At 36.6% G+C, this 72,089-nt stretch overlaps 4 protein-coding genes across 15 annotated transcripts in view; 3 read left to right on the forward strand and 1 right to left on the reverse strand.

The window, feature by feature from the left end:
• stim1a (stromal interaction molecule 1a) overlaps positions 1 to 2,750 on the forward strand; it is a 49,707-nt gene extending 46,957 nt beyond the window's left edge. For all 4 annotated transcript variants that reach the window (XM_051864148.1, XM_051864149.1, XM_051864150.1 and 1 more), the window contains one exon: positions 360 to 2,750. In XM_051864148.1, the coding sequence (XP_051720108.1) occupies positions 360 to 864 (505 nt within the window). In that variant the 3' untranslated portion in view covers positions 865 to 2,750. The remainder of the gene's footprint in view (positions 1 to 359) is intronic.
• Positions 2,751 to 5,456: 2,706 nt separating this feature from the next.
• On the forward strand, positions 5,457 to 23,180 carry LOC127496293 (protein sel-1 homolog 3). Its single transcript, XM_051864147.1, has 23 exons — positions 5,457 to 5,677; positions 5,771 to 6,266; positions 6,441 to 6,567; positions 7,130 to 7,251; positions 7,336 to 7,451; positions 8,356 to 8,420; positions 8,503 to 8,635; positions 8,784 to 8,913; positions 9,014 to 9,157; positions 10,896 to 11,095; positions 11,252 to 11,431; positions 12,397 to 12,516; positions 13,114 to 13,254; positions 13,475 to 13,537; positions 16,262 to 16,435; positions 17,252 to 17,379; positions 17,757 to 17,840; positions 17,999 to 18,089; positions 18,175 to 18,259; positions 19,619 to 19,728; positions 20,742 to 20,869; positions 20,989 to 21,091; positions 21,403 to 23,180. Exons 1-23 carry the CDS (start codon positions 5,627 to 5,629, stop codon positions 21,544 to 21,546), a joined length of 3,135 nt encoding a protein of 1,044 aa, XP_051720107.1. The 5' UTR covers positions 5,457 to 5,626; the 3' UTR covers positions 21,547 to 23,180.
• A 1,664-nt stretch (positions 23,181 to 24,844) lies between these two features.
• Positions 24,845 to 34,400, reverse strand: trpc2a (transient receptor potential cation channel subfamily C member 2a). The gene is made up of 10 exons (XM_051864176.1): positions 33,278 to 34,400; positions 32,805 to 32,979; positions 32,370 to 32,570; positions 30,820 to 30,982; positions 30,625 to 30,717; positions 30,349 to 30,541; positions 30,058 to 30,185; positions 29,827 to 29,896; positions 29,606 to 29,738; positions 24,845 to 25,724 (listed from the first exon to the last, which is right to left on the reverse strand). The coding sequence occupies exons 1-10, from the start codon at positions 33,320 to 33,322 to the stop codon at positions 25,354 to 25,356; spliced, it is 1,572 nt and encodes a 523-aa protein (XP_051720136.1). The 5' UTR covers positions 33,323 to 34,400; the 3' UTR covers positions 24,845 to 25,353.
• Positions 34,401 to 43,683: 9,283 nt separating this feature from the next.
• Positions 43,684 to 72,089, forward strand: part of robo2 (roundabout, axon guidance receptor, homolog 2 (Drosophila)) — a 502,406-nt gene continuing 474,000 nt past the window's right edge. For 8 of the 9 annotated variants that reach the window (XM_051864123.1, XM_051864120.1, XM_051864116.1 and 5 more), the window contains exons 1-2: positions 43,690 to 43,855; positions 52,495 to 52,623. In XM_051864123.1, the coding sequence (XP_051720083.1) occupies positions 52,509 to 52,623 (115 nt within the window). In that variant the 5' untranslated portion in view covers positions 43,690 to 43,855; positions 52,495 to 52,508. Of the gene's footprint in view, positions 43,856 to 52,494; positions 52,624 to 72,089 lie in introns of all 9 variants that reach the window. The other variant, XM_051864113.1, reaches the window with a different exon arrangement.

A 72,089-nucleotide genomic window follows, 5' to 3' on the forward strand; every position in this document is an offset into this window, starting at 1 on the left:
GTTCCTAGAGGACCACCTTCCTGCAGAGTTTAGCTCCAACCTGCAACAACGCATCTCGTTGGTTCAGGTGTGTCAAATTAGAGTTGGAGCTAAACTCTGAACACCCTTGCTCTATGTATAGCTTTCACTCCTTTAGCTCTGGGCAGTTGAGTGGTGGCATGTTGTGCTTCAGTTTGGGCAACTTTTGAGCTTGAAAATGTTGCCTGCTTAACTCTCTGAAGGTTGTACAACTCACTGATGAGTTCAAGTAGCAGTAAATGCAGTGTTACCTTACGTATAACCAGAAAGTTGTCTTGGTTATTTAGGACTGGTTTGATATCACACATTTCTCAATGCTAATCTCATTGTTTCCCTCACAGGGACTTGAATCGCTCCGACTCTGATTCCTCTTTGTGTATATCCCAGACCGGCGAACAGCTACGCTTGTCCTACAGTTCCAAAAGCTTCCCTGTGAAGCCCACTTCACTCCTGCATGGCCCCTACTCGCGCTCTGAAGAGGGAGCCCACTCTCACACCCATAATGGAGGCAACAGAGTTCATGATGGGGGCCCATCTCCTGACGGAATTCCCGATAGTCCCATATTAATGAAGAAGGTGTATGGCATTGAGAAATCTGCCAGTATGAGTGAGATCCTTGTCTCTCAGGCAGTGATGTCTATGTCAGAATCCTCACGCTCCTTAAGCCCAAACTCCACTGAACCCGACACGCCGTCCCCCACTGGACTGGCTGGAAACCGCATACCCCAGACCTCCTCGAAAAAGAGCCCCCCAGAGGAGGACAGCGGCTCTACAGGTGAAGACACTGACTCTGTTGCCAGTCGCAAGAAACACACCTTCAAGATCTTCAAAAAACAGAAGAAATAAGACAACTGTTTCATTTTTCCCTTACATTTCTTTTTGTCTTATTGTTGATATAAATGTTTTGATTTATTTCCCCCCCTTCTGGTGAGAAGTTATGGCACAACCAAATACCTTTCCAAGGTCTTTATAGTAATGTTTGCTTTTCAGAGGAACACTTAGGAACAAGCATGATTTTGGGGGTGGGTGGGAATGAAACACCAGTGGAAACGGGGTTTTTTGGGAATGTAACTATTTATTCAGCAGGAGACAGTGCCAGACTTTCAAAGGAATCTTCCCTCTGATGGAATTTTCTTTCCTTGTATAATCCTTATCAGTTTGCATGTCTTCGCCTTTGTTTGATTGAACTTTGAATGCTCCTAGATGTTTGCTTGGTTCTTGTTCTCTTTTGCTTACAACGCAAAATAGCCTGGTTCTTTCGTTTTAATCAGCACACTCCTTTGTCTTTCGAGTTAAAATGAATTGTCAGCTGAATGTCTAACGGTACTCTTTGGTCAGTGTTTGTCGATGGTCAGAGAAACTGTACAAGGGCTGAACTAGTGTGAAACTCCCTTCAAATATTTTGCACTATTTCTAAATGTTAATTTGTCGGTTTTGTTAAGATAATTTAGAATATGCTGGAACACGCACTAAAAGTTTACACAAATCAAGACACTGAACGTATCTCCAGGGCTTCAGGGATTTCTGGGATGTAGAATAATTAAGCGATTAGAACTTTTGATCTCTGTCGATCATTCCAAAGCATTTAGCAAATATAAGGTGGCTTATGAATACGCATATGAATGTTTTTGAGTTTTACAATTAACTTTGCCCTTGTCTTCTGGCTGTTTCTGATGACATCTTCCAAGATCCCAAGAAAACACAAGGTGAACGCACACCTCACTTATTCAAAGTATTCAAAGTGCCAAACTAAAGCCACTATCAAGGAAATTTACACACTTCCCAAAGGTCAGATTTCAGTTTTCTTAGGTCAGAGCTTAAATAGGCTTGCAATAAGGTGCATATTATCCACATTGTGGCGGGATGTTTGAGAGAGAGCTTGGATATATTTTGTTCCTGTTGATAAAGAATCTTTGTATTAGGTCTTTTATAACATTTTAAAGCAGGCTGGACCACACGCAGTTGCTGTTATAATGGAGGACTTGCCTTCAAGTAGTGAGATGTTCGGGGAGATGGATTTTACCACTGTGCATTTTCAGAAGAAGTGGAGACCACTCTCTGTTCTTCTTGTGGTTTACATGATGTTCACTAAGATAAACATTGTTTTTATCGCAGAGCACTGAAAATTACAAGCACACTTTCTGAAAAGAGAGGGGTTTAGGAATAAAAATACTTGGTGAGGGATGTCACTATGCATTTTATTAGTTTTCACCCACATGCTTTTAAGGTCCAATGTATCCACTAACCTGGAGGCAAACCAAAGCAGTGCTGCACAAAACATCACCTGTTTCTTCTTCGGCATTTCTTTTGTGAAAGATGGTACAAGACCACATTCAAATGTATATCAATCAATCAGTCTTTAACAGGTATAAAACCATGCAGATGTATCTGTCTCATCTGTGCCTCTTTTGCACGAAGAAGCTCTTTTGTCAGTGAGTATGTCAGTGCGCGCGTCAGTCCGGTCCAGTAAACTGCACTTCACTGTGTTAATGCATGTTCTCAACGCCAGTTCTCAAACACGGAGAGGGAAGAGACGGGAGCTGTTTTAGACTTTGTTCCCATTTAGATATTCCTGTTCACTTCTCTATTTGAGCTATTTATGCCTATACTGTACAGAGAGAGGTGGAGAAACAGTAAAAATGATACTTTTGCATCTTCTGTAATGTTCAAAACTGTAGTCTTCAAATTTTATGGCACTCCTGCATGTAAGCAATAAAAAGGTTTTAAAATGAGTGAGATCTCCATTCATTGTATTCTATCTCTGTCGAAACTTTGAATCATTTTCTTAATCCAGCCTTGTCTGAAAATTTACATGTAAAATTAACTGTTGTCATGTGAAAAATGTACTTTATGTACACTTTTGTATAAACAGATGGACAAGAGCGGAAAACACTTCATTTCCCAGAATGCCATTATCTTATGAATTTCTCCATATTTTTTTTTTTTTAAGCATATACAAAGTAAATACACATGTACAGGTGCTGGTCATATAATTAGAATATCATCAAAAAGTTGATTTATTTCACTAATTCCATTCAAAAAGTGAAACTTGTATATTATATTCATTCATTACACACAGACTGATATATTTCAAATGTTTATTTCTTTTAATTTTGATGATTATAACTGACAACTAAGGAAAATCCCAAATTCAGTATCTCAGAAAATTAGAATATTGTGAAAAGGTTCAATATTGAAGACACCTGGTGCCACACTCTAATCAGCTAATTAACTCAAAACACCTGCAAAGGCCTTTAAATGGTCTCTCAGTCTAGTTCTGTAGGCTACACAATCATGGGGAAGACTGCTGACTTGACAGTTGTCCAAAAGACGACCATTGTCACCTTGCACAAGGAGGGCAAGACACAAAAGGTCATTGCAAAAGAGGCTGGCTGTTCATAGAGCTCTGTGTCCAAGCACATTAATAGAGAGGCAAAGGAAAGGAAAAGATGTGGTAGAAAAAAAGTGTACAAGCAATAGGGATAACCGTACAATGGAGAGGATTGTGAAACAAAACCCATTCAAAAATGTGGGGGAGATTCACAAAGAGTGGACTGCAGCTGGAGTCAGTGCTTCAAGAACCACTACACACAGACGTATGCAAGACATGGGTTTCAGCTGTCGCATTCCTTGTGTCAAGCCACTCTTGAACAACAGACAGCATCAGAAGCGTCTCGCCTGGGCTAAAGACAAAAAGGACTGGACTGCTGCTGAGTGGTCCAAAGTTATGTTCTCTGATGAAAGTAAATTTTGCATTTCCTTTGGAAATCAGGGTCCCAGAGTCTGGAGGAAGAGAGTAGAGGCACACAATCCACGTTGCTTAAGGTCCAGTGTAAAGTTTCCACAGTCAGTGATGGTTTGGGGTGCCATGTCATCTGCTGGTGTTGGTCCACTGTGTTTTCTGAGGTCCAAGGTCAACGCAGCCATATACCAGGAAGTTTTAGAGCACTTCATGCTTCCTGCTGCTGACCAACTTTATGGAGATGCAGATTTCATTTTCCAACAGGACTTGGCACCTGCACACAGTGCCAAAGCTACCAGTACCTGGTTTAAGGACCATGGTATCCCTGTTCTTAATTGGCCAGCAAACTCGCCTGACCTTAACCCCATAGAAAATCTATGGGGTATTGTGAAGAGGAAGATGCGATATGCCAGACCCAACAATGCAGAAGAGCTGAAGGCCAATATCAGAGCAACCTGGGCTCTTATAACACCTGAGCAGTGCCACAGACTGATCGACTCCATGCCACACCGCATTGCTGCAGTAATTCAGGCAAAAAGAGCCCCAACTAAGTATTGAGTGCTGTACATGCTCATACTTTTCATGTTAATACTTTTCAGTTGGCCAAGATTTCTAAAAATCCTTTCTTTGTTTTGGTCTTAAGTAATATTCTAATTTTCTGAGATACTGAATTTGGGATTTTCCTTAGTTGTCAGTTATAATCATCAAAATTAAAAGAAATAAACATTTGAAATATATCAGTCTGTGTGTAATGAATGAATATAATATACAAGTTTCACTTTTTGAATGGAATTAGTGAAATAAATCAACTTTCTGATGATATTCTAATTATATGACCAGCACCTGTATACATCTAACTCAGAACAGAAATAACAAAAATATAACTAAAAGAAAAAAATACAATAAAAAACGTTGCCTCACGAGTCAGTTATATATATATATATATATATATATATATATATATATATATATATATATATATATACACACAGCACAGTCAGTTATACATGTATGCATTTTTATAATCATACAAGACTTTAACCTTGCTGGAAGTAGAAATATCCAAATAATATTTCAAATCTTTACAAAAAAGAATAAATAGTAGCTTTATAGACAATTTATACATGTATTAAAAAAAAAAAAAAAAAAACTTTGCTAGGAAAATAGATTTATTAGAAAATAGGCTACTTTTTTAATTCTTTTCATTATACAAGCCAAATAAAACATCCTTAAACAACAAATAAAAACTGTCTAGGAAAGCGTGTACAAACACAATTTTCGCAAAAAAGTAGCTACGTGGACACAATCTTGGAAGACAGACTCTATCACTCCAATTTTTCTGAATTGTAAACAATATTCTAATTCAACTTCCTGTAGAGTGTGGACAATTTAATAAAAATAACTACGGAACTAAGCGGAGCTAATTCTGAAATTTGCAAAATTCATGAGCATGTCTGCATAGGGCACAGTCATATCATCATATAAACACATATAGAAAAGCACTTGTACATCTTAATGCGAATTACAGGCAGGCCAGAATCAGATACAGCACTTTTCATGTGAATAATTATTCACATGAATCATGAGTAAGCTAGATTTGCATTAGAGGGTGGAAATGACCGTTCTGTTTGCTTAAACTCTTACACCTGCAGCTCAAACAGGATGTTATCCCGGGCCTGTTTGCGTGCTGGTGTACCTGCTTTGGCATTTGATTACATGAAATCGTGCAGTGCAACAGTCGTTGACGCGGATATGACAACCGCAGCCAAATAACGCAACAATATGAGTCTGTGTTTTCATTTTAATTAGATAGAAGTTGTTTCCTTTAATCCAAATCTTCTGGTAGTTGCTGGTTTTTGAAGACAAATGATGGGAGATTTGAGTTTTTGTTGGTTGTGTTTGCATGTCATTGTTTCTGTAAGTACAGTACTATTCAGATGCAAATTAGAGGTAGACCTATAGCTTGCATCCTTAATTAAATGTGTCTTTTGTTTATTTGTTTATAATCAGATGCTTTTAACTGGCTGTCTGAGCCGATCCAGCACAGGTAATGTGGCTTTCCTCGACGCACCTGACGCGCCAGTCTCCAATTGTCCTTTACGCGTTCAGTACACCTGTTATGAGTCGTCCGAAGTACACGTTCAGGTTCTGGTTTCTTTCGATACTGGATCTACCTCAGTTGTTTTTCACAAATACTGGACCTGCGAGCCCGGACGTGTCAGAACCCGAGTGATGATCGTGAGTTTTCCTGACTGGCTTGTGTACCGACCCGATTGGATAGTACGCAGTTCTGACTGGGTTCTCAGCTGTTTATTGCGTGGCTGGATCGGCCCTGGTGAATCCATCGGGCCGGGCAGGTTTTCTCTAGCCAGTGTCACGGTTCCCCTCGATATTCACTCACCACTGAGTCGACCCTTCAAACAACACCTGCTTTGTACCAACTGGGACACAGACCTTCTCTGGAGAGTCAGGAGAGATGGCATGCCACAGTGCGCAGAAGAAAATGGTATTATTATATTATATTATAGTATGATATTATATTATACACTTAAGCAACACGAAATACATCAATGGCACAATAATTTAATTTTTTAGTATTTTTATTTGCAAGTTTAACCGTTAAAAGTGCATGTTAATGTATCTTTTCACACTATCTTTATCTCTTTTCTTTACCCTTAAGAGGTGACATCTTTTCTTTCCACATTGTATGCCTCTACTGGTGAGCTTTATGGCATCATCAAAACCCTCCAGCCATTCAGAAATGAAGTTTTGGAAGGGCTGAGAATCAAATCCATCTATTACCCCTGGTGAGAGCTTGTGTATTTCTACTTATTTGGCAACCAGGCTTAAGTTTACTCATTTAAAGGAACACTCCACTTTTTTTGAAAATAGTCTCATTTTCCAACTCCCCTAGAGTTAAACAGTTGAGTTTTACCGTTTTCAAATTCATTCAGCCGATCTCCGGGTCTGGCGGTACCACTTTTAGCATAGCTTAGCATAGTTCATTGAATATGTTTTGAACATATAGTTCCTAGCCATATCAGCCTAGAAAATTGCAACTTTTCATTTTCCGTCGGTTTTAGTACACGATGTAACTACAGAAGAGTCAAGTTTTAAATAGGAAAAATATCGAAACTCTTTGGTCATTTTTGAGTGAGATGCTAACGGTCTAATCAGATTCAATGAACTATGCTAAGCTATGCTAAAAGTGGTACCGCCAGACCCGGAGATCGGCTGAATGGATTCGAAAACGGTAAAACTCAACTGTTTAACTCTAGGGGAGTTGGAAAATGAGCCTATTTTCAAAAAAAGTGGAGTGTTGCTTTAATTCGCAGAATAACTGAGTTATTGATGATTCTGACTCTTTAGGTGTGCCGTTTCTTTCTGGGTTTTGTTGACAAAACCTTGCAGTAACCATTTATGTGGACTGCTGCACCACATTGATGTGAAAAATAATTATGCCACCCCTACCTTGTTCCTCACTGACACTGGTAAGACTGTAACAATCTCAGACCATTCTCACTCATTTCTGGTTTCGATCAGTTACCTAATTTACTTCTGTCTGATTCGTTCAGGTAAGATTCACATCCAGGTGCATGGAGATGCCGGGCACTCATCAGCGTTTCTTTCATCGTTTAAGGTTCCTCTTCATCAGTGGTGTCGTATCAACCTGGAGATTCTGGGACGAATGGTGAGATCATGACTTGATGCATAAATGTGTGATGATCACATAGTACTGAATGATCTTAGTTGGTGGCACAAAAGGGGCAGGTGTGGTTCCTTAAATTAGGGAGTTTTGAAAATAGTTTATTGTAAATATACCTTGGTCAGCAAATGAATAAAAGTGCATACACAACCATGGTGGGCAGTGAAGTTGGAGCCTAAAAGCATTTGTAAATCTAAATGGATAGTCTACCTGAAAAATAAAAACGAAACATCTTATTCTTATATCTTATCTTATGTATCTGAGGGGAAAAAATCATGTTTTAAGACATATAGTAATAGTCCTTTTTTTTTTTTTTTTTTTTTTCCAAAATACTAATATATATATATTAGGGCTGCGCAACGATTAATCGTTTGCAAAATACAAGTCTGTGTTTACGTAATATGTGTGTGTTCTGTGTATAATAATTATGTATATATAAATACACGCACATACATGTATAAATTTAAGAAATATATGCATGTATAAATAAACATATATATTTATATATAAAATATTTATATCTATATAATATAAATATATATAAATATATATGTTTATTTATACATGCATATATTTCTTAAATTTATACATGTATGTGCGTGTATTTATATATACATAATTATTATACACAGAACACACATATATATTACGTAAACACAGACTTTTATTTTGCAAACGATTAATCACGATTAATCGTTGTGCAGCCCTTATATATATATATACACACACACACTTTTTTTTTTAACTTATTTAACTGTTATATATAATGGTCAATTACATTAACATTTGTACACCTCCCTACTGTAGTTTGGCTCACTATTGTAGTGCAAACTGCTTCTGTTCTTTCATATTTAAAATTTATATTCTCACATTTTCCTCTCCTGTATAGGCAAAACTTTCTATTGCATGTACTGACGGACAGCAGAAATTTGTTATGAAAGCTGATGAGCATATGTAAGACTCTTCATTTAAAGCAGTAATATTTAAGTTTCACAGTAGTTGCTATAGAAAAAAAAAAATCTGGTGTTTTGTGCAGATTTGGCATAAACGTCATGTTGGATGACACGCATGGCTATTTTGTGCTTGGTGGAGGTAAATTCATACGGGGGATTGAAGGATATTATGGACCGACTACATTCTATCGCACACAGGGGCTCCCAGCTGACACGGTAGAATATGACCATTTTTATACTATTTAAAGACTTATGTGGCATTGAAAGTATACAGTTTTAACAGTTGTTGCATTCCCTTGAAATTGCTCTAATATCATGCTGATTCCCTGGATTAAGCACAGTAATGTTTTATATATCTTCACAGGATGAGATTCACCTTCCTCATGTAATATCAAAGGTGAATATAACTGGATGGTTCCAGTCTTGTCAAAATTTCAAATCCGAGCTTTTCCTCTCTGTGTCAAGTCACTCTCTCACTTTAAAGAGACTATCAGGTAAGTACCACAGATGTCCACTAGCTAGCGCTAGAGTTAAAATATGTATTTTTGTCATTTATCTACAGTTATGTATGTTTGTATGTATGTTCACATCCAGACAGCTGTTTGGACACATACACAGAGCTGCTGCTGAATCACAGTACAGTGAACTCAACAGAGCAATCTATGTTCTTCGAATCTCAAACAAATCCTTACAGACGCCAAGTTGCACAGTTGACCAAACTACTGTCACAGAAATATGGTAAGATTATTTATATTATTTATTATGCAAGTCTTATACATCGATCAGGCATAACATTATGAGCACTGACAGGTGAAGCGAATAACACTGATTATCTCTGTTAGTGGGTGGGATATATTAGGCAGCAAGTGAACATTTTGTCCTCAAAGTTGATGTGTTAGAAGCAGAAAAAATGGGAAAGCGTAAGGATTTGAGTTTAACAAGGAACAAATTGTGATGGCTAGACAACTGGGTCAGAGCATCTCCAGAACTGCAGCTCTTGTGGGGTGTTCCCGGTCTGCAGTGGTCAGTATCTATCAAAATTGGTCCAAGGAAGGAACGGTGGTGAACCGACGACAGGGTCATGGGTGATCAAGGCTCAGTGATGCACGTGGGGAGCGAAGGCTGGCCTGTGTGTTCCGATCCAACAGACGAGCTACTGTAGCTCAAATTGCTCAAGAAGTTAATGCTGGTTCTGATAGAAAGGTGTCAGAATACACAGTGCATCGCAGTTTGTTGCGTATGGGGCTGCATAGCCGCAGACCAGTCAGGGTGCCCATGCTGACCCCTGTCCACCGCCAAAAGAGCCAACAGTGGGTATGTGAGCATCAGAACTGGACCAGGGAGCAATGGAAGAAGGTGGCCTGGTCTGATGAATCATGTTTTCTTTTACATCACGTGGATGGCTGGGTGTTTGTGTGTCACTTACCTGGGGAAAACATGGCACCAGGATGCACTATGGGAAGAAGGCAAGCCGGCGGAGGCAGTGTGATGTTTTGGGCAATGTTCTACTGGGAAACCTTGGGTCCTGCCATCCATGTGGATGTTACTTTGACATGTACCACCTACCTAAGCATTGTTACAGACCATGTACACCCTTTCATGGAAACGGTATTCCCTGGTGGCTGTGGCCTCTTTCAGCAGGATAATGTGCCTTGCCACAAAGCAGAAATGGTTCAGGAATGGTTTGAGGAGCAAACCTGATCGGTGTATAAGTAATTTTGAGATACTGGTGTTGGCCCACCTGAAGGACATCACTAGACCCTTGCTAGACCACCTTCAGTTTGCTTATCAGGCAAACAGATCTGTGGATGATGCAGTCACCATGGGACCACAATACATACTGCAACATCTGGACAAACCAGGGACTTATGTGAGGATCCTGTTTGTGGACTTCAGCTTGGCCTTCAACACTATCATCCCAAACCTTTTCCTGCCCAAATTAACTCAGCTCTCTGTGCCCTCCTCCTCCATCTGTCAGTGGATTACCAGCTTCCTGACAGACAGGCAGCATCCCTAGATTGGTGGTTCTCAAACCTGTCCTGGGTACCTCCCACCACTGCTCAACACCTTTTTTTTTTTTTTTTCCCTCATCTAACACACCTGATTCAAATCATCAGCTAATTAGTAGAGACTGCAAGAGTAGAATTGGGTGTGTCTTATGATGGAGACATACAGAATGTGCAGTGGTGGGGGCTCCCCAGGACAGGTTTTAGAACCACTGCCCTAGAGGATGGAGAAGATTCACATCCAACACCTGCAAAATGCCCCCACCACCACCACCACCACCACCACCACCACCACCGCTATCTACTCTTATGTCACGCATCTTGCTGCTTTACACTTCACTCAGAAGAGATTGTCTGATGATTATGTAGGCTAAAGGACATTGAGGAGTGGGTTGATATTTCAGTGATTTTTGCATAGACGGGCATGTTTCTTTGTACTTTTGTGCTTTTATTGTTTTCCTCTATTGTAGGCGGGGTGAATGCTACAGCAGTGGGCAGGATGTTGTATGCTCTAGTCCTCCGTAAGATCAGTACAGCTCACAGTGTGGAGGTTATAACCAGGATGATGCCTTTCCTGCTGCATTCTGGCTGCTTAGGAGACTATAGAGCACTACATCTGTCCTCTGTGCTCTACAGCAGTGGAATCGGAGTCAAGAGACAGCCGTACAAGGTGTGTGTTTTGGGGTTATGAGGTGATCAGGTCACTCGAGTATTAATCTTACATTTGTAATTGTAATATGATCTTTGTGAACAATTAGCATTGCAGTATAATACAACAAAATGTGAATGAGAATTAGCCAATGGAACCTGATCTGTGGCACTGCAGGCTTGGCTGTTGTCCCTGTTGGCAGCTCAGAAGGACTGGAGATTGGCGCTCTTGCGTTTAGGGCACATGCACCATGTTGGTGACCTGGAGGTGACCCCTGACCGTGACCTTTCCTATGCTTATTACATCAATATTGCGAGACAAACCAGCATGGATCAGAAGAAACCCACCCCACAGCAAGTAAGGAACCTTTTTAAGTAAGGGTAACACTTTATTTTAAGGTGACATAGTTACACGTTACTACATGTACATACTATAGTAATAACAGTAAATTATGCATAATTACAAGTAACTAACCCTAAACCAAACCCTAACCCCAACTGTAACTCTATAGTAAGTACATGTAGTTAATTAATATTACTCAGTACTTATTTGAGTAAGTACAATGTAACAACGTCACCTTAAAATAAAGTGTAACCTTTTTTTGTAAAGCCCAGTTAAAAAACTTTTATGTATAACAAGTCTCAAATTTCTACGGAGCCCCTAAAGGGACCTTGTGATGGTAATAAAAAGTAGATGGGATTAAAATATATTATTTTAATGAGTTTGTGTTCTGTGGTGGAAATAATATGAGGTGAGAGGTACAGTGTTTCTGTTTTTTTTGTGAGATAACGCAATAGTTCTTAGTGGAACGCAATACTGCTGAAAGAACGTAATGTTTTTCGGTGGAATGCTACGGATTTGCGAGAGAACACAATACTTTTGTGAGTGAACACAATAGTTGTGTCCCAAATGACGTACTATGCACTTAGACAATCTGTACTCAACCAGTCTCATATATATAATATATAATTTTTTTTTTCTTCACCATTTTCCCTTAAGGGCTCCATAAATTTTATCCAGTTTCATGGGGGATAAATTAAGTTGTATTCAAATTGATTTTAACAGATAAAAATGAGGCTGTGAGACACACCAAATCATTGAAAATGTCTTATCCAGTACAAATTTGTATAAAGACATCTTCTGTAATACTTATGTAAGCTCATTATGAAATTAGATTAATTTAAAAATCTGGTTACACTTTATAAAGTGTTTCCAAAAGTCCTTACATGTTTACAGTAAGTCCAGTAGTAGTCCGTATGCTCCTTTACACTGTGCAAGGCAATTTCAATGGCTTTCTAAATAACATTTCATCTTCTCTGTAGACGTTTGTTGAGTTAATACGTTTAAATGATGAAGAGACCCTGAAGGCCCAAACCAATGAAAATGACGATCTATTTTACTGGCTAAAGCTGCAGGCACGAAGTGGAGTGGCTGAAGCTGAGGTACTACAATTCACATCCAACAAATAATACAATGCACAGAATCTTAGTCTTCCATTTTGATGTTTTTCCGCTGTACTGCGAGCATGTTTGGACATGAAAATGACAACACTCACTCTTATAGTCTTTAAAGTTGGATTCCATTGTTTGTCTTTGTTCAAAAGTTTGAGATTTTTTTATTTTTTGAAAAGCCTTTTATGCTCACCAAGGCTGCATTTATTTGACCAAAATCTACAGTAAGAACAGTAATATTGTGAAATATTATTAGAATTTAGAATAACAAATTTTTTATTTGAATATATTTTAAAATGTAATTTAATCCTGTGATGGCAAAGCGGAATTTTCAGCATCATTACTCCAGTCTTCAGTGTCACATGATTCTTAAGAAATGATGCTGATTTGATGCTCATGAAACACTTATTGTTATCAGTTTAAAACAGTTGTGCTGCTTAATATTTTTGTTGAAAATGATTCTTTGATTTATTTGGTATTTAAAATATAAATCTTAACATTATAATTTCACTTTTAATACATCCTTTATACTTATTTCAAGTTAATACATCCTTGCTGAAAAAAGTTTCTATTTATTTATTTATTCAGCAAGCAATGGGTCGTATGTTGTTCTGGGGTCAGCAAGGTGTGTCTCCAGACATCCAGACAGCAGTGAAACACTATGAAAGAGGAGCCATCAAACTCAATGACCCCGTGTCCATGTACGACTACGCCATTGTGCTCCTTACGGTCAGTGACCTTTATATCTTTTCTATTTCCGATCTTGTATGCAAACCTGAATCATAAAGTATTTGTTCAGAATCTAATGTTTCAGAATGATGTTTCATAAAGAATATCTGATTTGGCCAGCAGAGGGCAGTCTTGCAAAGCATTTGAAGTCAATACTGCTGAAGAGAAAGCTAAATCAAGCGTTAGGCTACTAAATATCATAATGTTCTTGTATTAACAGGGTCAAGGAGTTCCAAAAGATGTTCAGAAAGGCGTTACATTCCTGAAGAAAGCAATAGAACAGGTATTTGTTGCTGGTGTCATATATTTGTTTAGACTGGGGCCAGTTGCATAAACTTAGCCACTATGTTGAAGGATTAGTTCACTTTAAAATGAAAATTAGCACAAGCTTTACTCACCCTCAAGCCATCCTAGGTGTATTTGACTTTCTTATTTCTGATGAACACAATCGGAGTTATATTAACAAATATCCTGACTCATCTGAGCTTTATAATGGCAGTGAATGAATCTCAAGAAATTAACGTTACATCAATCCATTATAAACGTATTCCACATGGCTCTGGGGGGTTAATAAAGGCCTTCTGAAGTGAAGCGATACGTTTGCGTAAGAAAAATATCCATATTTAACCAGTTAAAAACTAAAATATCTAGCTTCTGCCAGACCACCTTCCATATTCCACTTATGAAGAAAGCGTAACGCCTCTCGCAGTTCAAAACGCTTATGCTACGTCCTACGCCTTCCCTATCCAATTTACGAAAACGTTGCGTCAGTTCTGCTTTCTTCCTAACTTGAATATGGAAGGCGGTCTGGCAGAAGCTATTTTACTTTATAACTTGTTAAATATGGATATTTTTCTTACACAAACACTTCGGCCTTTATTAACCCCCCAGAGCTGCGTGGAGTACGTTTTGCTTTAGATGGAAGCACTTTCTTCAGCTTCATACTCGTTGTTTCCCATTCACTGCCGTTATAAAGCTTGGATGTGTCATTTTTTACTCACCCTCATGCTGTTCCACACCCGTAAGACCTTCGTTAATCTTCGGAACGCAAATTAAAATATTTTTGTTGAAATCCGATGGCTCAGTGAGGCCTGCATAGCCAGCAATGACATTTCCTCTCTCAAGATCCATTAATGTACTAAAAACATACTTAAATCAGTTCATGTGAGTACAGTGGTTCAATATTAATATTATAAAGCGACGAGAATATTTTTGGTGCGCCAAAAAAACAAAATAACGACTTATTATAGTGATGGCCGATTTCAAAACACTGCTTCATGAAGCTTCGGAGCGTTATGAATCAGTGTATCGAATCTTGATTCGGATCGCGCATCAAACCACTAAACTGCTGAAATCACGTGACTCTGGTGTTCCGAACCCCTGATTCGACACGCTGATTCATAACGCTCCGAAGCTTCCTGAAGCAGTGTTTTGAAATCGGCCATCACTATAATAAGTCGATATTTTGTTTTTTTGGCGCACCAAAAATATTCTCGTCGCTTTATAATATTAATATTGAACCACTGTACTCACATGAACTGATTTAAATATGTTTTTAGTACATTAATGGATCTTGAGAGAGGAAATGTCATTGCTGGCTATGCAGACCTCACTGAGCCATCGGATTTCAACAAAAATATCTTCATTTGTGTTCCGAAGATGAACGAAGGTCTTACAGGTGTGGAACGGCATGAGGGTGAGTAATTAATGACATTATTTTTATTTTTGGGTGAACTAACCCTTTAAGTGTCTTAAAGGGATAGTTCACCCAAATATGAAAATTCTGTCATTAATTACTCACCCTCATGTTGTTCCTACCCGTAACACTTTCGTTCATCTTTGGAACACAAATGAAGATCTTTTTGATGAAATCTGAGAGCTTTCTGTCCATTCATAGACAGCTACACAACTGACACTATATATATATATATATATATATACACACAGTGGCAAGAAAAAGTATGTGAACCACTTGCAGAATCTGTGAAAATATTAATAATTTTAACAAAATAAGGGAGATAATACAAAATGCATTTTATTTTTTATTTAGTACTGTCCTGAGTAAGATATTTTACATAAAAGATGTTTACATATAATCCATAAGACAAAAAAAATAGCTGAATTTATTAAAATAACCCCATTCATAAGTATGTAAACCACTGATTCTTAATACTGTGTGTGGTTACCTGGATGGTCTACGACTGTTTTTTTGTTTTGTGATGGTTGTTCATGAGTCCCTTGTTTTGTCCTGAGCAGTTAAACGGAGCTCTGTTCTTCAGAAAAAATCTCCAGGTCCTGCAGATTCTTCAGTTTTCAAGCATTTTTTAGCCTTTTTTAATAGTTGTGTTTGAGTCCCTCAATTGTCCTCCATGTGAAAAGATGGATCTCAAAATCATTCAGTCACTGTTGTAAAGGGTTCAAATATGCAAAAGATGGTGGAAAACTGAAGAATTTTTGGGACCTGGAGATTTTTTCTGAAGAACAGAGCTCAGTTTAACTGCTCAGGACAAACAAGGGACTCATGAACAACCATCACACAACAAAAAAACAGCCGTAGATCATCCAGGTAACCACACACAGTATTAAGAATTAATGGTTCACAAACTTTTGAACTGGGTCAATTTAATAAATTCAGCTATTTTTTTTGTCTTATGGATTATATGTAAGCATCTTTTATGTAAAATATCTTACTCAGGACAGTACTAAATAAAAAATAACATGCATTTTGTATGATCTCTCTTATTTTGTTAAAATTATTCACATTTTCAACAGATTCTGCAAGTGGTTCACATACTTTTTCTTGCCACTGTATATATAGTTAATTATATCATAATGAACTACCAGTATTTTGGCTTTAAAAAAAAAAAAACATAGTTTGATTAGTTTATGCACACTGTTTATGTTACTAAATGTAATGGATGCTTATGTATTTCTTTGTTTTTTTTTACTGACATATTGACTGTATGTCACTCAATAGACAACCTGTAAGTGATTTTACATCCTGCAGGGGTCTGTTCCCGCTCTCACAGCTCTAGGCTGGTACTTTGAGCAGTATGAGAAGGATTATGAGAAGGCGGTACATCTGTGGGAAGAAGCTGATGCCAAAGGTCACCCTGATGCTGCCATGAATTTGGGAGTTTTCTATTCCCAGGGTCTTTATCCTGGAGAACCTGCCGACCAGGTAAATAATCACACGCTGATGTGCTTTGAAAGGGTTAGTTCACCCAAAAATGAAAATAATGTCATTTATTACTCGCCCTTATGTTGTTCTATACCCGTAAGACCTTCAGTCATCTTCAGAACACAAATTAAGATATTTTTGATTAAATCCGATGGCTCAGTGAGGCCTGCATTCACAGCAATGACATTTCCTCTCTCAAGATCCATAAAGGTACTAAAAACATATTTAAATCAGTTCATGCGAGTTCAGTAGTTCTACCTTAATATTATAAAGTGACGAGAATACTTTTTGTGCGCCAAAAAAACAAAATAACGACTTTTCAACAATATAGTGATGGGCCGATTTCAAAACACTGCTTCGGAACTTTACGAATCAAATCAGTGACTCGGATCTCCTATCAAACGGCTAAACTGCTGAAATCATGTGACTTTGGCGCTCCGAGTCACTGATTCGATTCGCATAGCTCCGAAGCAGTGTTTTGAAAAGTATTCTCGTCGCTTTATAATATTAAGGTAGAACCACTGAACCCACATGAACTGTTTTAAATATGTTTTTAGTACCTTTATGGATCTTGAGAGAGGAAATGTCATTGCTGTGAATTCCAGGCCTCACTGAGCCATCAGATTTAATCGAAAATATCTTAATTTGTGTTCCGAAGATGATTGAAGTTCTTACGGGTGTAGAACGACATGAGGGTGAGTAATTAATGACAGAATTTTCATTTTTGGGTGAACTAACCCTTCAAACCCATTATACTGATGAAACAAAGACTTGTGATATTGTTTCTCTATAACTATAATTTTGCTTTTTCATCAGTTTAAGGCATATAAGTACTACTTAAAGTCAGCCCAGAGAGGACTCTTAAATGGTGGCATTGAATTGGCTGATATTTGGATTCATGGGATCCCCGGCCAAGTTGCTCGACGCCCAGCGGAGGCTGTTCTGTATGTGACTCAAAATAATATTATATATCATTATTATTGTAGATATAGACCCAAGCTTTATCAACCCTTCCTGCAACTTATTAAAATTGGCTGAGTGCGCATGTGTTCACTCAGTGTGAATGGGCATGATGCCTCTGCTACCCATAATCCCCTAGTGGTTAAAGAGATTCATTCTTTCTTATGTGGCATGTACCACTAAACTATTTCTAGTTGACATTTTGCCTTTGCATTCGAATTGAACTCTGTTTGCATCATTGAATCATTCTTTCCTGTTGATCACTATAAAGCTGCTTTAAAACAATCTGTATTGTATAAAGCGCTATAAAAGTAAAGGTGACTTGATAGGATTTTTTTCCTCCTTTCTCTTTGGACTTTAGTTGGGTTAAATGGGCATCTGAACAGAATGGATATCTGGGAACAGTCTTGAGGAACGGGCTGAATGCCTATTTCAAAGGAGACTGGTAAACCTTTTTGTTTGAGTGCAGATATTAATTTATAATATTAAATTACAATACGAGTATGCTTTTAGATTTCATTTACATTAGAAAAGGATGTTGCAAAGGCTACTTTCTATTGTTTACTACTTTCTATTGTCTCTCTCTCTCTTGTATTGTTGCAGGATCATGTCTTTGATTTATTATCTCAGTGCAGCAGAGAGCGGATTTGAAGCTGCTCAGTTTAATGTGGCGTACCTCTGTGAACTCAACTCAGTGAGTCCGTTCTAAACACTTGCTTTAGATGCAGATGAACATATTCACTCGATTGGCTTTGATAGATGTTTTATATCTTTTATAGGGCTCTTTGGATCCAGCACTGGTGACTCATTGCATGTTAAGATATTATAATATGTCAATACAGGCTCAAGTTCCAGCTCCTTATGGTAATTTTAACAAATTTAAGATTGATTGCTGCATTATTTATTTATTTATATAATATATATATGTGTGTGTGTGTGTGTGTGTGTGAATTATAAACCATACCAAAATTTCATGGAAAGTATTATTGCTTATTTAATTTTTTAAAATACATATTTTTATGTTATGACAAAGTAATTATATAGAGTCTGATCCTTTATATAAAGGCCATAATCATGTCTTGGGACGGGGGTCTTTTTATGTAAAAAAAAAAAAAATGAAATAATTAAAGAATTAAAAGGGATTTAAGGAAAAAAGAACCAGTAATAAGAACGGTAAAATAACTTCTAGGTCTAAGTGTAGCCTTGTTGTGAAGTAATCCGTTTAAATAATATTTTATTTAAACATATGCACACATTCACTCTTATTTGTATGTGTAATATATCAAAAACACAAAATGTTTCTTGTCTCGTCACATTCAGTTATGAATGACATGGATCCTGTAAATGTTAACTTTTTTTAATGTACTTTCACCATTTTGCATTGAAAATATTTGAGAAAATTGATTTGCATCACTGTATATTACTGTGGGTCGTTGAACATATCTATCGTAAACAAACAGTTGCCAAAGTATTAAATGTTTAGCTACTTGCATCTTTCACTGAAAAAAAAAAAAGTGTCGTGTTGGAGTTCGCACTTGTCTTCGGTGAACAGGAAGCCCCCGCCTTCTTTTATCTGATTGGCTGTCTCAATAATTTTGACATTGACAAGCACTGTTAGACCACTGAGGTCGACCAGCCTTAAAGCGATAGTTCACCCAAAAATTCTGTCATCATTTAGTCACCCTCAAGTAGTTCTAAACCTGTATGAATTTCTTTGTTCTGCTGTACACAAAGGAAGATATTTGGAAGAATGTCAGTAACCAAACAGATCTCACCCCCCATTGACTACCATAGGAGGAAAAATAAATACTATGGTAGTCAATGGTTCCAAATATCTTCCTTTGAGTTCAGCAGATGAAAGAAATTCATACAGGTTTGGAACTACTTGAGGGTGAGTAAATGATGACAGAATTTTCAGTTTTGGGTGAATTATACCTTTAAATGTAACTTCTTTAACTGTTTGTCATCCTTGTCCGTGTGGTTATGGCCCTGCTTTATATTAGATCTGACAAGATTGACAACCCCTGCAGTATAAGATAAAAAGAATGTAATTTAGTATGGGATTCATGGCGGCAGTCATGTGTCTTTACAGTGAACTGAGGGCAGCTGAGGTCTGACTTGATGTCTTGCGTCAGTGCGCCAGTACATGTGCTCTTTCTCATGCTCCCTGTAGCTTAAGCTTCAGTGTCTGCATGCGGTGATGGATGTTTGTTTCCCTCTCAGCTTTGATCAGAATGGGAGATCTGTTGTATGGTGAACAGGCTTTGGGCAGAAAAGAGGTTTCTGATGCTGCAGAGATGTACAAGAAAGCAGCTCTCAAAAACGAACCACAGGTACCAGTGTCAGCAAATGTTTTAACCTTGAATGATCAGGAAATGTAGTTATTTGTGAATATATGTGAATAATCTTAAGTCATTATTTGGAAAAAAGATAAGCTTACTCACTTTATTGGTTTGTTTGTTTGTTCGTACTACGAAATGATGTTTGTTTGATCTGATACATTTTTATTGATTTCATACTGCTTTCTGCTACTGCTAAAGATTCATTCAGAAATATTTATTTTTATTCTTTTAGTCTAACAGAAATATTTATTTTTATTCTAACAGAAATATTTATTTTTATTCTTTTAGTCTAACAGAAATATTTATTTTTATTCTTTTAGTCTAACAGAAATATTTATTTTTATTCTTTTAGTCTAACAGAAATATTTATTTTTATTCTAACCGAAATATTCATTTTTAGTCTAACAGAAATATTTATTTTTATTCTAACAAGCAATATTTTATTTGTTTGTTCTAACAAATTTTATTTATTTATTCGAACATAAATATTTATTTTATGTATTCTAACAGCTATATTTGTTTGATTTATCAAGCTATATTTATTCTAACAGAAGTATTTATTTTTTTATTTATTTAATTAACAGAAATATTTATTTTATTCTAACAAGCTTGATTTATTTTTTTAAACATATATTCGTTTTTTTTTTTTTTTTTTTTTTTTTTAGTTTTTTAGGCTATATTTATGTTTGTTATAATAACAAGCTATATTTATTAATTTGCTCATTTGAACAGATACATTATTATTATTTTTCTAACAAGCTGTATTTATTTTTATTTATTTATTCTATCAAGTATTTGTTTTATTATTAGTTTGTTTTAATCAGCTATCATTTAATCAAACTATATTATTTAGTTATATGTTCTAACAGGAATTTTATTTATTTTATTGTTAGTTTTTCTCTTTTTTTAATTAATTATTTTGTTTTGTGATGGTGGTGTTTTTTTGGGGGGGGGTTTGTTTTCTCATTATTCATATTTCCATATTCACATTTCTGTCTCCTCAGGGTTGGTATAATCTTGGCCTGCTTGTCCAAAACGGAGAGTCTCTGCCGTTCAGTGTTCTTTCTGAGCTTAATTTGCTACACCTTCACTTAACAGACAGACAGAAGCTTCTCATCACTCTGTACCAAAGGTAAGACAACATCACAATCATGGTAAAACATTCAGACTGCCATTGTTCACTTCAAACGACTCAACTGTACCGTTCTAACAAACTATTACAGTACGTCTTATTTTCTGTCTTTTCCGTAGATGCAGAGAGACGAATATCACCGATGCATACCTGCCATGCACACTGGCACTGTTCAGCGCACACCTACGATCTTTCCAAGTACATCAGGATACTACTATGAAGGTATGTGTATTTTTTGACGTCAAAGTACAAATGTTGACTTACTGTGTACTGGTCCAAAAGCATACTGTCGCATGACAATTTAGTGTATTTAAAACGCAAATCAGTCACTCAACAACAAAAAAAAAGAAAAGAAAGAAACAGCCTGGATGAGCTCCTCGTTGTTTAATTTGTTTAATAGTGTATAATTGCATGATCACCTCATGGGGATGTTACTGTGTTAACATCATAATGATTCATCTCTTAGATTGTCTAATAATAAGGGACTCATTTTCACAAGTAGATGTTTACACTATCCGTCTCTGTTCCTGTAGCTCATTGCCACAGTTTCAGCAGCAGCAATAGGAACTCTGTCTTTTGCATTCGGACTCTTTAAATGGAGGACAACACCACTCCACCAAACATCCCAAACATCTGCTTCCAGCCAAACCCAGGGGGAGGAAGAGGAAGAATCCTAACGGAAACTACTAGATAACATTTTATTATTCTTCCATTATTCTCAGTGGATTTCCTCCATACAAAGCACTTGTTAACCTTTGCTTTGTAATAGGAATAATTGGTAACACTTTACTTAAAGTCTTTATATATAATGCATTAAAATTATTTTAATGCATTAATTATGCCTTCTAATGCATTGTATGGTCTTACACAGTTATAATATTTGTCTATTCACTTTTACACCTTTAGAAAGTATAATGCATTAAAACATGACAACCAATTTTAGATGTAACAAGAAATCTGTAAATATTATAATGCATTTTAACTTTGGTTACAATTATTTATGAAAAGATACATTATGAGTGCCTTTATAATGCATTATACATAAAGGCTTCAAGTAAAGTGTTAAATCCTCGTTTTGTGTCATTGAGGCAAAAATTTGAGCTGTCATATTGATTAATCGCGATTAATCACATCTAACATAAGTTTGCAAATATGTGTATACATGCACACCCGAAAAAAACTTTTATGCTAGATGCGATTAATCATGATTAATCGCATCTAACAAAAGTTTATGTGCTTGTATACACATATTTACAAACTTTTATACTAGATGCGATTAATCGCGATTAATCGTGATCAATCATATCTAATATAAAAGTTTGTAAATATGTGTATACATGCCGCGCGCGCACAGACTTTTGTTAGATGCGATTAATCGTGATTAATTGATTTGACAGCTCTATTTTTTTTATTGCACAGTAGTGTGCAGTTAATGCCCTTCTTTTTTTAAAGAAATGTCAAGTTATCCTGTTTTTTTTTTGTGTGCTGTCAAATCGATTAATCGTAATTAATCGCGTCTAACATAAAAGTTTGTGTGTGTATATGTGTGCGCATGTATGTATACACATTTACAAACTTGTTAGATGCAATTAATCACGAATAATCAGGATTAATCGCATCTAACAAAAGTTTGTGTGCATGTATACGCATTTACAAACTTATATTAGATGTGATTAATCGCGATTAAACGATTAATCACATCTAACAAAAGTTTGTAAATAGGTATATACATGCACAAACAAACTTTTGTTAGATGTGATTAAACGCATCTAATATAAAAGTTTTTAAATGAGTATACATGCGCACAAACTTTTGTTAAATGTGATTAATCGTGATTAGTCGCAATTAATCGTGATTAATCACATCTAACATAAGTTTGTAAATATGTGTATACATACACGTGCACAAACTTTTGTTAGATGTGATTAATCACGATTAATCGCATCTAACAAAAGTTTGTAAATAGGTGTGTACATGCACACAAACTTTTGTTAGATGTGATTAATTGTGATTAATCACGATTAATCATGATTAATCACATCTAACACAAGTTTGTAAATGTGTGTACATACATGCACGCACACACACACACACACACACACACAAACTTTTATGTTAGATGCGATTAATCGCCATTAATCAATTTGACAGCACAAAAAAAAAAAAAATATTTTTAAAAGAAGCACATTTAACTACGCAAAGCTGTTTAAAATCTCTATTCAGGCTGACTTAATAAAACTTTTTAAGTAAAACAGACTTTTTAAATAAACTAGTGGATATGATGTGATTAAAGTACTTTTTTAAAAAGTTACATTTTCTGCCTCATTTTTGTCACTTAAATCATCAGGGTTTTTTTTTGTCTTTTTTAAAACATGACAAGTAAAATAATTTTTCTCAATAAAGTAATATTTTTAAGTTTAATTCCCGTTGAACTTGTTGGCTTGTTTCTGACACGTAATTTCTTCTGACTGTACCACTTTGGTGTCTCAACTCTCAAGGCAAACTCATTTTTCCCCCTCATGGAGGTATGGTGTCCCAGCGGGGCCACTCTGCCTGTGTGTAATGAAAGAGTGCGAGGACTCCCCAGGCTTCTGATGCAAACAGCAGGTGTGCAGCAAGCTGTGATGTGCCCAGTGCCACACCAGGGCCCCGGGAACACACACCGCAGCTCACGGTTAATTAAAAACAACACCAAAAGCTGACTAATCCCCAGTGAGAGGGAGTGCACCACACTGTGTCAAGTGCTGAATCATCAGGGGACCATAATCTTACTGCGCTTACTTGAAAATAATGCCATGCTTTCAGTGGGAGACCCTCATTCTGGAAGCATGTCTCGTCATAATTTATGCATTTCATGTGCTAATTCACAATATAGGCTACATAATGTAAAGATATTTTATTAAATAGGTTTTTATAAACTTCAGGGAATACGTTGGACTCGGCACACGATTCAATCAATGTAACAGCTAAAGAAACATGTTTTAAAGCCCTCAATCATTGTGAAAAATTGCCTCTGCGCTGTCTTTCTCCCTGACTGGCTTTTATATATAATTGCTGAACTTTAGATGATGTTTTTGACTTTAAAAGGCACCAAAGGAGCATGTGATATTTGGCACTTTCCACAAATGGGGTACAAAATGGTGCTTGCAACTCTTAAATTTAAGTGAAAGGAGGTGCTTTGTCTTTCAAAAACGTTTTTCACCCATTTCAGGAATTCAAACTAAATATTTACTTTTTTATTATATTATTTTGTATTACAAACTGTTGCTTTGCACAGTATTTAATACACCTTATATTTTCCAAAGGTTTATTTAAAAAAAGATACACTTTACAGTAAGGTAAGGTTCTATTTGTTAAAATTAGGTAACCACACTAGTAAACCTGAACTAATAATGACCAATACTTCTACAGCATTTGTTAATCTTAGTACATGTTAAGTAACTAAGATTAATAATGCTGTATAAGTATTGTTCATTCTTAGATCATAACTAAATTAGGTAACTAATTTTAAGTAATGAAATCTTATTGTAAAATGTTACCAGTTTATTTTATGTTTCTAATAGTTAGTAGTTGTTCAGAAGTACACTAATGTTAAAAATTTTGGGGTCAGTAAGATTTTTTTTTTTTAATTGATCAAAATTGATAGTAAATACATTTATAAAAGCTACAAAAGATTTTTATTTTAAATAAATGCTGTTCCTTTTAACCTTTTAAAAACATGTATCACAGTTTCCACAAAAATATTAACTGTTTTCAATATTGAGAATAATCAGAAATGTTTCTTAAGCAGAAAATCAGCATATTATTATGATTTCTGAAGGATCATGTGACATTGAAGACTGGATTAATGATGCTGAAAATTCAGCTTTGAATCACAGGAATAAATTACATTTTACAATATATTACATATTATATTTTACAATATATTTTAAATTGTAATATTTCACAAATTTGCTGTTTTTACTGTGTTTTTTATCAAATAAATGCAGCCTTGGTGACAATAAGAAACTTCTTTCAAAAATCATAATTTGTATCCTATTCGAGGAAAGTGCTTTTTTTTGTCATTCATAATCTTATGAATGACAAAAAAAATTCATAAAAACGTGTGATCATCTATCAAAGTGAAAATAGTATATGTTTTGTTCATTTTGGTGCTTTATTTTGTGAAAATAAGTTGTACTAATTATTTCTGGGGTTGTTTTCATTTAAGGCTATTAAAGTTCTTATGATATTTCACAATGTCCATAAGTAAACAGAGCACTCAGCAAATGTATTCATCTATCATATATTTTTGACATCATCTAAACCTCATTAAATGGATTTATCTGTCTAGGCATTGCAATTTAAATATCAATTATGATACAAATTACATATTAAACTTGACTATAGTATGTCAAATTTTATCAGTAATATGAATGTATCTAGAAACTTCTTACTAGATATTTAGTCAGGGAATGGCTGTGTGACACTGCAGTGTTTGTTTCTCATACATCAGGAGTGCTAACAGTCTCAAAAGTAGTTTCTTCTCCTGGGACAGGTTCCACGGGGTCCTCAGACTCGGGCTCCTCCCTCTCCTCTGGGACCATCTCTCCTGCTTTGATCTCTTCTTCCTTCTTCTCATCGTCCTCTTCTGTGTGCTGCTTACTGATGTGCAGACCTGTGTTTTCACACCCCATGGCCTCATTCTTATCAAAGTCACGGAAATTGTTTCTTGCCCCCATGATGTATTTGCCCAGAATGTTGGCCTGGTCTGGCTCGCTTTTGCGCCGCCACTGCAGCTTCTGGTGGAAGTCCTTCATCTCGGTGTGCAGCCGGCCGACAACTTTATTCAGCTCGGTAATTCTGTTCCCGACATCTGAACATCACAATAACAGCAATTACAGTAATGGCAAAGACAATGGCAATGTTCAGAATAGCATATACTCACAATATTGCTGTATGAATAGTATACATTTTCTAAATGCATGAAATCCCTGGACAACAAACTACAAAGTGTTGCCAAAATGTTTTTCCTCTACTCCTCCTTTCATTAGACTGGGAGTTTTGAGACATTTTTACACAAAATTGGATTCAAAATATGAAATAACTACTTATTTCTGAGATACACTAGCATTTTTTTTTTTAAACAAATCTCCTATGCAAGGCTGCATTTACTTGATCAAAAATACAGTAAAATAGTAATATTGTAAAATATCTTTATACTATAATATTTTAAAGTGTTTCTGCCACAGAATAAAAATTAAAAAAAGAAACCATCGAACATTCTGTTTTTTTTTTTTCCTTCTAATTACAACGTTTTTTATCCTGCAATTCGGACTTTTTAGTCAGAATTGTAGGATACTGTTCCTACAAAATTCGCAATTGCAAGAAAAAAAAGTCAGAATTCTTAGATAAAGTTGCAATTAGCATATATATATATATATATATATATTCCATGCTTACATCATTTTAAAATGTAATTTATTACTACGATGGCAAAGCTGAATCAGTGTTGGGTGTAACGCGTTGGGTGTACTAAGTAACGCGTTACTGTAATTAAATTACTTATCCACTGAAAAGTAAAGTAAGGGATTACTGTTCATTTTTAGGTAATTTAATCACCGTTACTTATAATGTACTTGCGTTACATACTGTAAATTAGTTTAACAGTTCTGTTTAAATCAATATTGAATTTAAAATATAAATTTGTCATCTAAAAGTAAAAGTGAACGCTGCCTCTTTAAAATCGTTAGCTGTAGTGCAGTTGCGCGTGAGTTCGCAACTAAGAACCAGTTGGTTGCGTACTCGCTGTCTGAAGATGTCGGCAGAAGAGAATGACTGTTGTGCAGAATGAAAACATTCCAATTACTTCACTTTTTTTGACACAGGTAGGCAAGAATATTACGGTAAAATGTAAGCTATGTCCTAGGGAGGAAAAAAACTGCGCGCGCTCTTAACCAAAGCACACACACATAGCCGCCTCTCGCGAGTGTCAAATTTTCGTGGTTTATTACACATAAACGTTCAAATACACACACAGTTATGTCAAAATGCGTCTTGGCGTATATTCGCGTTGGTTATGTGAACAGTATGTGTAACAGGATATTGTCTCCGTCCATTAGGTCTTAGTGACAGCAGTCTTTAAAACACGCTACTGTCTACTATTGGCTGTCTGTATTATAAATGATAATCAAACAACAAAAGAAAAGCTTTAATAAGGATTAATCTATATTTAATTTATACAGTTATGACTATGCAGAGTTATTTTATATTTGATTATTCAATTTCTTTGCTTACTACTATTAGACCTACCTGAAAAAAAAAAAATTATATATATATATATATATATATATAGCAATGTTTTATTTGTATTTTTATATATTTTTTACCGTGGTATCGACTTTGGTATCGAGTATTGTGCACTTTTGGTGGTATCAGTACCGACTACTAGATTTTTGGTATAGTGACATCCCTATTTGTTACTAAAAAAAAATTAAGTATTAAAAAGTAAATAAAAGTATTATAGTATATGTTTTAATAAAGTTAAAATGTTTTCAAAAGCTATAAAAGGCTAAACTATTCCATGTTTGACTAAATTATTAAAAGAATTTCCTTTCTATAGTCTATCCAGTCAAGGTTTATAGGGATTTTAAGAAGTAATTAGTAAGTTACTTATTGAGTAATTAAATTACTTTTCAGACAGAGTAATTAGAAAAGTCTTTTAAATACAACATTGATGATATAATTAGTAATTAGTAATTAATTACTTTTTTGAAGTAACTTACCCAACACTGTTCCAGCAGCCATTTTATTTCAGGATTCTTTGATGAATAGAATGTTCAAAAGAACAGCATTTATTTGAAATATAAATCTTTTGTAACATTACGAATGTCTTTACTGTCACTTTTAATCAATTTAATGCATCCTTGCTGAAAAAAAAAATGTCACTCACTGAACTGCACAATAAGATCATTTGACTCATGTAGCATACTATTATTTAAAGTGTTTATTTTTGCATAATCCTTACTGTTTCATGTACTACTTTTCAAAGAAAAAAAAAAGTATGCAGTAGAGCTGCACAATTCTGGATAAATTGAGAAGCATGATTTTCTTTTCTTTTTTTCAAATAGAGATCACGATTAACAAAATAAACAAAATAACATGCGATTTTCTAGAGGTTCTGACAAAATGTTAATTGCTGCAGTCTATTTAAAAACAATTCAAATTAATCAAAAATATATTTTTATCTGTTTAAATGAATGTTTCAATGACTTGTTCATAAAGACTTCACTTGTTTCATTACTGGATGAATCAGCATTTTTGAATGAATCTTTTGAATTAATGATTCAATGATAAATAAATTTAACAGTCACTTGTCGCCACCTACTGGTGTAACAATGTAATTGCAATCTTTATTTGACATCGAGTTACTTTCAAAAGGTGATTTACTCTATTTTGATCATCTACCGTAGACATCAGTGTTTATATTCAAACTATAAACTTTTATCCCACTACTTCTGTGATAATTTGAATTACTGTAATACAGAAATAGCGATACTATGAGGTTGAAAAGACTGTTTGTGAAGCTGTTTCATACTTATACATGACAACTGCTATCTCTGGCTCAGCATCAGCGCCAATACAGATCTGAATGTTCTGCTGAGATCGTACATGTCAAAGGTTTAATAGACATAGCTAAAACGTCGTCATTCAGGAATATGTTCACATGGGTGTTTGTTTGCGTCAAGATCTCAAACCAACCCTTAATCGTGCAGCTCTAGTATGCAGTATATAGTGTATACTGAATTATGATACTGTATGCATTACAAGTGTTGTCACTGAACCAAAGACTATCGAATAACACAAAACACGTCACTCGTTTGTTATACCGGTTGCTATAGAAACAGTTAGACGCGCGTTTTCTATAGAGATGCGCACTTAGGACTGCGCATGCACATTAGCTTGATCGGCCTGAAAAATGCTGTTTTTTTTGTCATGATTCGAACGATTAGAAACAAAATTTATGAGACAGTTGTCAGATTTCATTGGTGATTTCAAATATGAAATTTAATCTAAAGCTTGGAGAATCTGATGTTTCCCCATTCAAAGAGATAGAAGCTGCACTTTCATGCCCAAGAGGCATTTCAAAGATGGCCGCCGAATGAAATGACTTGTCTTAAAGCAGGGGTGTCCAAATTCATTCCTGGAGGGCCACTGTCCTGCAGAGTTTAGCTCCAATTTGCCTCAACACACCTGTCTGGAAGTTTCTAGTATGCCTAAGACCTTGATTAGCTGGTTCAGGTGTGTTTAATTGGGGTTGGAGCTAAACTTTGCATTACAGTGGCCCTCCAGGAGCAGGACTGGACACCCCTGCCTTAAAGGGACTTTGACTGAACCCAAGATGGTCTGAAGTAGCTTAACTATCTTAAAACAAGTAAGCATTCAATAATCAGACTCTTATATTCATGTTGATTTGTAGTAAACATTATATTCTTTAATTACAGAGACTGTTTATCTGGAGAAGCTTGTGGTGAAGTGTCTTGCTAAAGGATCTCTAATTCTGGGGTTTGAACCTACAACCTTGTGGTTACCAGCACATATCTTTGACCACTAGCCTAAGCCACAGCACCCTGAACAGGTAATCAATTTTTAGGTAGTTTAATGCTGTATGTGTCACTCTTAAGGCTTTTTTTTTTCTTTTCTGAAATACTGCATGCTTTTGGATTATTACCCAGAGATGCTGAAAATATGACCTACCTTTACGCTTGCTCTCTTCAAACTCTCTGCGTGCGGCTTCGATGTAACGGTGCACTAGAGCCTTGGTCACCTGCAGGCGGTATGGCACTCTGCCCTCACCTTGACCTCCGCTGCTATTCAGGGTATTGCTAGACTAAAAAAAAGTATGAAAAACACCTCATCAGCCAAATTTAACCAAGAATTATGGAGGATCTAGAGATAGAAACCCCTTAAATACTCACCACAGATGTGATGGGAGGATATTCTGGGGCTTTCTTGTTACAGCAACAGCAAATCTTTTGGAAGATGCTTCTACACAAAACAGCGAGAAACATGAAGGTTATATCTGCTCCTAAATGATCTGAAGTCTGCGGTAAAGAACCTCATACAAGTTCACATACTCTGTATGGGAAATTATGCAGTCACTATACCAGGTTTGACAGTACTTAGCATTGCTTATGAAGGTGTCTTACCTTAAGACATAAAAGAGAGCCTTTGGAGATGGGATGATATTAAAGGGAACTGGCATAGTGAGACCCTCCCTGAAGTAACTGAGGTAGAGTTTAGAGCGAGCAAACTTCCACTCGACATCTGCATCATCCTGTGAGGAAGAGACGTTTTGTACGAAAGATACATAAATATGCTTAAAAAGATCTTCATTCGTATTCCATGGAGGTTTGAAGCAACATGAATCCTCATGTAAATAATGGTTGTTTGCTAAAACTGTTTCCTACCAAATCTTTTTTCATATTACACATGCTCACCTCAATCCTCTGAAATGAATTGGAGATCATGGCAATAAGCATGTTCAGGAGCACTATGACGATGAGCAGTGTGAATATCCCATAGAAGATCCTTCCTACAAACTCAGCCAGAGCATAATCAGGCATGTCTACATATTCTTGGTTTGCCATTCCAAACATGGTCCAGAAGAGGAAGTTAAATGTCTCATTAAATCTAAAATAAAAAAAAGAGACATACATTTATAAATCATCTCCAACCAAACACATGAAATTGCATGCAGACAAGTTATTAATCACCTGCCAAGATGTGGGGAAACAACATATGGGACGTATATGTTGTTTATTCCACACAAAAATGCTGTTCCAATAATCATGAGGATGAACATGAACCTGGAGAGTAAGAAAAACATTTGATGAAAGCAACTTTAATCGTGATCTCCTCTTGTAAACATATTGGATGTCCAATTGCAAAGACCAAACCCAAGATCTGACCTCATCATGTCATCGATCATTCTACCCATGGATATCTGCAGGGTTCCCAGGGATTCATGGGCCGGCAGAATGTAGGCAAGACGTGTGAAACTCAGCATGCTGGTCACGGCAAAGAGAGTCTCTGCAATCAGCTGAGGATCCTCTTGTTTCCAGTCCTCTCGTACTATTCAGAAACATGGTAAAATATATACATTAATAATAATAATAATAGTTTAAAATGTAACTATTTTTACATTATTATTATTTTATTTTAAATGTATTTTAAATACATTATTATTATTATTATTATTATTATTATTATTTTAAATGTATTTTAAATACATAAATAATATATATTTTAAAATAAAAATGAATACTAAATATTAAAACAATTATACTGCTATTACTACTATTACTACTAATAATACTTGTTATTGTAATAATAACAATAATAATAATAATAATAATAAATATTTTTATTAGAATTATTATCTTTTTAATTAAATAACAATAATTATTGTTTAATATGATTTATAATTATTATTTTTTCTTTTAAATAAAATAATAATTGTTTTTAAAATAATTTCAAATGTATAATAATAATAATAATAATAATAATAAATTTGACTTATTATTATTATATATATATAGCTTTCAGTAATATGTATTATTATATATTATATTCAGTAATAGTAAGGATATTATATGGATGGTTTTAGTAAATATATATATATAGCTTTCAGTAATATATTATATTCAGTAATAGTAAGGATATTATATGGATGGTTTTAAAGGTTATTTCACCCAAAAATGAAAATTCTGTCATCATGTACTCACTTCTTATGTCATTTCAAACCTGTAAGACTTTCGTTCATCTTCGAAACACAAATGAAGATCTTTTAATGAAATATGAGAGATTTCTGTCCCTCCATAGACAGTCTACACAACTACCACTTTGAAGCTTCAAAAAGTCATCCAATTTGAAGTGATTGGTTTAATCTAAATTTTCTAAAGAGGCTCAATCACTTTATATGATGAACAGATTGAATTTAGGCTTTTATTTACATATAAACATTCATCAGCGCACGCATCAGATGTGGTAAACGGAAGCTCAAGCACTTTGGGTGTACAGTAGTACATAGTAAAGCGCTATATAAATGCCTTATTCATTCATTCATTTTCGTGTGTTACACAGCACATTTGAGCTTCTGTTTATGTTAGCTGATCAATGTTTTTATGTGAATAAGAGCCTAAATTCAATCTGTTGATCATATAAATTGATTGTCCCTCTTCAAATTTGTGCCAAACTGTTCGATTCATATGGATTACATTTACGATCTCTTTATGAACTTTTTGAAGTGTCAAAGTGGTAGATGCATAGACTGTCAATGGAGGGACAGAAAGCTCTCAGATATGATTATAAAATCTTCATTTGTATTAAGAAGATGAACGAAAGTTTTGGAATTACTGTTTTGGAATGACATGAGGATGAGTAAATAATGACATCATTTTCATTTTTTGGTTACCTAATCCTTTAAGACAAAAAATGTTAAATAAATGTGAGATGTCACCTGTGTTGGTGAAATAGTCACATAGCTCTTGTGTGCTGGTGTCCTGACAGAGAAAATATCCCTTTAGCATGATAAGAATGCGCAGTGTGAAGGACGCCAGATACATGCTCAGCACCATCATATCCAGAATGTTCCATAAATCCAAGAAGTAACTCTTCAAACCCTCAAGCCAAACTTCCTTACACTCAAACCAGAAGAAACCTACCAATATAGAAAAATAGAACTTCCTTTTTAGATAATAATCATCTATCTATCTTAACTAGTTGCTTATTAGCATGAATAATACTAGCATTGGCTGTTTATTAGCACTTGTAAAGCACATATCAATGCCTTATTCTGCATGACCATCTCCAAGGCAATTATTGATTAGACTCTGAGATTTAAATGCCTTTTAAATGATTTTTCTATGGATTTTTATTTGGCAACACAACCTACCTGCAACCCATATCATGTGAAGAGAGTTGTGGAGAATGTTTTGCTTTCGGGAGGCGAAATCGCTACGGTAGATCTCCATGAAAATCGACTCCGCCAAAAGGGTGATGAGGAACCACATGTATGACGCAGAGTGTAACAGGAACTTAATGACGGGAACCTTCAGCAGTTTACCCAGCTGGTAGAACAAATATAAATATTTGAAATGCTTTGTATTAAGTAATACATTTTTAACCAGTAAACCTTCAAATTTACAGTGGAATTTAGCTGTAAAGTGCACTTATTAGATTGTTTTAATGAACAAAATGAACAAATATGCCTCCAAAACTCAAGTTATGTAGGCAGAAAAAAAAAAAGTCCCAATAATGAGTTGTACCTGTTAACCTGTATGAATACTGGGCACATCAGCCGTTAGCATTTGATTTCTTGATTATTATGATGTTATTTAACTATTATCACTACTGACTCAAATTTACCTTGGACTTGGGGGCGATCCAGTAGACAAGGCACAGAGCCGGCATGGTAATGAAAATCCCCAAAGACACCAGCAGTTTCCAAGCAGTTCGACTTCCCCTCCAACCGGACAGGCTCCCGCACCAAATGGAGGAGAGCACTTGCTGGCAGATGGGATGAGTCACAAACTAGACGAGAAAAACAAACAGTCAGGCCTCCCAGCCAACTGCCAATCAATCAGGCATCCCATACGGCATCAACACAGGGGTCAAACGACTGTGCGCTCTTGAAAGATGATGTTCACATGCCCTGTGTTTCTCCTCAGATCCATCAGTCTGTGTGGGCAGTGTAAGTGTACACCGTGTATTACCTGAACCAGGGTTATTATACTAAAACTAAAACCATAAAAAAAAAAATTCATTACTTGAAATAAAATAAACGTTAACTGAAAAATGGGAAAATATTTATTATAGATAATTGACAAAATTGACAATTCTTATTTTTTATGGAATATTTCAATATTTATTATAAATTATTTATCTGTGCGCATCATTATTTTTGTAATTCATGTGCCTTCATAATCTTCAATCAAAATAACTTCCCCTCCCTCTTGCAGCACATCTCTTCTCTTGTCTGATGACTTGTTTACTGGAGCGAGGGCGGGATCAACCTGTCACTCACATGAGATGCACCATTAGCAAACCACAACCATCCAATCAATTTACCATGGACAAAATCAGGTCCCGGCCTACCATTTTTTCCTGTTCAAGAGGTCATTCACTCGGATATATGTCACAATAGGGGAGAAAAGACTAAGACTTCCATTTTTCGCCAACTTTAACTTGATGTACTGAAACTAAAATGAAAATAAAAATAAATAAAAACTAGATTATTTTTTAAACATTAAAAAACTAATAAAAATGACAAAAACAACAAAATTACTAAACATTTAACTAAAACTAACATGAAAATGGAAACTATAAAAATAAAAACTCAAAATATCAATAAAAACTATAATCTCAATAATACTAAAATAACACTGACCTGAACTCCACAAACTATCAGATTTAACTTATTATTGATTTTATTTCATTTCATTTTATTTTTGAGGAAAAGACTTAAAGGGTTAGTTCACCCAAAAATGAAATTTCTGTCATTAATTACTCACCCTCATGTCGTTCCACACCCGTAAGACCTTCGTTCATCTTTGGAACACAAATTAAGGTATTTTTGATGAAATCCGATGGCTCAGTGAGGCCTCCATTGCCATCAAGAAAATTAACACTTTCAATGACCAGAAAGCTACTGAAGACGTATTTAAAATAGTTCATGTGACTACAGTGGTTCAACCTTAATGTTATGAAGTGACGAGAATACTTTTTGAGCACCAAAGAAAAAAATAAAAATAAAAAATATGCAGCTGGCAATGCAGGTCTTACTGAGCCATCGGATTTTTATGAAAAATATCTTCATTTGTGTTTAGAAGATGAATGAAGGTCTTACGGGTGTAGAACGACATGAGGTTGAGTAATTAATGACAGAATTTTCATTTTTGGGTGAGCTAACCCTTTAAAGGTGCAGTGAGCGATTTCTGAGAAACACTGTTGAAAGTGGATCAGACATCAGACCGAGTAGCACAACACATTAGTAGCCAATCAGCAGTAGGGGGTGTGTCCACTCATGATGGGGGAGGAGAGAGAGTGAGCAAGAGGGAGATTTGAAGAAAGACTGTAGAAAGAGAGATGGCTGAGAGACATTACAAAAGAGAAAAAGTCAGAGGAAAATCTCTAAAGAACAGAAGGGTTTTGATAAGGCAAGAGCTTTAGGGCCTGCATTAATATTGGAAAGCGCTGGAGAGACCTAAGCAGGAAGGCCTGAAAATGGACGCCGAGGTTGCATTGCTCCATGCTTGAGTAACATTGATTTTGCTATGTGTAAGAGAACCAAGATATGCTGTTGTTGTAATGTTAGCTAACAGGACAGTTTTGAGTGTCATTGTTTGTCTGGAGCTGCTGTGCTGCTGGCAACCAACTCTTGCTTGTGCAGTATATACTCTTGTGTACTATATGTTAATTTTTTTGTTCTTACTTGTCATTCGTTTGTCATCTTCACTTTATATTTTTGCGAATCATTAGTTTGCTTCGCTTCAGCAATGATAAAGAGACATCCACTCTTGCATTGCATGTTCATGCATTTTGGGATGGAGCAATGACTTGTGTTTGTGTTGATTTCAAATATCAACAGTGTTTCTCAGAAATCACTTACTGCACCTTTAATACAGATTTTTTTTTTTTTGAATTGTTGTTTATATCACATTTATCAGTTACTGCAATTGAACCAAGATGATTTACCTGTTTTTGATTGTAGTTGACTGCCAGGCGAAGACGAGCGAGGTTGGGGATGCCTTCCTCAAATGTCTGTTCATCTAGTTCTTCATCCTCACTGTCCTCCTCAGCACTGTTGAGGATTGTGGAGACCTCGCTCTGATTCCGGCACATTCCCAGAAGCTCCACTGCAAACTCCTGACACAGCAGTTCCAAGGCCAGGTACTGAGGCTAAACATCGATGAAGAGTTTTGAGAAAGAAATGTTAAAAATCAATTAATAAGTGTGTTTACATGTAAAAGCAAATGCTCTTGATAAAATCATTGACAATGCAAAAAAAAAGTGCACTCTGAAAGCGCGCTTCAACTGCTATAGTGAATGATAACCAGCCATTTAAATGTTGTGAGCAGTAAGCTCATTGGCTGCAGATGCGACATGAACCAATCAGCTTGTGCCGGTAGTTAACGCTGTAAGTATCATCAGCTTGCGTTATGGACACATCAACCTGCGCCATATAGAGTTTCATGACAGAACTAGGCATTTACATTACTTTATACTGTATGTTGACAAGAAGCATAATCTATGAAAGGACATGCATGTAAAAACAAGTCAGTTACTGGTAGCAGATTGTTAGAGGATCAGCAATTTGACTTTGACAATTTGTCTTTTGAATTTGTTATTTGTGATGTTTTCAGTAAATTAATGACCATTTTTTCAGAGCTCACCTTGAATTCTGGTTCTTTCTTAGACAGTTTGCGCAGTTCTCGGCTGTGGTGGAAAGCGCTGAGCATGGCGTCTTCTGAGGTGATCGACAAATATGCGCGGCTAGCGATGCCTCTGTACGTATTTATACGGGACAGCGAGAACTTGAGCAGGTCGTATTGTCTGCCATTACGGCACTCCAGGCACGTGCACGAGATTGAGTGAGGCATAGGAATATCATGACCTCTCTGGGTCAGCATCATTACGATCTCATACAGGTCCTTCTGGCAGGCCAAGGTTAGTGGCGTCACTCCGGGTGCGAACTGAGAATCGTCGATGGAGTGATCGAAGATGGCCATGCTAAAGGAGCGAACGTCCATCTTATTGCCTTTTTCCTGATCCAGGCGGTCCAGGAGGTGTTTGACGAATCTGGGCTGGTTGGTGTCGACAGCCACCAGTAGAGCTTCATGGATCTGACGGAAGTCAAACTTGACGCCCAAAAGAAGGGAAGTCATGATGTCTTCACTGCCCAGACGGATGGAGAGGTTCAAGGCTTCCCTCCATAACCGATCCTCAGACTCGTCCAGTTGTCGGATGATCCCATCACCAAGGGAGAGGAGACTGTCCACCCAGGCCATGTTGCCCTCTTGGATAGCAGGGATCAGCTCCGGTGGAAAGTGAAGCTTTTTGTTCACAATCTCCCGCCAATTGTCTGACTGCTCAAAGAGATGGGAACACGGGAGGTGTTAAAAACACCCACCAAACCATCATTAGACAATGAAATGACAGTAAAGACATTTATAATGTTACAAAATAAAAAAGGTCTGAAAAAAAGGTCACAGCTTCCACAAAAATATTAAGCAGCAACATTGATTATAAGAAGAAATGTTCCCTTACAAATACGAAACAGCATATTAGAATATAAAATAAATAAATAAATAAATAAAAATTAAAAAAAAAATTAAAAAAGCTTAAAAATTAAGCTTTGCCATCACAGGAATAAGTTACATTTTAAAATTTATTTGACTAAAACTGTTTTCTATTTGAATATATTTTAAAATGTAATAATATTTCATAATATTACATTTTCTAATCAAATGGATGCAGCTTTGGTGAGCATAAGACACTTTTGAACGGTAGTGTATATATATATACCTAAATTATATAAATTATGAATTGAATTCACCAGTTAGATAACGGACAGTTGCAACTAATATGCTATTAACATATTCATTAATATAGAATGTGAATCTATGTTGTTTATAAACTACTTTTAGAATCATTTTTAAAAATGTAACTGTAATTAAACATTGGTATCTTTTTAGCATATTGCCACAGTTTTATAAAACCAATAAGCCACTCAAATCCATTGGTTACAGTGATTTTATCACAGGTAGGGGCCTTTTAGGCCCTCCACTTTGAGTTGTGCCTAAAAACACCCTTTATTTGTGATAAAAAATTCACCTTTGGAGCTTATTGCATAATGACTTGCATTCAAATATGAACATCTGAAACTCACCGTAAGGTTTTCCATATTCTTTATTGGAGCGCCTTAAATAACTCAGCTCTTGAAAAAAGACGTCAGACCAAAATAGTGAGCAGCTCTCTCATGTCAGCTTGAGAGATGAATCCAGAAAGGAACAATGTAGTTGTCACCTCCTAGACCCGATTAGTGATTTTGTGCCTCTGTACCAGCCTTGTTTTTGTCTACTGATGTATCATCTTGTTCTGGGAATTAGCCTGTACCACCCACTCAGCACCAATAACAGAGATGCTCCCCAAGGAGAACACTCATTACCACACAGTACTGTTGCATTTAATTTGGATAATTACAGTTTAAGTTCTGCTTTTACAATGTGACTTCTGTGGCTTGATATGCTATTGAGCTCTAATAATGTTTAATGTTTCTCGTCATGCTTAAAAAAACAAGATGGACCATGAAATCTTGGGGAAAAATGGGGAAAGTTATTTTTTAAAAGTAGTGTGTTACAATATAGCATTACTCCCTAAAAAAAGTAACTAATTACATTACTTAGTTACTTTTTATGGAAAGTAATGTTACATTACTTTTTCTTACCTGTCTGAGGCTCACTCTATTCCAGGCCTTGCAGGGTTTTTTTTTTTTTTTACTGAGATGTTCTTTTCTGTAAGTGTTTAACGCAGTAATGTGTTCATAAACATAGCCCCTATAGAACATACAGGAGATGGAGAAGATAGAGAATTTTTGATTCAATTAAGCAAATTAATTAAACTGAAAGGTAATGTGCATTAACGTGTCAATTTATAAAGTATGTGTTACTTTACTTGTTAAAAAAGTAATCTGATTACATAAAGCACATTACTTGCAATGCATAACCCCCAACACTGACCATCGACATAATCAGGCATAACATTATGACCACCTTCCTAATATTGTGTTAGTCCCCCTTTTGCTGCCAAAACAGCCCTGACCCATCGAGGCATGGACTCCACTAGACCCCTGAAGGTGTGTTGTGGTATCTGGCACCAAGATGTTAGCAGCAGATCCTTTAAGTCCTATAAGTTGCGAGGTGGGGCCTCCATGGATCGGACTTGTTTGTTCAGAACATCCCACAGATGCTCGATTGGATTGAGATCTGGGGAATTTGGAGGCCAAGTCAACACCTCAAACTCATTGTTGTGCTCCTCAATCCATTCCTGAATTTTTGCTTTGTGGCAGGGCACATTATCCTGCTGAAAGAGGCCACAGTGTACATGGTCTGCAACAATGCTTAGGTAGGTGGTACATGTCAAAGTAACATCCAAATGGATGGCAGGACCCAAGGTTTCCCAGCAGAACATTGCCCAAAGCATCACACTGCCTCCGCCGGCTTGCCTTCTTCTCATAGTGCATCCTGGTGCCATGTGTTCCCTAGGTAAACGACATACCCAGCCATCCACGTGATGTAAAAGAAAATGTGATTCATCAGACCAGGCCACCTTCTTCCATTGCTCCGTGGTCCAGTTCTGATGCTCACGTGCCCACTGTTGGTGCTTTTGGCGGTAGACAGGGGTCAGCATGGGCACCCTGACTAGTCTGCGGCTATGCAGCCCCATACGCAACAAACTGCAATACACTGTGTATTCTGACACCTTTCTGTCAGAACCAGCATTAACTTCTTGAGCAATTTGAGCTACAGTAGCTATATTGCTGCCTAATATATCCCACCCACTAACAGATGCCGTGATGAAGAGATAATCAGTGTCATTCACTTCACTTGTCAGTGGTCATAATGTTATGCCTGATCTGTTTATAGTACAAGACAGCAAATTAGGTTCTCTGCTACCACAATACATGTGTTGGCATTGCTTTGTAGCTTGTCAAACTTGGTTTAAGCTAAACTTATCTTAACTTGATTAGCATGGGAAAGGTTTCTCTGAAAGCACACAAACAAAAGCATTAATCATTACAAAGCCATGTCGCCTCCATCTCAGTCGTCATGATAATCAATTGATTATGACCCTTTGCCACTTCTTTTACCGGCCTAATTTCGAGAAGTACACCCTACGTCCTTTAGAATGTGGCAAATTAATTACCCCGATGGAGTCTGGTGGCCCTGTCAAACCCCGTCTGGAATCACGCTCCGCTGCGGCAGCTGACAGCGCCGGCCCGCTCTGCCTTTGCAATTCTAATGAGTGGTCATTCATCAGCCTCTGACGGCTGGACAATCCACTTGATGTTTAAATCTGCTGATAATATCAAAAACATGCACTTGCCGTAATCCGCAAATTATTACTTAACTGTCGATCATATTAGTTTGAACGTTATGAGTAAACAGGATTTATAGGACTACTCTGCACAGTTTTCATGCATTTATAAAAACCACTGAGATTTAACAGAGATTCTTCAAGTAGTTAACGGTTCATTTTAGAGTAATTCCAGTGGTTTTCTTTTTAGGATACAATGGTTTAATGCAATTGCTGCTGTTATTAATTGGTTTACATTTACTTGCATTGCAGCACTATATCATCAGTCTTGCTTGGAAGGTAATGATGACAAATGCATCGGCTTATACAATATGAGACTTGTAAACCATGACTTTGTTTTTTCATGGTCGTGTTTAAATCTCTCATGTTGGAGAGACTGATTAAGGAGTTTTGTTGCTGCTGTTAAATTGGGAATAATTGCTTTGTTTTGATTAACATTGCAACTCTCAAAGTGGAGAATGGAATATTGTGGTGGACTGTACATTTTACCTTTTTTACAGTGTTTCATTTTAATTAGACCATTCAGAAATATTTGTATGTTCATAATGTATATTAGGTGCAAGATGTATGGTGAAAAGTGCTAAATTGTATATTGGCAACACGACTCTTGAATGAATGACAACTAGTCTCGCGTAGCCAGGCCTTCAGACTGATGGCAGAAGATCTGGACTCTATAGAGTTCCTCAGGGATGACGTGTTTTTGTAGGTAAAACCCGGAAGCGAGTTAGCATTTTAGGACTCCCGGTTCCATTGCCCTGAAGTCAATGGGTTTTTTGAATGGGTTTTTGCTAAATTGCTGAAATAAGGTCTGTGGTTAACAAAGCCTCTAAATATTTTCACGTTTTGATCTATGACATAAAACACACCAGTTATAACCCGCTTGTGATTTTTTTAAACGTTTATTGTGTCTTAAAAACGGCAGTTGCTAACAAATTGCTAAAAGGGACTACTTCCTTTGGTGGGGACTTTAGACGTCATCATGACAAACAGGACATTTGGACAACATTTCTTATGAAAAAGTGGATAAGTATTCATACACAGTGCAGATCATAATCAGCGAGCATGTTTTTAAATAAAGTTGTTTTTTAAATAAGTTTTGAGGAAGCTTGGTGGTGGTGACGTTGATCCACGACCATGGTGTGCTGTAGTCCGTTTATAGCCTACTGTTAGCTTTTTATATCTGACGACTTTATTTAGGCTTCAAAATGTATAAATGTTGTGTTAACTTGTAAAGATTATCTTGATAGACAAAACATGTAAGTGCCATAACCCTTTGTTAAACACAGAGCTTATTTTTTGCTATTTTCCAAAAGTCTATGGGAAAAATGCATAGGCTTTCAATCGAGGGAACCCGTGCGCTGCTAACTTCCGGGTTGGCCTACAAAAACACGTCATCCATGAGGTACTCTATTGCAGCTTTCATTGGGACCGCCCAAGAGGACATGTGACTGACATGTAAAGCAACCAATCACAGTTTGTTCTGTTCAGCGTCATGTTTAGCGATGTGAAAATTTAAAGTCGATGTCCCTGTGCATCTAATAAAATGTTCATTCACAAACATTAGCTGTGTCTCATTTTATTTAATTTCGAAGGCTGCATCCTCCAGAGGACGCATCCTGTGAAGGAAGCAGTATATGGAGTGTCCTTAACCAGAATTAAACGAGATGTCCTTTGTAGGACACACGGGCAGGAAAGGAAACAGGAAGTATTACATTGCTGTGCCAACACGTTCACGACAGTGTCGTTGCGTTCTCACAAAAGTCGAATGAATGAAAATTATTTATAAATTTGGAAAGTAATTTTAAAAGAAAATGTATTTACTTGTTTTATTTTGGTTAATGCTTGAGGAGCTGCGGTGTATGTACAACAGATATCTGTTACAGACAAAGGAGGATATTAAGAAGAACAAAGTTTAAAACAAAAACAAGCTTGCAACTACTTACATTTAAACACCACATTTCGCTTGTACACGTACATCTGCCGACGCTGCCATTTTTTTTTTCCAAATAAATGACAGTTAACAGCGACGCAAAGAATTGTGGGCTATCGGCAGCAGCAAAGGATACACCTCATGCATCCTCCGAATTCTTGTGAAAGAAGGGCGCATTCGAAGGTCGTATTCTGAGAGTCCTACTTACTTTTCTGAAATGATACAGCCTCAATGACGTATGCAACCTTCAAATGCGACCTCCGGAGGACGCAGCCTTTGAAATAAGACACAGCTATTGAGTTTACTGCAACAGTGGAGCCATGAACTTCACATACTTTTGAAAATCCAGTGTTTAGTTGACCCTGATAAGCGCTCATTGTCACAGTTGTAAACACGACGACGCGTTCTTCTTCCACGAGGGGGTTTGGCGTCATGGCATTTGTTTCCAGGCTGACCGTTAAAGAACGCGACACACGCGTCTCCTGGACATCCTGTAGAATTCAACCAACCAGATGACGACTTCGAAAATCCTGAAGTGTTTCCAGTTAAGTGTGCCATGCATCAGATGTTCAGCCAACGGTCCGTGGCTGAACGGACTCGTAAATACGAGTTTCCTAGGTAAAAAATTGCACATGAAAGCCCTCTCATGTCAAAACTTGAATGAGATAAGCTCATAATCATGACTTCAGAAGTGGGAATTATCAAATTTCTTATAGCACGGGAAGGCAGCATTAATGACAACAGACATTACCGCAGAGAGTAGTTATTCTGCTAAAATCTGTTTAAAATCTTTAGGTCTTCAGCTCTTCCAATGGAAGGATACCTCTTGATAAAAGTTTTTAAAGGCCTTATTTTATTTGAGTTTTATTTATTTATTTACTTTAGCTCTTATTATATTTAGTCTCATTTATATAATAAGCTTGTTTTTGTAATGTAAATGGACTTATTCAAAGTCCCAGATATTAGTGATGAATGGATTTGTTATGTTATTATGTAGGTTTATTTATAGAATAATAATAACATTTAATTTAATCCATCTCTTATATTAATGTGGTACTATACACTTTATTTGGCCAAGTTTATTTACCAGGTCTCTGCTCCATCTCTAATAGTTCCTTTGCCTGAGGAAGGTTGAATACCCCTGTTTTAAGATCTTACAAGGTTACTGATGTCATATTTTCTTTGTTAACATTAAGTAAAGCCACATTGTAAACATTTTATCACTTTTGTTTTCCCAGGGAATCAAACCCATGTTGCTAGCACCATTCTGTACCAGTTGAGCTTCACTTCACTCAAAGAATAGCTGTTTCAATTGGATGGCTCTCCTTGACCGAGCCGTTTGAAGCAAGAATCGTGTAAGTATTCAAGTCAAACATTAAATACGTTTAAAGGCAAGTTAATTTGAGAGTGAGACAGGCCGGCACAAATCCCAAACAATGAGTCTGAAGGAAGCCGTGCAGATGCAGGGCCACCTAATCAAATTGTATTCATTAAGTCTGTTGAAATGACAGAAGCTTTTACTTCACTTCTATTGGATTACCAGGAATGCAGCTCTCTTATGACAATATGCATTATCGAAACAATCTCTCTCCTCCTCCTTTACTCTCTTTTGCCTCATCCTCATCCTCTCTCTCTCCATCTCCCTGGATGACTTTCTTGGGTTCTCTCTCTCTCTCTCTCTCTCTCTCTCTCTCTCTCTCTCTCTCTCTCTCTTGCGAGCTCCATCTCTCCCCATCTCTCCCTCGCTTTGCAGATGGGATGAGCCTGGGAGGAAGGCAGAGTGCTTTGCCAGTTGTGTGTGAGAGAGGGCAGGAATTCCAACCGTGCGCAAACTATTCCGAGAGCAGCTTCCCTCGTGCACAGGAAATACATCACAAATGTGTTTTCAAGCTATGCTTTGAAGATACCTGCTGAGAGAGGTAAGCTAGGCGAGAGGAAGTTCATTTATGTCTGTGCATGTGGGTTAATGTGGTTGTCACATGTTTGTGTTGATGGAAGTCAGTCACAGTGCTCTCACATTAGTCTTACATTACTGTTGAGTGCACTTTAGAGTGGATATTATGTGCTATTCTATATCATTCATACAGTATGTGGTCTGTCAGTTTTCTGCTTCGGTACATGTCAAATTTCATTGTTGGACTTTATGCAAATCCACTGTCAGTCTCTGTAAGTACATGAAGACTGAATTTCTGAGTCTCGGCCAGATTCTCCCCACCACTGCTAGTTGCTGTTGTTGTTTTCTAAAACTCTCACGTAGGGCCAAGTATCGCAAAGGTTCCAGAATTATATATATGATTATAGAAGAGTTTGTTGCTTGGAGACACATAAGCCTTGTTGCTTTGGCTTCTTTTGGAACTATTTTCATTGGTGGAGGAAAAAGCAACTTGCCAGATATTTCTTTTGAGTTTTTTTAATATTCATTTTTTGTTTATAGAACAGAATCACAGTCATGTTGATACTCACTCTCATTGATATTGCTTAAAATGAGTAGTCTGGCTTGTGACTGGTTAATATAGCTATGACACAAAACACCTGTTCACCATATGCAGTGATTCATAGTGTGTATATGGTGTATTTTTTTTTTTCTCCATTTTTTTATGTCAGAGCCCTTTCCAGTGGAAGGATACCATTATTTATTTATTTTTATTATATTAATCATATTTATTTTATTATTTTTTTTGTTTTATTATTTAGCTCTTTATTTTATATAGGCTCATTTATATAATATTAGCTTGTTTTTGTAATATATCTATTTTTGATGTGGGCTTATTCAGATATTAGTGATTAATGCATTTTATTTTATATTAACTTTATTTTTTAAATGTATCGTTTTCATCCCAGATATTAGTGATGAATGCGTTTTATTTTATTATGTAGGAATATTTATATAATATTAGCTTATGTTTTAATGTATTTCTTTTTTAAATGTGGGCTTACTCAACAAGATATTAGTGATGAATGCATTTTATTTAATTTTTTGTTTTTTATGTTTATTTATATAATATTACATTGTTTTTTAATGTATCTCTTTAAATGTGGGTGTATTCAACATCCCAGAAATTAGTGATGAATGCATTATATTATATTATATTATATTATATTATATTGTAGGTTTATTTATATAATATTAACTTTTTCCTTATTCAGTGTCCGAAATATTTGTGATAAATGCATAATACATATTATATCGTATTATATTATATTATATTATACTTTTTTTTGTAGGTTTATTTATAATAATATACATTTTTTTTGGATTTTCCTTTTAAATCTGGGCTTATTTAACATCTCAAATATTTGTGATGAATGCATTATATATTATATTAATTATATTATATTATATTCTTTTTTTATGTAGGTTATATATATATATATATTTGTATTTCTCTTTAAATGTGGGCTTATTTAACGTCCCAAATATTAGTGATAAATGCATTATATTATACTATATTATATTATATTATATTATATTAGATTAGATTAGATTAGATTTTTGTGGGTTTATTTATACAATTTTAACTTTTTTATGTATTTCTTTTTAAATGTGGGCTTATTCAGTGTCCCAGATATTAGTGATGAATGTACACTGATGCACCTTTTAGAGTTTACTGCATTTAAGACAACTTTTTTTTAGATGCTTTTAATGTCTGACTCACCAAGGCAAGGCAAAAACAATTTAAGCTAGGGAAAAATGTTTTAAAAATCATAATAAATCGTCACAACATGTCAAGCTTACAGCAGAGGAGAATGTAATTGGTTTGTGTCAACATCACCATTGAAGATCTAAGTGAAGTGAGGCGTCTAACGGTTTTGTGATTTGGCAGAGGCCTGCCACGCTCAGGAGAGTTTGCCGAAATCCACGGTGGCACACTTGCCCTCCAAGACCTCGACTGTGTTAGATTTTTTTCTGTCTTGGCACTCCAAGACTCCCACATAATTACATTCTGACAGCACGATGGACAGCACGTCTGCGGCATCCACACCTCCACAGCGTGAACGGATCCAACAGCATTCAGAACCATGGACAGCTCCGCGCAGACACCTACTTAAACATATCCTGACGTGACAAGATAAAAGCAATGTAATTGTGGATGCCTGTAAGGCTGTCGTTATGCAGAGCAGCCCATTCCGTGGCTAATCTCAAACAGGTTGTTGTGTTTGAGAGCCGAGGCTCATGTTGATCTAGCAGACAGAAGGAGGGGGGAGAGGATGACAGGAATCCAGGCGCCTGGCTGTAGCCGTCCCACTCTTCACCAATCTGTCTCTCCTGGGCCTGTGTCCAGCACTGCCCCGGACCTCTGAGCGAGAGTCATTGACCACTGCCATCCACGCTGAACTGTAGCCCAACGTGGAAGTAGATATTGATCAAGGGAATTAGTCTCCTTTGTGGCGCCTACTTTTGTCAGAGCAGATGCAGGTTTGAAACGGAATGGTTCTTGTGATATTGACTATACTAGTTTAGAGTTTTAAAGGGACAGTTCACCAAAAAATTGAAATTCTTATATTCAAATCTGCATGATTTTTTGGAACACAAAATTATTCAAATCAAGTCAAATATACTTGTATAGCGCCTTTTTTACAATGCATGTTTCAGAGCAGCTTTATGGAAAATCGTAATGTTAATGTTTGTTATAAAACGGTTAGTTCCTGTCCTTGATTCTGATTGGTCAATAGCTGTGTTTTATTCACGATAAAACACAGCTATGACTGCTTCACTCAACGGTTCTGTGTATCACTACACAACACCCTTAGCAACCACTTTTAGCAACGTAAACTGTATGTTCTCAATTGATATTGTTCATTGAAGCTTACTGTATTATGTAGAAGAGTATTGTGAGAAAGAGATAGAGTGAGCGAGTTTATTACCTGCATTCAGATTTAGCATTTTCCTTCAGGTCAGTCCTATGTTCATAATAAAAAATCTGTTTAAATGTCCGATGTATTATCTTGTCCTTTTAACAGTTAAGGGGTTTTCCGTGACTGACAGCGCTAGTCAAAGTCAGTTGCGTCTTGTTCCGTGTTCACAACAATTCAGTCTTTTCAATATACAAGTCTTCACTAGTGACTGACACACTCATAAAGACAGTCTTTGCCGCCATCTAATGGCGTAATAATGTAATTTCTGTTGCTGTTCACGGTCAGGGACTATTTTTTTCCGGCGGAAGGAAGGCTTTTAGTGAAAGTTTACTTCATGAAAGTTCCATTGATACATATTTTTGGCTTTAATATTTGTATTGTGTGGTAACCATTTTATAAAAGCAATAAGGTACTCAAAGCTAGTGCTGTATTGTGAATAAGTCACTGCTGAAGGGGTTGCAAGCATTCCGCTTCGAGTCTAACAACGCCCTTCAGCTGTGACTTATTTACGATACAGCACAGCCTCTCATACCTTATTGCTTACTTATATCTTAATATCTTATAGTTGCATTTAGCAGATCATAGGGCAATAATAGAGTTTAGCTACATTTTGTGACAATGCAAGCAATCATGCAGTTGAGATATGTAGCTTAGTATATATCGCCCTATGCAAGTATACTGTATGTATGCGGATAAAGTTGGACATACTTATCTATCTAGCTGGACGATAATAATTATTTGGTAATGTGTATTAGAAATGTTTAAGGCTGGTCTTTATTTTTCTTTCGTTTTTATACCACAGTCTGTGTGAATACTCGATTCTGATTGGCCGGAAGTTAATAATAAAATAAAACGTTAAATGCGCAGGTAGTTCCAGGTCAGTTTAATCACCGTTCTATATTAATGAGCTGAAACGCACACGAACAAGAGACCGTGCTGCGCGCATACAGAAACAGGAACAGAGAAACTTGTTTGTCAACGCTGCCCCGAGACTTTTATTAATAAATTAATTTCGCAACTGAAACGCTACATTATATTACTCCGCAAGGATGTTGTAACATCGCTGTTTTTAAAGTCAGTAAACTCACAGTTTCATTGCTAGTGGAGAGAGGCTGCACAGACAGGTAATTCACACGCGCATCTCTCTCTCTCTCTCTCTCTCTCTCTCTCTCTCTCTCTCTCGATAAGCTAATTCAGTCAAATTCAGTCAAATAAATCTTATAATTTAATCAAATAAATGTAACATTTACCGCACTACTTTATCTCTGTGTCTGCTGGATCTAAGGAGTGGTAGCTGACGAAAATAACCGTCATTTTAGCATTTCCAGTCAGATTTAGCGCTGCAAACATCATTGATCGATTTAACTTGTAAGTGCTGGCAAATGACCATGGCACGTCGTCAATTATTCTAGCTGATATTCTTCAGGTCAACCTAATTATAATCACAAAATCAGTTTGAATGTCCGCTGAGGAAAGGCATATCTTTCTCTTTGTCCTTTCAACAGGTAAGGGGATTTCCCATGACAGTACACGTCAATGCATTTGTAAGTTGCGTCTTAGATGTTGTTAAAAACAATGTCCTTGTTTACAACCTTGTTTCAGTCCCTTTCAAAATAAGTCTTTGCTACTGACTCACTTTAAAGACAGTCTTTGCTTCCATCTAATGATAAAAAAAGCTAAAGGCTACATCAATAATATAACTTTTCAATGAAGTCGTAATCACAATCACCAACGGACCCTTTCTAAATACCAAATACGGCATGTTTTTTGTATAAAATATTATTTCTTGAAAAAATATTTAAATAAACAATAGTAGCCATTATTAAAGTATAAGAAGTTTGTATAATTGGAAATTAACACAAGCAAACAGTTCAGTCAAAAGTACAAAAGAAGCGCTAGTTATAGTAGCCTACGGGATTTCAGTTAAATAAAAATATAAAGTTATGAAACTTAACTTTTCCCTTAGCCAAATCATTTTGCTCTGGAACAAGTAATAAATTAATAAGACCAAAGATTGTACATTTGATGTACCCAAAATTAATTATACCTCATGTTTAACCACTATCTACATAAGAGCCAGAGGTAAATTCCTGAAGTGAATATAAAAGCGGTGCAGAGCAGGGTTTCATAACCCTGGGTAAAAAGCGGTGCTAACCCTGCATCAAAATTACAAGTGTGAAACGCTCCTTTACCCGGGGTTAAAAGCGGTGTTTAGAAAGAAGTTAACCCGGGGTTAAGCGCAGTGTGAAAAGCCCTAAACAGTGAAACGGTTCCCGTGGTGATACTGGTAGAATATTGCATGGCTGGAAAAGGCTCAGAGCCAATCAGATTTGAGAACCAGAACTGTTGTATAAAATTGTTTACTGTACAGCTAGCCATGGATTATCCCTTACTTATTAAGAATACAATTTTTTTACATTAAATTTTTTTTTTTAAAATATATTGAAATAAACATATTAAAATAATTTTTATTATTATTAAATACAGTTTAAGGGGCCATTCACACAGAACACATTTTTCCATTCCACTGTACTGCTTTTCCATGTTTGCCCATTGAGCTCGCATCTTGTGTCTTTTACAGTGTCTCGCGCTTAACCCCCGGGTTATTGTCGTTCTAAACACCCCGGGTAAAGAAGTGTTTCACACTTGTAATTTAGATGCGGGGTTAGCACCGCTTTTTACCCAGGGTTATGAAACCCTGCTCTGGAGCCGCTTTTGTGGTGTTAACTCCGCATTGCAGTGACAAACTTGTACAGTGTGAAACGATGCGGTGTTAGAATGTTACAACTAAATACTTGAAACCGACAACCAATTGTGTGTCTTATATTCACGCACTTTTGGCAGTTACGGAAACACCACACGATGTATAAACAGTCGTTTCTGCGTATGATAGTGAAAATGTCAAACGCCAATGGAAAACGCGACAATTGGAGTGAAGAAAAGAACGTCATTGTTACTTTTGTAGTTCAAAAAGTTCATTCAGAAAAAAAATTGATATTACAGTCAGCAGCAATGTGTGATATGAGGACACACAATGCCTTTATATAAACAGGTCACGTGCTTCGTTTGTCCAGTCAGTGACACTGACACCGCAAATATGCAGATAAGGACTTTATCCCAGGGTTTAGGAATGTGCAGAAAACGGTAGCTTATGAATACCCAGGATTAACTGTCAACCCCGGGTATAGTATGAGCAGTGTGAAACGTGAATAAAGAAAACCCAGGATTCTGTTCACCAGGGGTTTAGAATGACCCAGGGTTAACTATTTCAAGTGTGGAAAGCCCTATGGCGTTCTAAAAACGTGGCGCTCAAGTTAAAATCACTTCAACTTCTAAAAATGAAACGTTCTGTGTGAACCAGCCCTTGAGAGCAGGAACTTTCAAGCTGCATAAAAAGGACAGAAAAGTGCCATAAAAGTAGCATAATATCACTTTATTTCAGTATCCTAAGCAGCCCAATTTTGAATCAGACATTTTGGTTAATTGAACCCAGGTCTGGGAAACTTTCCCAACAGTGTCTGACAAATGTGCAAGTGCCTTTTTTTTTTTTTTTTTGGTCTAGCAAATTTTGCAGTGGTCTTGGCCACCTAGCAGTGTGAATCTGATATACAAAAGCCAGAATTGTTGTTTATGATGCCACAGACATGCACTATTTGCAGTCAACCATGAATGTTTAATTCAGTGACTGAAACTGTCCAGTTAAATAGAGGTAATAGATATAAAATACGCTGTTATGCTGGTCATGTGATCTCAACACAGCGGCTCCCATTAAATGCAGTAACTTTTATTAAGCTACTAAAAGACATGCAGTCTTTTTAGACCTTTTTTTAAAGAACTATTATTATTTTTTATAATATAAATGGTGTTACGATATGTTTAATGTGAATCCTGTGAATAGCTACTTTCATTTCTTCATTCTCAGTACTGCTCAGTCTTGAGATGTGTGTATGCAAATGACTGTACTTTTAATTCCAGCCAAAGAGCTATTGATGGAGAAATAAATGGCTGTGATGTGAAATGGAGGCTTATTGATTTTATTTACCCTTTGCTACAAGGCAAGCATGTTGAGAAGTGTAAGGGTGAGTGATGGCAAAGATAACCAAGTCAGGCATTATACATCACTGGCCACTGGTCTGACCAACCCAGACTGAGTATCCGTGAAAGAGAGAATATCTGATCACTGTGCAGACTGACTGACATATCAGACAGCTAGTGGAGAGAAATCAATAAAAGGAAAGAATTAATTTGTTTGGATCATAAATGGATTTGCTATTGCTTCTTTCATTTGCATTGAATTAATGGCAATCATTTAAGCATGTTAGGAACTTTAAATATTGTGTGTCACTGCCACAGCTGACAATGAGGAATGTCTCATACATTACGTGTAGTAACCTCCATTTTATATTGTACTGAGTAATAATTGTGAGCTGCAACTTCTGCCAGTTTTTCACTTAAACCGCACTCCATGTCAGCTGGGCATGTTTTAGTTATTGGTATCATAAAGACATAATACTTCATTAAGTGTAATGGTAACTTCATAAATTTAGGCCTGAATGCGCCTCTACAAACTTATCATTAAAATTTGATGAATTGTTGGTTCATAAAAGCTTTGTGTTTAATGAGTGGGACATTCCAGACCGTGAGTTATATTTCATAGCAGTCGTCTTACTCTCAGTGAATTAAAAAAGAAAGCTTGGCTACGTCTTGCATGGCGGGAATGTCGCCACTGATAAATTGTGCGTGGCTTTCAGAATTATTCCTTGGATATTGAAGTAATCACATATTGCATGTGTCTTGTTAAATAAATGTTTTGTAATGTCAGAACATGTCTTGACTTTCAGATATCCTTTGAGATATTAAGAAAAATGGGAATTTATCTTGTGGCGAGTCTCGGTTACATTCATAAACTTGTGGTTTTTAAATTTGTAACCACTGACAAAATGTTCCCACAACACAAAAAGGAACTGTACTCTCTTTTATTTAGCACTTGAAATATGAACTTTAGTAACGCCAACTGCTGACCAGTGTTGGGGAAAGTTACTTTTAAAAGTAAACCATTACAATATTGTGTTACTTCCTAAAAAAACAAAAAAACAATTGCATTACTTCATTACATTTTTTTGGAAAGTAATGCATTACATTTCTTTTGCGTTACTTTTTCTCACCTGGGCTGGGCTCGCTTGTTTATTTTTTTAATGACAAAAAAGGTTTTTGGTAAATGTAAAGGTCGTTTCACATACAAAGTTAAACTGTTTTTATTCATTTTGAGGAATACTGAATCTGTTTTTGTGCAAGTGAGATGAGTAAATGTATGCTCACATTTAGTCTAGAGCTATAACCATCATGTTCACACACAGCGCACACAACGTCTCTTCATTTATTCAAGATTTCTCTCAATATGGGGACAGGAGAGCTGTTAGTCAACATTGGAAGACAATGCAACTTGCGTCACTTTTTTGAAAAAGTAACTCAGATATTTTGTTGTAAATTTAAAAGTAATGCATTAATTTACTAGTTACTTTAAAAAAGTAATCTGATTACATTAGTGTTAATTGTAATGCATTAACCCTAACACTGCTGTTGACATTAGAATACTATTTATTTATTTTGTATTTTTGTTTATTTATTTATAAAATTCAACTTACTGTACAACTTACTGTATGTACTTGACAAAAACCTTTAAATTTTTCCTGTCTGACAGTAACCAATGGTGTCATGGCCGCCAACCCAGACCGAGCGAGATGTACTGCCGTCCTAGCTTGGCCTCCACTCCTCATTATCTGTGTCCTGTGGATCCTGTGCACAGACTCAGTGGATGCTCAAGGGCAAGGTAAGAATGAATATTTCTTTATCATTCACGGATGCTTGTTCTTCGAATTTTACAAGCACATGTCAATGCGAATGTTGCAAGACTGTGGTACTGTTACTGCTTTTGTGAAAGTTTGGCCAGATTGGCTAAGATGACTTGTGCTTTGTGTTGTGGAGTGATGATACTAAAGTTTTTAAGGATGATTTTACATTCATTATTCTTAGGCTGAAGGTTGAAGGTCAAGTAAAAGACTTCAGTTCTTTTTTGAGGAATAGATACATGGAAAACCTAGATTTTTGCTACCTTAAATTTAAAAGAATCTGTTGAGTTAGACGTGCCATCAGGATTTTGTTGTACGTCATACTGTCAATTTGTTTCTTATGATACAGCAGCAGGAAAAAAAAAAGTATATGAACCTTTTGGTTTTTACCATATTTTTGAATGTCTTGACAAGCATTTATGGTGAACTAAACATACTTGAATGTAATTTCTATTGAAACTTGTATATCATGTATTTAAATAAATTTTAATTACACATTTGCTATTGTAAAATTTCAGATTAGTATGTTTAGTAAAATATTAGTATTAGTAAAATATATAATCTTTAAATGCAATATCAGATTATAATCATGTACTTTATATGTGCTTTAAAGTATGAAAAAAGATTATTAAAACATAATGATTTAAATTAATTTGACATTAAAGTGCACTTTTTAAAAGTGTACTTAAGTGTGTTAAGAAACATAACCATTAAAGCATACTCTCTTTAAGTACACTTTAGTGTCGTTTTATTGTATTTTTTTTTTTTTAAATATACTCTTAAGATTTGAAGTACACAAGTGTGCATTTAATACATTTAAACACTTCTTTTTCACAAGGGCAGTTTGCTTAAAAAATTAAGACGCAAACAGTGGTGCATTTTCATCTCTTATTGAAAACACTGTGTAAACATTAACGGGACCAAGAAAATTCACATTTATTTGTCAGCAAAAGTCTGCCTGATGATATGTTTTGTGGTTTCTCTGACTTTTGACAGCTCCAGGGCTTTCGTGAAAACTACAGATTATACTTCCGCATTTTTGTATCACTGCCAACCGACAGTCAGATCGACAGAGGGTTATTAACAGAACAGTTATTGTAAGGGTAGGTTTAGCACTGAAAATGTCTACTCTTTAAACAGCATTATGGTGAAAATGGAACACGCTTCCTTACCTGTATGCCACAGCGTTTTGCTTTGGGAGGTTGGGCAGAACTAATGGAACAGCAAATTCTTTCAGTTTTCTTCCCTGTTTGGCCTGAAACATTTTGTTCATGGTCATCCAGTTTGAAAAGTTGACTATAAACACAGAGTTTTTTCAAATTTTTTTTTTTTTTTTTTGTTACGGTGTTCTCTTCATATTTATGATTCTTTGTAGCTTTTAGCCGCTGCCTACAACGTGCTGAATCCGTCACTGGAAACTAGGGATGTCGATTAGTCGATGATTGATTAATTGTTGATAATATATTTAATTGATAAAACTTATCGTTCGTTGATTAAGCAGGTTCGTGCACGTATGTGCTGCTCAACCGCGAAACATGTAATGCAGACACGAGGAAAGATGAAAAAGTCCCTTTAAGACAAGTCATTTCACTCAGCGGCCATCTTTGAAATGCCTCTCGGGCATTCAAGTGTAGCTCCTATCTCTTTGAATGGGAAAACATCAAATTCTTCAAAGCTGTTTGCCAAGCTTTCGATTAAATTTCATATTTGAAATCACCAGTGAAATCTGACAATAACTGTCTCATAAATTTTGTTTCTAAAGGCTCGAATCATGACAAAAAAACTGTATTTTTCAGGCTGGATCAAGCTAATACGCATGCACAGTCCTAAATGCGCGTCTCTTGTGTCTCATTTCGGAGGCGCGCGCCTGACTGTTTCTATAGGAACCGGAGCTTCTAACGGCCGCTGCAGTGACGCGATGACTTTACCAATCGGCGATTGGTTCTTATTTTTGAAGGCAGGACTTATTTCGCCATATTGCACGTTGCACTTTCTCCCATTCAAACGATACGAGTGACGTGTCTTGTGTTATTCTATAGTCTTTGATATTACATAACATTATAAAGAGAACAATATTGTAATAAAACGTGAATTATTTGAGTTTTGTTGTGTTTCATCATTCACAACATGAGTTGCGCATTCTGAATATGAATAGCACGTAACTTAGTTCAAGTTCACTTATACATTCGTGTCATTTTGTGCAGATATAATCTGTAATATTATGTTTATTTTGTATCTGATTAATCTCATATAGGATGCGTTTCTTTGAGTTAAATAATGCGCTAGCAAAGTGCTCCAGTTTACCAGTGTTTATTCAGTGCTTCAGCGCGCGCAGCTCAAACAGCAATGCATGACTAATAATATGATTAAGACTGTCTGTCATATTACATAACATTAATGAGAACACTATTTTAATAAACCATTGTGAATTCGTTGCCGTTAGTTGCCATTAGTTGCTGTTTTCAGCGCGTTGTTCCAGAAGAGCGCGTCCACAACAGGAGCACACATTCTGACAAACATGCATCTGAGGCAGCTTTGGTGACACATTGTATTAGTCGTAATATTTGATTATTCAATGTGTAATTTAATAAATGATCAATCACATTGACTCATTTTACAATCCTACTAGCCCTTTATTTAAACTAATAACCCTTCTCATTCATTTGGTGAGGGACATAACGTTTTGAGCAGCATTTTCACACCCTGTCATGCTGTTGGCCATAAGCCACTGCAGTAGACGCATATGGCAGTATTAAGGCTAACGATTAATCGATTAATTGATCATTCATTTAAATGATGATCGATCATGGAAATTTTTGTAAATTTAGGTTTCCTACTGGAAACCTAAAGTAAGTCACTCCCGCTAAACATTTACTCTTAATTCTTGCACCTGGGAACAATAGAAGTCGACACCATTATGACTAAAAGTTTGCTAAGAAGTATTTCCTACTAAAGCAAGGTGATATTTAACCCTGGTAAGCATACCCATAGCAGACTGGTGGGAGTGGCCCTGGACGACAACATGCCCAGTGTTGAAGTTTTCCTACCTATTTGGTAAAAGGGAAGACAACAGCCTTTTTTTTTCTAGTCAGGTAGCACCGATTTCAAAAATTGTTTTGCCTTTCTACTGTATCGGCAGCAAAGTTTTATTGAAAGCCCATTTTGCCAGTGGTATAGTACCCCCTTTTAATGTTTCTGTAATTTTAGAAAGTAATTAGTAATAAGTAATGCAATACTTTTAGAGAGTGTAATTAGTACAGTAATCTAATTACACTGTTGAAGATGTAATTAGTAGCTAGTAATTAATTACTTTTTTAGAGTAACTTACACAACACGGGGAGCAAGTTATTCTTTATTCTTCAGCAGTGTGTTGGTTTTCCTTGTGAACACATCAGATAGCCTGTATTAGCATATACTCAGTGTCGTTTGTAGGTGATCATCAGCAATGGGATTGCTGCTATCCCAGAAGACATTAACTCTGCTGTTTGACGGCCTACAAGCTGCATGTGAGCATTTTTTTTTTTTCGAAATGAAACTCCTTAAATGACTGGCTGACATTTTATAGCGCCGTTACTTCAAATCTGCTTCATGCCAAAACTCATTTCTCATTCTCTCAAGTAGTTGCACACTTTGGGTTCGGGTCCAGTTTTAATTGGCGTCTCCCAGGGAGACAAGGCCGTGTTGCCCTCTACTGTCAGTTCCTCTGCAGACTACCACCTCTCCAGCAGCCAGGCTTATTTATAGCGGAGCTGGGATCTGCCACACATACACACACAGACCCATTCGCTCATGCAGCTCAGGCTGGAAACAATTTGAGAAGTTCTCCTTTTCCCTTCATTGCCAAGTACCGTGGATGCGTGAACCGCCTCCATCTACAAGGTTAATGCCGGGCCTGCTGTCTTGTAGCTGGGCGGAAAGTTGGAACGGCGCGAGGGTTTAACATTCAGCCCTCATACGAGCAGCGACTGATTAATGGAACTCAACTGTGGCATATGCCAAAGTAAAATATGCAGGAGGGCGATAGAAACAGGCTTGAACGAATGAGTGAGTGAGAGTGAAAAGAAGAACAAGTCAAACATAACGCATAACAAATCCTCTGGGATGTAGTGAAGCTTCACTGGGCAGAATTATTTGACAAAGCTGACATCAGGTTGCGCTGGTAGTTTGTGATGCGTGGCTGAGGGTTTATTTTTAGTGCGAGGTGACTCGTAGAAGAACTCGTCTGCCATGTAATTTTTCTTTTCTGCTTCTCCTATGAGCTTGAATATCTTGCCTGTGTAACTTTAATGTCAGTGAAAGGAGTTTACAATTCAATGGCTTGGAAATCATAATTATTCAAAAGCAACATTTTTCCTTAAATTTTTTTTTTTTTTTTTTATGTTGGGGGTTTCTTCAGCTGTGACAACTTTTGTCTATAAAAAATAAATGTTTTTGCTACTTATTTTTAGATTTTCTTCCTTTTTATACCTGTAAAATATGAAAATAAATAATAGTCATTACATTTTTGAACAACCATCTAAATAAAGAGTGAAATATACATACGATTTAAATATTTCATATGTAAAAATAATGTACACTGCCGATCAAAAGTTTGGGAACTTTGGGAATTTTTTTTTAAAGAAATTAATACTTTTATTCAGCAAGGGCACATTAAATTGATCTAAAGTGACAGTAAAGACTTTTAAAATGTTTCAAAAGTCTTCTCTTGCTAATAAATGCTGTAAAACCATGGAATTCTGAAAAAAATGTATCATGGTTTCTACAAAAATATTAAGCAGCACAACTGTTTTTAACATTCATAATAACAAGTAATGTTTCTTGAGCATCAAATCAGCATATTAGAATGATTTCTGTTGGATCATGTGACTGAAAACTGGAGTAATGATGCTGAAAATTTACCCTTGCATCACAGGAATAAATTACATTTTACAACATATGAAAACAGAAAACTTACTTAAAATTGTAATAATATTTCACAATTTTACTGTTTTTACTGTATTTTTTAATCATATACAGTATCTCACAGAAGTGAGTACACCCCTCACATTTTTGTAAATATTTTATTATATCTTTTCATGTGACAACACTGAAGAAATGATACTTTGCTACAATGTAAAGTAGTGAGTGTACAGCTTGTATAACAGTGTAAATTTGCTGTCCCCTCAAAATAACTCAAAACACAGCCATTAATGTCTAAACCTTGCACTCCTCCACCTTCCGTTTGAGGATGCTCCACAGATGCTCAATAGGGTTTAGGTCTGGAGACATGCTTGTCCAGTCCATCACCTTTACCCTCAGCTTCTTTAGCAAGGCAGTGGTCGTCTTGGAGGTGTGTTTGGGGTCGTTATCATTGGAATACTGCCCAGCGGCCCAGTCTCCGAGGGGAGGGGATCATGCTCTGCTTCAGTATGTCACAGTACATGTTGGCATTCATGGTTCCCTCAATGAACTGTAGCTCCCCAGTGCCGGCAGCACTAATGCAGCCCCAGACCATGACACTCCCACCACCATGCTTGACTGTAGGCAAGACACACTTGTCTTTGTACTCCTCACCTGGTTGCCACCACACATGCTTGACACCATCTGAACCAAATAAGTTTATCTTGGTCTCATCAGACCACATGACATGGTTCCTTAGTCTGCTTGTCTTCAGCAAACTGTTTGCGGGCTTTCTTGTGCATAATCTTTAGAAGAGGCTTCCTTCTGGGACGACAGCCATGCAGACCAATTTGATGCAGTGTGTGGCGTATGGTCTGAGCACTGACAGGCTGACCCCCCACCCCTTCAACCTCTGCAGCAATGCTGGCAGCACTCATACGTCTATTTCCTAAACACAACCTCTGGATATGACGCTGAGCACGTGCACTCAACTTCTTTGGTCGACCATGGCGAGGCCTGTTCTGAGTGGAACCTGTCCTGTTAAACCGCTGTATGGTCTTGGCCACCGTGGTGCAGCTCAGTTTCAGGGTCTCTGCCATATTCTTATAGCTTATGCCATCTTTATGTAGAGCAACAATTCTTTTTTTTAGATCCTCGGAGAGTTCTTTGCCATGAGGTGCCATGTTGAACTTCAAGTGACCAGTATGAGAGAGTGAGAGCGATAACACCAAATTTAACACACCTGCTCCCCATTCACACCTGAGACTTTGTAACACTAACGAATCACATAACACCAGGGAGAGAAAATGGCTAATTGGGCCCAGTTTGGACATTTTCACTTAGAGGCCAGCAGTTTAGACATTAATGGCTGTGTGTTGAGTTATTTTGAGGGGACAGCAAATTTACACTGTTATACAAGCTGTACACTCACTACTTTACATTGTAGCAAAGTGTCATTTCTTCAGTGTTGTCACATGAAAAGATATAATAAAATATTTACAAAAATGTGAGGGGTGTACTCACTTCTGTGAGATACTGTAAATGCCTTCTTGATGAGCATTCGAAAGTTCTTTCAAAAATCGTACAGACCCCAAACTTTTGAATGGTAGTATATATCACATTGGTCTCCTGTAGACTAAGTGAGAAAAGTATTTTAAGGGAGTTTAATTTCTAAAAGTCTACAGGTCAAAAGTTCTCATTTAAATGCCACAAAAAAAGCACAGACTGATGACTGTCAGTAGCAGTCCAGGGTTACAAGGAACAAACTGTGCTTTGCTTTAGTACCACTGAAGTTTACTTTTCCCAGAGAAACTCAATTATAGGTGGAGGGAGAGTAAATCACATTTTTGGCTTTTTGGAAATGACTCCCTGAATCTAATTATTGCTCCATTATCCCAGAAAACAATGTTTCCAGTTTTGTTTATACCTTTTGAGGACATCAGGCAATCAGTTTGAGGCAAATCTCCCATTTGTAGTCGCTGTGGAGGTTTATGTTGGGATGTTCAGCTATGACCGGATTCCTTTATCCGCAGTAGCCGCAAGCTAACTGCATTACAGGACATCCATCTTCGTTACCTGGGCTCTCTGGCTCCACTGTGGCTCTGTGTCAGGTTGCAGCTCTTTACTGGAGGAGAGAATGTAACGCCCCTCGCGTTTGATCTTGGGTCAGTGGAGATGTTTTCTGCTTGTGATCATCAGCATGGATAACGTGCTGAGGGTTTTGATTTTTGATCCGCTGTCTGGAGGCACAGGAGGCTTAACCACACTTTGATGTAATGGAGAGCGGGTGCATTCCTATACTGTAGATGACGGTTGAATGTATTGCATGTGTAGCAAGGTGTTTTGTTTGCTAGAGCACAATTAAAGCTGTCAAAGAGCAACTGAACATTTTTAAAATAGTGGAATACAGTATGTATTTTGTATTTTAAGATGCATTCCTGTGAACACAATATGTTTCATGAAGACATGCACTAATCACTGCACCAAAACTACAGCAATGTGGATATTTTAGCAAATGAATAACAATTTAATTGAACACAAAATAAACACCCACTAAAGTGTAACTAAAGTTTCCATGCTGTTGTGTCTTAGTTTTTGAAAAGCATATTGCAAACATGATAATTTACCAATTTTCCCCACTGATTAAGCCGTCTTTGAAGTTTAAATTGGATTGAGACCTTTAAAACTCATACTAATCCTCACAGCTAATCATACACTAAGTTTTTAATCCTTACTAAAAAAGCAGTCTCTCAGCTGGGCAAACGATTTTGAAATTTTTTTTTTTTTTTGAGTGTGTGGTGCCAGTGCAAAATTTGCCAGTGCTACAATAGATTGTTGTGGGTGGTTGCCCAGGATGTTGCTATGAGGTTTCTAAGTTCTTAGTGTGTTGCTAGGATATTCTGGGTGGTTGCTATGTGGATGCCAAGTCAAATGTTTATACCCTCATGTTTTAATGTTTCAATGATATGTTTTTTTTTTTTTTTTTTTTCATTTTATCATCTTCTGGGGAAAACAGTAAGCCTGATTACTTAGAAAAGTATTATTGACATTTATCCATTTAGGAGACACTTTTATCCAAAACTGCGCTTCCACTGCAGGAACTTGCCCCAGGAACTACACTGTAAAAAAAGAAATCCGTAAAAACTGATAATGTACTGGCAGAAAATTACCAGGACATTATACAGTAATTTTACGGACATTTCCATTAACCCTAAAACACAACGCAATGAAGTTCAAAATTCAAAATACAGGTAAAGCACCTGTACAAAATAAATATGGAAAATTTATACAAATTAATACAGTCCATTGTGCCCTATTTTTATGGATTTATTGTAGAGTGTAGGGACTTTGGTACTCTGTGTGTTTCAACCGCAGGGACCAGGGTCTAAATGAAGTTCTGGTAAAAATTTCCCCCTCAGAAAGTCCCTGCTTACGAGGTACTTTTTCGAAGTTCAGGAACTTTCGGGGGTGGGACTCGGGTGCTGAACATGCTGATTGGTTGAGTGTATGCAGCATTTTGATTGGTTGACTCCACGCAGCATTATATTTCAACCACTGCTTTTAAAAGTGCGTGCAGTAAGAGTTGTCTGCTATTCGAATCAACAACGGAGTTTAAAAAATACGACCGATGGACCAACGACGAGGTTCGGGCTTTTTAAAGCTTATATGCAGATTACGAAATCCAGCGGGAACTGGAAAGTTGCGCACAGTTCTTCGTCACCGGACTAATTTCATAGTACTTCAGACCATGCTAAAAGTGGCTTACAAAATAGGAACAAATACAATTCATCAAAGAGCCAACAAAATTTGCAAAAAAATATGCAATTCCAGGTTCATTAGACAACTAGACTAGGATGCAAACTAGAATAGAAGAGAAATGCAGAGAAGAAATTATTTGATACAAATATTTAAGATATTTTATGTCTGTGACGCAAATGTGGCTTTAGGTGCTTGTTTAAATCACTAAACCACTCTTAGAAGAAAAAGGTTCTATATAGAATCTTAAATTGAATCGATTTTGTAATTAAACACTAGTTGTTTAAATGTGTTCATTTCGAGACAAATTTGCTTTACGCAGTTGTCACTGTCAAGTCAGACACATTTAGACAGTTGTAGCTGTGTTGTTTGGATAGGGTCATTGATTATTTAGCATTTCTGACAGTGCCTGAGTACCTGCATTCACAGGTATGTTGGTGCACTGTCTGCAATGCTGCAAAGTCTGTGATTTATCATTCCTCACCACCATCAGTATACTCTTGTACACTGCTAACAGCTGTCCTACCAGATGTATTCTCTCCCCAGGTCCCTGGGTGAAAACACACACACACACACACACACACACACACACACACACACACACACACACGCGCACACACACACAAACCCTACACACCCATATGTGCCCACACCCAAGCACATATGTAAAAAAAATTCCCCCGTTCTTTCTCTCTATCTTAGCATATCTCTTTTTCTTTTCGTTCCACTTTGTGCTCTGGTAGCCAGCTGCTCCTGGCATTTACGACACCTTCATAAGCCAGTTGTTGTTTATATATGTATACAAGACCATCTGTATCCCTGTCAGCCTTCTTTTACTGCCTGGATGAGCTAGTGGTCCGGAGAGAGGGACCTCCAACAGAATCAGGGCACTGCTGTCCGCCAGCTTTGTGAGCAGAAACTAATGCTATATTAAGTTTCTCAGGACAGAGACACCTTGGCAAAGGAGGAGTCTTATTTTAGTATTATTTGCACACTATAATATATATATATATATATATATATATATATATATATATATATATTATATATATAAGTATATGTATATAAGTATATAAGTATATATATAAGTTTTAATTAGCTTTTACTTTTATATTTTCAGTTTTCTATTTAATTTGTTTAATTTTTAGTGATTTTATGAAATTGTATTAGTTTTTAATTAGTTTTACTTCTTTTTTTTTTTTCTTTTTTTAATATTACTATTTAGTTTTATTAAGTTATTTTTATTTCAGTTTTAGTTTTTAGGTAACACTTTACAATAAAGTTCATTAGTTGGTATTAAGACTAGCCATTTTAGCTAGAAATCCCAGAGAATCCCCTGCTCCCTTACAGGGTTATTATTGCTGAGAAAATATGAAAATAATGTCATTTACTACTCACCCTCATGTCGTTCTACAGCCGTAAGACCTTCGTTCATCTTCCGAACACAAATTAAGATATTGTTGATGAAATCCGATGGCTCAGTGAGGCCTCTATTGAGAGCAAAGCCATTCAGTTAATGTGACTACAGTGGTTCTATCGTAATATTATAAAGCAACAAGAATACTTTTTGTGCGCCAAAAAAACAAAATAAAGACTTTTCAACAATATCTATATGGGCCGATTTCAAAACACTGCTTCAGAGCTTTACGAATCGAATCAGTTAACCCTAACCCTAACCCTAACTGTTTCATATATGTTTTTAGTACCTTTATGGACCTTGAGAGTTTGAATGGCTTTGCTCTCAATAGAGGCATAAGGGTGAGTAATAAATGACATTATTTTCATTTTTGGGTGAACTAACCCTTTAATACAGTTGAAGCTTAAACTCTGGTAATTTTCCTCCAAATACTGACAAAAGTTGGAACTTCGGTGGGACACAAAAGAAGAAACTTATCCGAATGTTATAATTGTGTGCTTGGGACATGGCTTTTAATGGTGAGACTTTTGTTTTGTAATCAGGTTCTCAAAAATTATATAAAAATTTGGATTTAGATTTATCGCCCAAAATATTGGTTATCGGCTTTCAAATATAAAGAATTATCTTAGAACTGTACATTTTTGACATATGGACATCACTTTGACACAGTCACCTCTGATAACAGATTACTCTAAATTGGAATGTAGAAACATACATTTTTCTGTAAAGCTGCTTTGAAACAATATGAATTGTGAAAAACACTATACAAAAAAATGTGAATTGAATTTATTCCATTTTATAGATTCCCATGTGGGCTACACAGTCTTTTTCTTTACTGTAAGCAGACATGTAAAAGGAGCTAGTGAATTGTAATATGCCTGAATGCAGAGGAGCAGTAGAGGTGACAGCACCTCTGTGCACATGACACTGTTCCATCTGTTTATCAGCCCCTGTGGTTTAGTCCAGACCCTCACGTCTGCGATACAACTGCCCGTCAAGGTGAGCTGTCTGCTAAATTGAGCCTGACACAATAACCTTTAACACAAAACAACTCGTTCAAAAGCTGTCTCATAATCACAAACTTAAAATTCTGACATGACATCTCTTTAATTTTTGGGTCATTCCAACAGTTTGGTGGATTCTATGTCCCAATGAAACAATACTGAATATTTTACATAATATGTTAATCAACTTTAATGCCACATGGTATCCCATGCATTGATTTACCCCAGTTAACACAAATTCATAAGGATTAGTACCTAAGAATAGAAATAAGATTAGTCTACCCTGTTACATTGGTGCTATTTTCCCTTTAAAATCTTAAGCGTATGCCCAAAATCACATGACTTGCTAGAAGTGACAGTTTTCTTGGAGAGAATATAACTCCAAGAACAACATAAAGTATCAGTCAGTTTATATTAGACATGAAAATGTTTATTTTTCTTCCTAAATGTTAATCTTCTAGAGTGTTGTTCTTTCCTAGCTAGTAATCAGATTTTTTAGCTTAAAGTATCCACCCTGTTACACATTGCATTGAAAAAAAATTCCTATAATGTTAATGTAAAATATATAGTCAGGATTATTAGGTTATACTAGACTGAGCTTGACCAGTGTGTTTTTATGATTGACAGACATTTTCTCTGACAAAACTAAAAAACAAACAAACAAACAAAGCAAAACTGAATTTTAAAAATGTTTTCAGCAAACCTACTCGGGCCAGAATCCACCAAACTGTATATCCCATTTGACACTCTTAAATGGGCAAAATGCCTTTGCAAAAAAAACAAACAACAACAACAAAAAAACACCATTCTGACATGTAAGGATGTGCCCAAAGCCTAAATCCAAAGGCACAGAAAATGAAAAACGCATTCTACGGAGCCCCAAAAAGGACATGGTTAGGCATGCTGCCGTAGTCAGTTACATTACAGTAACTGATCCTGAGACTAATATCTTGTCTTGTAAAATGTGTGGTCAGTACCTGCCGCTCCCCATACACAGAGTACGCGTGATCATGAATTGGAAAGTGAAAGTAAATAACAAGCCCGTATTCAAATGCGATTTCAATACACCACGTATTTATAGCGGCTTTCTGATACCCGCAAATTATATCATTGTGAGAGAAAGCAAAAGCATTGAAACATATTTTCCTCCTATCTCATTTTTTTTCCATCACCATGTCCCTTTAGGGGCTCTGTAGAAAGCGTCATTTCCTTTCTGAACATAGTATTCGACTTTGGTCACATCCCTACTGACAGGTATATTCTTGATTTCCTGATCCTAAAATGGAGTTTTGAGTGCTAAAGAGTTTGCATGGTTAAAAATAGTTATTTAAGAATCGACTTTGTCTGCCACACTGCTTTAGAAAAAAAAAAAAACTTGCATGAGAGGTGCTGAAACAGACTTTTTTTTTGTGGTGTGGATGTCCCAATTTCCAGCACTTTTTGACAGATCTGGGATCAGTGTGACATAAAGTGTTGCTGCTCAAAGCTGTGGAAAGTGGAATAAGGATGTGTATGAAACTATCATTCACAATGACTGATTTAAGGCTGCATTGATGTTTTAAAAAATACATTTTTTACTCGTAGGTTTTAAACTCACAAAATAGAAAGAGAGCCTTATACAATGGTTGCTGGTTGCACACACACACACACACACACACACACACACACACACACACGTCATCATTACTCACACTTATGTCGTCCTGAATTACCTTTTTTTTTCTTCTGCAAAACAGATGTATTCTGAGATAGGCTACATCTCAGTGTTTTTCCCCATACACTGAAAGTCAATGGGGTCCAAAGTAACATGGCTGGAAAAGTCAGGTTCTATATAGAATCCTAAGGTTCTTGACTCAATTTTAGTACCAAAAAAGAAGCTGTCTTATTCGCGATTTCAAACATATTCTCAAAACTATCATTTGCTGAATGTACTGGGAAATGAGCTCTGACGAGGACAGTGATGATAGCATAAAACATCTGCTCAAACTGAGCCCTTCCAAGCTCCAAAAGGTAACAAAACATGCTTTATTTTATTCTTCTGTATTGGTTATTCTAATATTAGGGGAGTTTTATATTATCGCGACAGGTGGAGATCGATGCGTGTTAAATATAAAGCCGGGTCGCTAAAGACCCGAATATGTAAGAATGATTGATGAAACATTCATGCATTTAAGGGTTAAATATGTCTTTAGTACCCTTCTGGATCTTGAGAGGTTCAGTGACATTGCTGGCAATAGAGGCTTCACTGAGCCATCGGATTTCATCAAAAATATCTTAATTTGTGTTCCGAAGATGAACGAAGGTCTTACGGGTGGAGAACGACATGAGGGTGAGTAACTAATGACATAATTTTCCATTTTTGGGTGAACTAACCCTTTAAAAGAAAATGTATGATTATATACAATTGTTTTTTGATTGCATTTGTGGGCAGTTATCATAATAAGTGCCTTCCCTAAAACTGCACTTGACTGCAATCAAAAACACAGACCCTTGCAAATTCTCTTCAAGAACAGTAATTGGAGTACTTCGTATTCATTACGTTTCTCCACCATGCAGAACATTGTTCTGTATTGGCATGAAGTATGTGTCAAAAATTGCTATTGCTGCCACAAAGCAAAACCTCTAAGCAGACTTTTACTCATCTTTGGATGATTTTGAGAATTCATCACTGAAATGGCTCACAGTCAGCCATTAGACGGTGGCCCGTGCCATTTTTTACGAGATAAATGGAAGGCTGATGGATTTCAGAGCGAGGAACTGCTGAGCAATAGCAATTCAAAACAATCCGGAGTGAAAAACTCTGGACCCACGTTTGTCGTTCTGCACGGGTCAATTTGTAAAGTGTAGTGCTCTAGAGATATTAATGCCAGACAGAGACATGCCTCCGTGTGTCTGCTATACTGATGGCTTTGCAATACCAATACATCTCAACTTAAAAATCTTTCTCTCACAATAGAAGGATAAAGGCTAGAAGAATGTCTGTTTATCATCACAAATGGCTATTTGTTTTTCTCTGAGCTTAGATCCCTTTCGTTCCCCATGGACCGCGAGTCATATTAACACAACGCATGAGAAATCTCTTGGAGATTTTCAGATAACTGGCCATCTGTAGTAGGAATATGAGCCACTGAATTCAGCTTAATCCCACACATAACCCAACATTAAGCAGACAGTCATTGATGTTTAAGAAAGCAACACAACTTTAAGAACAAAGGCTAAATTGGAAGAGGATACTTGTGTAATTTAATGTATTATTTTGCTGTGTGAATTTTCAAAATAGCTCCTTTCAACAGTAAAAAGATGCAAATTTTATAAGTTTTATTTATTTTAAATTTTAATTCCATCCATCCATTCATAGATAGAATGGTAAATTAAATTATTCCTATAATTTATGCTTTCAGTTCTATCAAAATGCTTTCAGAGTATGTTTATACACACTACTGTGGAACTTTCCTGAACCATGAAACTCTCCACAGCAGTCGACTCTCGGTGCCCAGCTGTGACGGGCCACTGCCTGCTACCTCGCTAATAGTGTTTGTGTTTCGGTAATTACTGAGAATAAATGGATGGAAAGGTCTGGAGAACAAGTACATTTTGGCAAAGGGCAGGCAATGTTTTTAAGCTCCTGCGTCAGAGAGTACGGGTTGTCATCCAGATTGATTCTATTAGCTGCTGTGTTTTTCATGCTCTCGGTGGGCAGGTGTCAAGACACGACTGGAAGAGACAATGAAGAGGAATCGTACCACCGGCATTGAAGTGTCATTCCGTATTCACCTCATGTTGTCTTTGCCTTCCAGCCGGTTCTATTCTCTTGCACCTATATTTTATGAATGAATTTAAAGCATGCATTTAAGATAACAGTACAAATCTTAAAACTATCAAATGCATGGTTGTAAGTAATATGTGTATTGTGCTTAGTTCAGTTTATACATTGGTGCAACAAAACGTTCCTTAAAAAGGATTTTTGATGTTTAAAGGCAACTAACACTTATAAATGTTTTCTATTTTGTTTAATTTTTTGAATAGACAGTAATTTTCAGGTATGAAATGCTTATGAAGCACAAATGAAGGAAGTCTAAGTAACTGAGGCCCTCTAGTGGCAATTCATGGAAACAAATTGGCTACTGGCTTGTAGTGTGCACTTTACTCATTCCATCATTCTAATTATTGTGATATAATGAACCTTACTCATGAATGAGCAGATTTGCTTATTCTGTGACGTTATTGGATAGTAAATTGTCGACTCGATGCACAATTGAGAAGCGGATACGGTATATAATTGTGTATTGTTTGCCTACTCTGATTTCTCCAATCTCCATATTTGGACCTTTTACTTTTACTGATTTTGTATATTGTAGTTGTAAAGAAAGGGACACATGAGTGGTTACTATAATTATTCTCACTTATGTAAAGCCATAATAAATTAATAATTCCTGTCTTTTAAAGTAAACAATACGGGAAGTTATTTTAAGGGCGCCTGTTATTGGCACCTAAAAAGTTACTGATTTATTTCAGTAACTATAACTGTAGAAACTGTTATTTTGGCAGAAAATATGATTATAACGCATGCTATTTTTTTTTATGAGTGAGAACTGTTTGTAGACGTAATTTCTGAAGCTCCGCCTATAAAATTAAGTTACCTAAGAACACGACAGGGATTAGCGGGAAGCACGGTAAGAACGATGTTGGTTAGGCTATAAACACCGTAGCGACTATACTTATGATTTAAATGCAATATTTGGAGTTTGGGTTATGTGTAGGCTAGACCTGACAAAATGTTTTTACCTCAGAAAGAATAGTCAGGCACGTTACGACAGTTTAAAACGGCATGAATGTTATTTCGAGCAGGTCAGCCCTTACAAATGTGTACCATGGTAAGCTACTATAGTTTTAAACAAAATAACAGTAACAAAAATTATAGTTACTTCAGTAATACAGGTGTAAATGAGTTATGTGGAAGTTAAAATCAATCGAAATGACAGAACTATTCTGAAAGCTTTACACTTTTTGAAAGATATCACATATTAATAATGATCTTACGGTAGTAACGATTGTATTTGGGAGGGAAATTGTGATTACCCGACTAATTGTATAAACCATGTTTTATCAAAGTGCCAACAGAAACACACTGTACAATAAGCAGTGCATTTCCCGTGTTTAACACTAAGTGGCGCTATTGACACCTTTTTACTAGAAACGCACAGCAACTCCCAAGACAAAGCACTGTGACAGCTGAAAGAAACACTACCATAAAACGTACAAAATAAATAAATAATTAATTAATTAAATAATTTTGCTTTACTTTTCACTTTTGGTTCCTTGTTCTTTGTGTGTTGTAAACTAATACCTTCTATGATAAATGCAAACAAATTATTCACTGTTCTAGTCAGTGATCCATCCATTTTTGTGTTTTGTTTGACTAATGGAGTGGTCGGGTCTATATTTTTTTCAATTCTTATTTTTTTCCCCCGTCTCTCACTTGAAATTTGGCTCCTTCTGAAATTGCTTCTGTGCTCAAGCTACCATATGATATATGGTTCAGAGTGTAACGGGTCTTGTCTGTCATCGCCAGACTTCATAAAGCAGACATACTGCGAGAAACATAACCCAGAGCTGCCACAAATGACTTTACAGCCACGTTTACGAGGTACTGTTTGGGCCAGTCGTTGAAGATGTCTGCCCTCATTCCTCCGTAGGGATGACCTTGTTGTCATTGAACCGGAGAGGTGGCACATGATACGGACAGCAAATCTTACACGGTGTCATACTTGTCACTTCCTGGGTTCATGAAACATTATTGAAGCTTGCAGCTTTTCATAGCCCTGTGCAGAGCAACCAAGCAGACTTTTGCATCACGCTGCAAGCCCCATTGACTCCTTCCCTTTCGTGTCTAATGCCAGGCTTGTCTTTAATAGGAATGCTGATGATCTCCATTTCCATATAAATGAAAGGAATGGAGTGTATGCTCACTCAAAAGGAATATCTGTTGGTTGGAAAATACTTCTTTTTGATGACCTTGAAAAAAACAAGATGGCTGATAGTTAATGTGCACCTTTCACTTCAACAGAGACAATTCCACATCGCATTGAAGGGGAATATTATTTTTGTAATTGCGCTCTTGAGGATCTTGCTTTGCACCCCTGTGGCCATGCAATTTTCCCACTTTCTTGTAATTTGATGGCTCATTCGTTGGAGATGCAATTGCTTTTTGAAACCGAAATGGGGTGAGTTTCAAATGGAATTTTACTCCTGATGAAAGAGTGGCTTCCCTCTTGACCCAAAACGTGCTGGTTAAATCTAATAGGGGCGCTTCGATTAGAGCTCACGTCCTTTCCTGAAAATAAACACACAAAAGTATGATGGAGCAGGCCGTTGTTGATGTGACTTGCCCTCTGGGAGATGTTACAATTACACAAGAAAAGCACCCATGTGACCTTTGGCCTTTAGAGTGTGCGTCTGAATGCTGCCCTGTCCTTCCCTGGAGATGCCTGAACTCCATGGGGACTGTGTGCAAAACGTCTCCTGCCCCCCATTCGGTGCTTCTGGAGCACCCTACAGGCTAATGACTCTCTTCCTCAAGATTAGAGGCGATGTAGCTGTTATTATCGTGAAATATCTGACCTTTCACTTTGATTCATGATCATAAATGAGCTTTTTGTCAGGTCAGGCGGCAAGATGGATGAAAGCGGTGACAATCAAGCAAACTGAATTTGTTTCACTCTGTAATGTACCGTAAAAGATTGCATGGATCAACTCAGCGCACACAAGTAAGAAAGTCTATTTTATTATTTGTTCATTGTGCACCTGTAGTTTTGCACCGTTCTGTTTCACAAAGCCTAAATAAACTATTAATACTAATACCTTGAAAGGCTGATTTACCACTCAACTCACTGATTCTGCTTCTGATTCATACAGCACAGATCCAGGTGCCTGTTCCATCCCTTCTCTCAGGAAGCTGTGACTCGTTCAGGGTGACATTGGAGAGGAACTGTTTTCCCCATGCATCACTCTCTCATCAAGAGTAGCGGTGGCTGTAGATTAATGAGCCTGGGAACTGATTATGCCGGGCTGTACATCATGTCTGTCTGCCTGCTGCTCGGCCTGTCAATACCCCACCCTCCCGTGTTTGCCTTTAGCCTTGTGCTAGACCAAAACCACTGGACCTTAACTGCTGGTGTGCCTCATGCACTGAGGTTTGTGTACTGAAGAGCTTCAGGACTGTCATAGATGCAGCTGAACATGAGTGACATGAAGGTGATGGGTTTTTTTTAGTTTTTTTTTTTAGAAGAATCAGTCTCTATGGATGCTTGTTTCCGCCACTGAATAAATAATAAAAAAGGTAATTGCGACTTTTTATCTCGCAATTGACCGTTCGCAAAGACCCACCTCCTTTAGTTAATGTTGCTATGTCCGAAAGGCCATGCCGATCTCACGCCACACATCATATTCTCATGCAGTGAAAAATACATCGCGGCGCAAAGAGGACACTGACAACAAATTTTGTCATTTTTAAAGAAATAAATACTGTTTTGTGGCTATTTATTGTGCCGTGACAGATCGCTGTAGCGCCTCGTGAACCGATCATCTCTTCCTACTAGTTCATTTAGCATCAATTAAACATGAATGAACATCATAAGGAATGTTGTTTAAATCATGAAAAGACGTCAGTACACACAATTTTTCAAGATCAAGTCTATCTACATTAATCTGCTAACTCCCCTGACTGCTTTGTTGGACAAAATGGCGGATTTGACGTTATGATTGGTTAGATCGCCTGTCAAACTCCTGGCGAAGGGTCAATTCTGACTCGTTTTTTTTCTCAGAATTGCGTGATATAAACTCGCAATTGCGAGTTATAAAGTCAGAATTGTGTGATATAAACTCGCAGTTGCGTGTTATAAAGTCAGAATTGTCTGATATAAACTTGCAATTGCTTGTTATAAAGTCAGAATTAGGTTATATGATGTCGCAATTGTGTTATAAGAGATAAACTCCCAATTCTGACTTTATAACTCACAATTGCGAGTTATAAAGTCTGAATTGACCGTTTGCAAAGACCCGCCCCCTTTAATTACTGTTGCTACGTCTGACAAGCCATGCCGCTCTCACACCACACATCATGTTCTCACGCAGTGAAAAATACATCACAAAGCAAAGAGGACACTGACAACGCGTCGACAGACAAGACAGAGCAGGTTACTTTTGATATGAAACAAAGTTTCAAATTTCAAATTTTGTCATTTTTAAAGAAATTTAAACAATACCATTTTGTAGCTCTTTAATGTGTCGCTGTAGTGCCTCAGTTCAAGCGGCTCGTGAACCGATCATCTCTTCCTACTAGTTAATTTATAGCATCCTGTAAACATGAATGAACATCATAAGGAATGTTGTT

Source organism: Ctenopharyngodon idella, chromosome 15 (genome assembly GCF_019924925.1).
Source record: "Ctenopharyngodon idella isolate HZGC_01 chromosome 15, HZGC01, whole genome shotgun sequence".
Classification (NCBI taxonomy): Eukaryota; Metazoa; Chordata; class Actinopteri; order Cypriniformes; family Xenocyprididae; genus Ctenopharyngodon; species Ctenopharyngodon idella.

What these genes read in the sequence shown, in the direction of transcription:
- LOC127496293 (XM_051864147.1), top strand. Translation starts at nt 5,627, where the DNA reads ATGATGGGAGATTTGAGTTTTTGTTGGTTGTGTTTGCATGTCATTGTT. An exon ending in GTTTGCATGTCATTGTTTCT is followed by an intron (nt 5,678 to 5,770) that starts GTAAGTACAGTA and finishes GTTTATAATCAG; the next exon opens with ATGCTTTTAACTGGCTGTCT. An exon ending in GCCTATTTCAAAGGAGACTG is followed by an intron (nt 17,841 to 17,998) that starts GTAAACCTTTTT and finishes GTATTGTTGCAG; the next exon opens with GATCATGTCTTTGATTTATT.
- trpc2a (XM_051864176.1), bottom strand. Translation starts at nt 33,322, where the DNA reads ATGCCGGCTCTGTGCCTTGTCTACTGGATCGCCCCCAAGTCCAAG. An exon ending in GCTCTCTTTTATGTCTTAAG is followed by an intron (nt 29,897 to 30,057) that starts GTAAGACACCTT and finishes TGTTTTGTGTAG; the next exon opens with AAGCATCTTCCAAAAGATTT. An exon ending in TGAAGAGAGCAAGCGTAAAG is followed by an intron (nt 25,725 to 29,605) that starts GTAGGTCATATT and finishes TGTGATGTTCAG; the next exon opens with ATGTCGGGAACAGAATTACC.